Source organism: Pectinophora gossypiella, chromosome 23 (assembly GCF_024362695.1).
Source record: "Pectinophora gossypiella chromosome 23, ilPecGoss1.1, whole genome shotgun sequence".
Lineage (NCBI taxonomy): Eukaryota > Metazoa > Arthropoda > Insecta > Lepidoptera > Gelechiidae > Pectinophora > Pectinophora gossypiella.
This window is the reverse complement of record NC_065426.1, coordinates 2,381,693-2,453,781: the sequence shown is the minus strand read 5'-3', so window position 1 is coordinate 2,453,781 and position 72,089 is coordinate 2,381,693. Positions and strand designations below refer to the sequence as shown.

General features: G+C 38.6%; 3 protein-coding genes across 4 annotated transcripts; 2 read left to right on the top strand and 1 right to left on the bottom strand.

The window, feature by feature from the left end:
* Nucleotides 1-3,980: 3,980 nt before the first annotated feature.
* LOC126377390 (phenoloxidase-activating enzyme-like) lies at nucleotides 3,981-9,096 on the bottom strand. Of its 2 annotated transcripts, none has more exons than XM_050025122.1 (7): nucleotides 8,956-9,096; nucleotides 8,584-8,631; nucleotides 7,807-7,893; nucleotides 7,170-7,341; nucleotides 6,258-6,454; nucleotides 5,823-5,998; nucleotides 3,981-4,974 (listed from the first exon to the last, which is right to left on the bottom strand). In XM_050025122.1, the coding sequence occupies exons 1-7, from the start codon at nucleotides 9,032-9,034 to the stop codon at nucleotides 4,729-4,731; spliced, it is 1,005 nt and encodes a 334-aa protein (XP_049881079.1). In that variant the 5' UTR covers nucleotides 9,035-9,096; the 3' UTR covers nucleotides 3,981-4,728. The 2 variants fall into 2 exon arrangements, with proteins under 2 accessions (XP_049881079.1, XP_049881080.1); XM_050025123.1 differs by having other exon boundaries at nucleotides 5,901-5,998.
* A 7,424-nt stretch (nucleotides 9,097-16,520) lies between these two features.
* Nucleotides 16,521-63,165, top strand: LOC126377431 (Down syndrome cell adhesion molecule-like protein Dscam2). Its single transcript, XM_050025173.1, has 30 exons — nucleotides 16,521-16,575; nucleotides 29,615-29,709; nucleotides 33,394-33,485; nucleotides 35,028-35,179; nucleotides 37,845-37,935; nucleotides 38,681-39,062; nucleotides 39,653-39,788; nucleotides 40,285-40,404; nucleotides 40,947-41,123; nucleotides 42,765-42,909; nucleotides 43,012-43,160; nucleotides 43,441-43,609; nucleotides 44,364-44,503; nucleotides 47,426-47,575; nucleotides 47,975-48,059; nucleotides 49,590-49,672; nucleotides 49,994-50,128; nucleotides 50,246-50,398; nucleotides 50,839-50,968; nucleotides 51,344-51,504; nucleotides 52,381-52,560; nucleotides 53,017-53,214; nucleotides 53,909-54,106; nucleotides 55,084-55,244; nucleotides 56,591-56,771; nucleotides 57,572-57,689; nucleotides 58,246-58,433; nucleotides 60,986-61,093; nucleotides 61,695-61,772; nucleotides 62,851-63,165. Exons 1-30 carry the CDS (start codon nucleotides 16,542-16,544, stop codon nucleotides 62,877-62,879), a joined length of 4,218 nt encoding a protein of 1,405 aa, XP_049881130.1. The 5' UTR covers nucleotides 16,521-16,541; the 3' UTR covers nucleotides 62,880-63,165.
* A 5,513-nt stretch (nucleotides 63,166-68,678) lies between these two features.
* LOC126377454 (lipase 1-like) lies at nucleotides 68,679-69,891 on the top strand. Its single transcript, XM_050025188.1, has one exon. The coding sequence runs from the start codon at nucleotides 68,752-68,754 to the stop codon at nucleotides 69,889-69,891; it is 1,140 nt and encodes a 379-aa protein (XP_049881145.1). The 5' UTR covers nucleotides 68,679-68,751.
* The last annotated feature ends 2,198 nt before the right edge of the window (nucleotides 69,892-72,089 follow it).

Here is a 72,089-nt window from a genome sequence, read left to right as displayed (position 1 = left end):
ATATTTTTGAATTTGAATTTGAATCAAAAATCAAATCAAATATACTTTATCAACTGTATACATTTTGTTGGTGGCGCAACCGTGATTTCCTAGTGAGATACGGTCTTTAGCTATGTGTTAGTTGTTTACTTATGTTGTTTACCGTCTCTCGACACTCAGTGTCCTGCTATCCATCCTATCTGTCCTGTCCAAGTTCGGACAGTTGGAAGAATCGCCCAGACGGCTTACGAACTAGAACTTATACATTCCGACGGCAAGAGATATTGGATTTATTTCCCATTGTTGTTTTAGGTAGGTCGCCTATCTTCTTCAATCGTGTGGGTTATGAGGTAGATTACCAACCTCATTAACCTTGGTGTCAGGGCCGCTGAAATGACTCATGTAACGACTACGCACTTACATCAGTTAGTAGTAACCGGAACCAACGGCTTAACGTGTTTTCCGAAGCACGTATCGTCTTAATTTCGGACAATCAGGTGATCAGCCTGTAATGTCCTAACCGCACTAGGGATCACAAAGTGATTTTTGTGATATGCCTCCACCTGAATTCGAACCCGGGACCTCCGGATCGTGAGACCAACGCTCAACCACTGGACCACGAAGGCTGTTGTATTAATACTTAAATCCTGGCTTGTTATGAATAACGTGCGTAGGTAAATTGAAAGAAAACAGCTTGGGATTTTGTCCGCTCTAACACGACGGACTTTTTTCTATGATAACAAGTATTATAAATTAAAGCCTGTAATCCTCAGTAGGGTGAGCACAATCAGAAGACTTGCAGACACTTTTGATACGCAAATGTAAGATGAACAGTAGCGGCCCTAGCAAAATATTTAGGAGGTGCGAGACCTCAAATTGGCACCCCTCAGCCCTTTAAAATACAAAATTTTTCGATTCGTTGACGGCCACTGAAATTTACCAGTTCTTTTGAAAATTTAGTTTATGGCCGCCCTGTATGAGTTTTATGTGGCCGTAATCTAACCCGATGAAGTTAGTTTGCGGCCATGGTGGACCAGTCTTGGTTGATTTATTTTGCCTTCCCAGTGACAATATTAACTCTCTCTCTCTTCTACTTCTCTTCTTTTTTTCTCACCACAAAGCGCATTAGGTGGCTTTGTAATGCTGTGTATGTTACGTACTTTGTCACACCCCTAGCATTATCCCGTTTTTTTTACAGGGCCCACTTACCTAACCTGAAGATTTGACAGGTCCGGTTTTTTACAGAAACGACTGCCTGTTTGACCTTTCAACCCGCGAAGGGAAAACCAGCCCAGTGCAGGTTAGGTCACATACCTCCGAAAATGCATTTCTTGGGAATGTGGGTTTCCTCACGATGTTTTCCTTCACCGCAGAGCACGTCACAGATGATGTGATTCATTTATGATTTATGATCATTTATGATGTTTTGTATGTTACTTTGTATAAATAAAAAAAAACTCGGCGTTGACTTTGTTAAGACGATACATGAATCGAAAGAATTATGTATGGACAGGAGGAGGATACGGTGGTGTAATGGTTAACACGCTCGTCCCGGCTTAACAAGAGCTGCGGGTTCAAATCCCTTCCGAGTCAGATTTTCCGATTTTCGATTCAAATTTTCTCTGTAAATAAAACTTACAAGTAGGTATTCGGGCCGGCCTCATGTAGTTTATTTTTATGTTGTCGTCTTTCGAATCTGATATTGTTTTTCTAATAAATTCTAATTCTGTTTTGCTAGCAAATCTTTTCTTTGAATATTACTCTTATTTAAAGGTAGGTATTATAATTAGACTAAGGTAACGAGTGCATGCTTGCCAACAAACTGCCTCTGCAGTTTGGCGAGACTATTGTTATGTAAATATTATAATACCACTTTGTGAATAAATAAATATTTTTTTTTAACAAAATATGGTCTAGTTTCCGAAATAAATATTTTGAATTTGAATTTAGAATAAACGAAATAAATACTTACCTATAGATTCGCAAGTCAAATCAGGCGGGGAGTGGCAACTTCTACTCAGGCAACTTGTAGACACAACAAGTCTACAGCGGGCTCTATTAAAAGTTTTCTTGTTATACCACAGAACAGACTTTAGTGTTTATTTTAGTGTTTAGTGTTGTTGTTTGTTGTATGGAAAAAATTAGAAACAAAATGCAGTTTTCGGACATACTAATCTATAGGCACTTACAATGTGTTAGTGACATCGAAACGAAAACTTTGAGGGATGATACAGACCATAATTCTGAGTTGGTATCAAGTGGAGTTTTCCAATGTTAGAGTATAGAAATATAGATTTTTAATCTTAATTTTTTTATGTCTCTAATATTCTTTATCACAAACCTTGTCTTGTCTAGTACACTTACATTGTCACATCCCTAGCATTATCCCGTTTTCACAGGGTCCGCTTACCTAACCTGAAAATTTGACAGGACGAGTTTTTACAGAAACGACTGCCGGTCTGACCTTCCAACACACGAACGAACATCCAGCCCAATGCAGATTAGTTCACATACCTCCGAAACGCATTTCGTTTCCTGATAATAATTTATGATCCAAATATGAATTCGAAAAGCGATATCGAATATCATAGGTTTAGGCCCGTGCTGGATTCGAACCTGCGACCTTGTAGTGAGAGTCAAGCGTTCTACCAACTGCGCTACTAAGGCAATTGACCAGTATACTTACGATTGGCGTAAATATTTCATGGGGATTTGACTGTACCTGGTGGGACAAAAGGAATAGTAAATGATGCTCTCAAAGCGAGCTACATCCAAGTCTTATGTGGAGAAGCGTTCGGACTATAAGCGTATTCCATCTGTAAATATTTAGTTCTTAAATACATACATACATACATAAACTCACGCTTATTTCCCACCGGGTAAGCAGACACTATGGAATTCCATTTGCTTAGATCCTGACACACTTCTCTTGCTTCCTCCACATTCATTAATCGTTTCATACACGCCGGTTCACAGTAGATCGTACTAAACTTTCTAAGGACATCTCCAATTTGTTCAACTGCCTTCTAGGTCTTCCTCTGCCAGCCCAACCATCAACCTTCGCTTTATATGTATACCGCTTTCGTAATTCTATTATCTTTCATCCGGTCTATGTGTCTAAACCAACTTAACATTCCCTTCTCAATCTTAGTCACTATATCGTCTTTTACACCACACTCAACAAAAAAAACAAATCCAGCAACACTAAACAAACATTGGTTTAGGCCTGTGCTGGATTCGAACCTACGAAAGCCTAGCGTTCTAGCAAACAGCAACGTTCTAGTAAAATAATGTGGTATTATTTTATTATTTTTTCTTTTTTTGTGTAAAAATCTCAATGCGGTTCATAAAATCCATCTACTTGCCAAGTTTGAACAGTATAGTTCTTATAACTGCAGAAGAAAGTGGCTGTGACATACAGACCGACAGACAGGCAGACAATGAATCTATAAGGATTCCGTTTTTTTTTCCATTTGGCTACGGAACCCTAAAAAGCTTAACTTGTACAACTATAACCTACTCTCTCTCTCTCTCTCCTTGGCACTGATTATTCCCATCTGATGGTGGGGTCTGCCTTATTCGTACTTCTCTTCCACTTCGCTCTATCAGACGTGTCGTTCTCGGAGACATTGCACACGCACAGGTCCTTTTTGACCACATCCGCCCATCTTGTTTTTGGTCGTCCTCTTGGTCTAAGCCCTGGTATGTTTAGATTGGCTGTAACATTACCCAGATAATCTGGAGGTCTTTTTTTACGTGCCCAAACCAACGGAGCCTGCTCTCTTGTAGCTTTTCGGAGATGTCGCGTACGCCGAGACTGCCGCGCACGTATTCGTTACGGATTTTGTCGAACTATAAACCTACTGTCACAAAAAAGTGTTAAGTCGTTGGATCCGAACTAAAGAAACACCTCGAACAACCCGCACAGGAGCAACGTGGTTGATAGTAATAAAAAACATTTTATTACTATCAACCACGTTGCTCCTATTTGCAACAGCAAATAGTTTTAAAATTCCCTTTATTTTATATTTATGAACATGATATTAAATACATTAGAATTAGATATTAACCCCTAACGTGCAATATTATTTTCCAATAAACACACATTTGCATAGACACACAATGGCAAGAAAAAATGTGCCCCACATATGGGTCATACACGTATGAGTTTCAAATTTATTGCTTCAAATGTGGTTCATACACAGTGAACGTGTTAAAATTCTAATAAGGCTTTATCGATTGTCTATGTAATGATCAGTCACAGTCGAATTATTAGTTTACTCCGATAAATACAGAATGGTAGACATTAAGACTGAAAAATAATACATTAACCCTTTCACGGACAGACCATGGGTCATTGGTGGGTCATAATAGGTAGTATGACACTTTGAAATCGCCGTAAGCTGCTAAGGGGTAAGGGAGCGCGCGCTGACTGTCTGTTTCGCTGGCACGTACATGTTAGGCGGTTACACGGTAACCACGGCGGTTCGTATGTTTATGTCCTTTGTATATGTCGTTGTGCAATAAAGTATTATTGATTGATTGAAGATTTTTGTATGATGTAGCCGGGCTGTGCCTCAATCTATCTATAGTTGTAGAACCGACGAATTTTGATGAGAGTGGAAGAAGTAGAAGTGGTGTGTCAAGATCGTAGCAAGTGGCATTCCGTGATCTCTGCCTACCCCAATGGGAAACAGACGTGATCTCTTGTAATTTATGTAGATCCAACAGACTGAGGATGAAAAGCTGTTAAAGCCGAAGACGGTGAGCAATCCAATCTTTGTATCTGTACACATTGGTGTAGACACCAGGGACGCCGGGTTTGCCGCATGGATCACCAGCACCGAAACTGACGACTCCAACAATGTCAAAGATTCCATCATTGTCATTCATCAACGGGCCACCAGAGTCGCCCATACAGGCGTCTTTGCCACCTTCACCACCCGCGCAGATGTGATTTTCCGTCACCAGACTTCGCCATACTGATTTACATTTCTGTGAAGATAATGTTGAGAATTAGTCATTTTTATTTAAGACTCGAATCGTTTTTTTTTTTTTGCAACACAGGAAATCCACATTCCCGAGAAATGCGTTTCGGAGGTATGTGATCTAATCTGTATTGGTCTGATATTCCCTTCGCGGGGTGAAAGGTCAGACAGCTTCTGTGGAACACCGGATCTGTCAAATCTTCCGGTTAGGTAAGTGGGCCCTGAGAAAACAGGATAACAGTAAGGAGATGGTGTTGGCATGCGAGTTTGACAGAAACTTTACTTTTTTTTCTGGAAATCTCGGCCTTAGGAGGTTAAATTCTTTTCTGCACTCCTGACGACGTGTATTTATTTATTTATTTATTTATTTATTTATTATTTATTTATTTATTTATTTTTACAGTTTTACATTCAGCCATTACAGTAAAAACCAATTCGACTGAAACAAACACATATAAGACATAACAATTATTATTATTTAACTTGAACAATAGCGAAATGCCACATCTGTGAATTTGGCCACCGAACAGCTGTACAGGTCAACGTCCGGGTTGTCCTGGGCCAGGGCGTTAAGCATCCGCATCGCGCGAGTAACCGGCGAGTACCAACCAAGATTGGTTCTCGACAGCGGGACTTTAAACATTTGCGGTTGCCGTCGCACGTTGCAATAATTGTCCGGTACATACAGACATAGTGACGACAAAATTTCCGGATTGGTAAATTGTCCTCTAAATACTTTAAAAATATATTTTAATAAAGTCACGTCCCGTCTTACCTGTAACTGGTAGTACCCAACCATTCCTAGTACAAATAACGTATTAAGGATATTAGTAGGAAGTTATCATAAGAACTCACCTTGGTAGTCACAAAAGGCATAATCACGTGACGTTTCACACTACTGGTCGTGCCCTTGTACTTCTCGCCGACTTGAACCTGCTTCATAGTTCCCCAACCGGCTGCATACAGGAACTGGTTCCGCTGAGCGTGATTTAACAAGTTCGAAAACGGCAGACAGATTGGGCGAATGGCATCTGTAGAAATATAACATAATGTATCTGATTGTATGTAACATAATTAAAACACATAATAACGGGTTCTTACCGCGTTTAAATGGGGATATGGGGTAAGAACCCGTTATTATGTGTTTTAATTATGATAATAACCGCGTAAACTTAAAACAATGTATGTAACATACTCGATGGGCCTACACCTGCTCCGACATTTAGTGATAAGCCACACACGACTACATAAAAATTCACAAACAAATAAAATTTAAGTAGAGCAACTTACTGTTATAAGGAGCCATGGTCTTGAGCTTGACCAGAGCAATGTCATTCTTCATTGTTTTCTCGCCAAACTTCTCATGAGCGAAGATTTTATCGATGCGGATCCTCACAGCACCCTCGTTACATTGCTTCCCTTCCTTGGTTGTGATACAATCCGGACCTTCGTGGTGCTTGTCATAGTCCCCGAGAATTACGTTGTATCTGTATAAGATTCAATCGTCAGTGTTTTGTGCATTATAGACTAAAAACCAACGTAAAAGATAGAGGTTTCAAATATAGTCCGTATCACATAAAAAGTCCTAATTCCGCGGCGCTGCTGTCGCAGATTCTGTATAGAATTTATAATCAATTAGTTTCGTTCAAATCGACTTCTTTCATGGTGCGGATTATTATTTTAAACCTAGTTTATCTTTAGTATTCGTTTTGTGATAACACTGATAGTGTTTAAAATTTGAAGCTTTTGTCTCTGCTGGAAATATGCCTTAGAATTTTGATGATCGGTGAATCAGTCAGTCAGTGACAAAATCAAGGAGAATTGACAAGCAAAATTTCTCAAACTAATACTTTACTCTGAGTGTAATTTGGCATGCGCTCTGGATATATCATGCCCTATAGGTTAGTGTAAAATTCAAATCTCTAGCTATATGACAACACACAACACAGCAACTAAACACACAAACATAGCATGTAAGTTAGTCATACTAACATATCTATGGACTGTAGTTTGAAAATTAATGTTTTTTTTTTATATCCGCAATGAAATTTCACTGGGTTGGAAATGCCATGAATGGCTTCAAGAGAAGGATGGTATAGCGTGCCGTTGTTTTGCTCGACTGCCGTGCCTCTAGAGTCCAGATGCCTTTTGCGCCCAGCCAGATAAATTTCAGTAATGCGTGTGTATCTATGGTCAACTTACGGAGTGCTATCAAGCAGAATTTCACCAGCGACGCAATGTGCTGCTGTAAGCACATGTCTTCCACTGATGAGGGAACCTCCACATCTCGGTGTGAGCCAGTTTTGGTACTTGAGGATCTTGTACTCAATCATAGCCAGCCATGGGTACTGGAATAGTGCTGTTGGTGCTCCGCCTGAAATGAAACCGTTTCTCATCAATATCATCATCATCAGCCGGAAATCGTCCACTGATGGATATAAGCCTCCCACAAAAGTTCACCACGGCCTCCGTGGAGCAGTGGTAGAACGTTAGATTTACGATCCGGAGATCCCGGACTGAAATCCCACAAAAATCACTTTGTACGTTTGGTTAGGATTTCGGAAGCTGGTCACTCGATGGTGCGAAAGTAAAATGACCCGTGCGTTGGAAGGCACGTAAAGCCTTAAATTACATGAGTCATGTCAGGAGCCTTTGATAGGACAAAATTATGCATACTAGCGAGATGACTATGTGATTCGCCCGGATTATTCATTAATTCATTTTCAAATTAACAGCAGTCAACCATCCGTCCCTTTCCTTTTCGGTGGATAAGAAAATGACAGGTATAACGTAAAATAAATTAGACGGTGTATCAGCAATTAGCATTAACGATGCTTACCGATAATCCTGTTGCTGGATGTGGAGTCGACTCCACAGCACATACTGTCAGGGTGTGGTGGCAGGGAAGACGGCTCGCAAACTTCGTCTGTAAAAATAAAACAAATATATTAATATATAATTAATAATCAAACCAATAATATATATAATTTTCGTCTTATGTACATTCAGAGTAATCGAAAATTATTGAATTTCATCGACTCGTACTAATTAATATTAATACAGGATGTCAGTGTCACCATAACGAAAATGTGGCATACTTTGACCATTATTCTGAGTTAATATCAAATAAAAATTTCTGTCAGAAAATTCATGAAAATTTTATTGTCCTTTTATTTCATTTTCAGTTCCATACTGTGTTTTATGCTGCATAGGACCTAAATCAAAATAACGAAGTAAAAATAACAATTAAAAATAGTCAATGTTGATCATCAAACAACAAAATTGCACATAGTCCAGCGACTGTTCGCGGTGTTCGATTTACAGTGCGGCGCAGCAAATCCTCAAAATCTTAATTAAACTTTTCCAAGACGAAAACCACCTACCGTCGTTTTTATTACAATCAAGTTTGGCGTTTGATTATTTTTTTTCGTTACGGTTTCACTAACACACTGTATATTGATCGTAGCTTGTAGTCCTTAGCTTCGACTTTAGCCAACAAAGCGTTTGGATTACCTAATATGTGGTTTGACTCGCAATCTGAAAGTCCTGGATTCAATTCATATATTTTAAAGGCGTAAATTATGTACTTAAATAATAATATTAAAAAATATCTTACCATCATAATAATAATCATCGCTGTTGTTATTTGATACTAAATTTTGATCTGTAATAAATATAAAATAATAATGTCATTAATTTTATTTTTTTGTAATAAAAATGATTTTGTGTAATTTTGAACAAAAGAAAATCTACTTTTAATTGTAGTTAAAAATATTTAATTTGACAAGTAACTTAAGATTTGTAAAGAATGGGTCGTGAGGCTTTTCTTGCAACTTTTTTCCCCGGCTATACAGGTTATGAGAAGCAGGAGTAATTTTATGCGGATGAAATATTCGTTATGTAAAATTCAATGTGAAAGTATGTTACCTACTGAATAAAGATATTTTTGAATTTGTATTTCAACATTTATTAAAATAAAAATACTTACATGACTGATAATATTTTGCAAAAGAAAAATTAAGAGTGCAAAGTAGCACAAAACAAACTAAATTCACTTTTGTGAACATTTTGTGTGTTTTGCAAAATGGTGGCGTGTAGATGACTGATGCTCTTGTCAATACAAACACAGTATTTATACTCATTCCAATTTCCTGTAAAATTACATTGAAATAATTTTCTATTATTGACGCAAACATAATTATTACGTCGTTTAACGTTACACTCCTGTGTTTTTCTTGTTTACTTACTTTAAGGAAATATAATATTATAATAAAGTTGTTTTTAAACAGGATGGTTTTTATGTCGTTCCAGTATATTTTTATCACTGTCACTGTATAAACAACTGCATACATTTTGTTGGGGGGCGACCATGTTTCTTCTACCATGGTGTGTCTTAGTGAGATAAGGCGAGTACACTTTCTCGCATGATAGACTATTTAGGACTCAAAAGAAATTACCTTTGCCTGTTAAGTAATGTTTGATTCTAATTATGCGAGGGTGTTAACCGAAGACGATTATAATTATATTTACTTGCAGCAGTACTTGAGCATGTATCATCTCCATCACATATTTCGAGTATAAGCCTAGAAAGAAAAACTATAATCTCCCGTCTCACGTCGCCTCGCGTAGCGGCCCATGCGTCTCGGTCATTACGGTAAGTTCGATTGAGTCCAACTTATACTTTAGGTGTCGACCGAAGACGATTACATTTTTTTTATATCATTAAAGTATTACATTGTTAGGTAAACCACTGATATCTTTAAACCACAATACGGTTTATCTCGGTACCAGTCTCCTCAGTTTGTTCGTCATACAAACAGCAGTAAGTTTTATTATCTAAAGCAGTCTAACTAACCTCACATAAAGAATAACAAGTTGTTTTGTTCATCGTAATGATCGTTCGACAAAAGAATGCTAGGATAAGTATCATTGAATGGAACGATAGTGTGCGTAATGTGTGAAAACCCGTTTGAAACATATTTACATACAGCAGTAAATGAGAATGCACCATCTTCATATGGTCTGGTGTCCGCTCCGCACACGGTCCTCACTTCCTGAGATATGATATCCAACTTATAGTATCAAAGAGCCTTGAAGTTGTTTTCTCATTACTTGTCCTTGCCCAACACGAAGGATCACGGAAAACTTAGGTACAGCTTTAATATCATGGTGCTGATTCCGGTACACACTTTTAATTTTATTTTAAGTTATACCTGTCATTTTCTTATTCGCCGAAAAAGAAAGGGACGGATGATTGAGAGCTATTAATTTCAAAATACATAAGCAAATGAATGACCATTTCACTGTTATGCAACTCGTTTGACGTGTGCTGTCAACTTATTCTTGTCGGGATATTGTCCAATGAAAAATTTTCAAATTCAAATTGATTTAGGAAACTAGTTCATATTATGTTAGTAACATAAAGCTTAAATTCCTTTAAATCCTAATACTAGGGTATTAGTAACAGATTCGAAAGACGACAATATAAAAATAAGCTACATAAGTCCGGCCCGAGTCATCGAAGTGATGAAATGTGACTGCGTGCAATCGCACCCAGCGGTTCAGCAGTAACAAGTCGTACGGTCCACCAATGCGCTCATCATGCTGATTTTGAAAGCATTGTTTGCATTTCTGCCAAAACTTGTGTTCCATATTTTTTTTGGTTGTTGATTACTTTGCCTTTCCTTTTCAGCGGATAAGAAAATGACAGGTATTATAACTTAAAATAAATTTGGCGGCGAGGGTGTGCTGCCGCCAAAGGATGTTTTTCGGGGTACCGAACTGAGCATAGTACCCCGCTAGCCACAAGTTAGTAGTGTGACTAGGGATCGACGATCCAACAGTGTTGTGTTGGAAGATGTATATTGCGTCTTGCTGTGTAAACTTCGATACCGCGTTTCACGACCGCTTGAAGAATGTGGCGCCATCTGTTGCATGTGAGCGGAACTAGGTGGCCAACTAGTTGGGTCCGCTACATAAACTTTGATTGTGTGAAGTAGAAATCACTGTGATCATGTGGTTTGCCGGCTTGCCTCTCAGACTGGGAGCGCCATTGCGAACCTCGCTACTGGACTTGCACCAATGAGTTGTTAATTTATCTTAAGTGTAGTTAGTTTTCAATAACACAGTTGGCTCGACCATTATATACCTCAGAACCTATCACTTTGATCTGACAAAAAGCTCGGTGAGGTGTGGGTACTAGCCCTATTGGGATATAATCTTTTTTTTGACGTGACTTATTGTACATTTGCCGCAGGTGGCATTAACTACTTGGCCGGACAAATGGGGAGCGCTGAAGGCTCTCACCCGGTACAACGTTTTAAGACAACGGGACTGAGGGTGCCCAGTTGGGCGCGAACCTCGGCTCAGGGCGTCGTCTGAGAAGAAAAATATTTGAAATAATTAATCGACCCTAGTGGGTCGATAGCGATAAGCGCTGATTGAGGGAAGTCGTCGATCACGCCGGCGGGGTCGGTATCGGGGTCCTGAAGTGTTTGGTGTCGCGAGCTGATTGGCTGCCTCTATGGCTAGAGTAATCGGGTCGTCGGAATCGTATATTACATGCTTCGGATGCCGATACTTTTCAATAGATGGGATATAATCGTGACCTGCTGCTATGTTGTAGAATCGGCATCATTGTAATAATAAAGATAAATAAATAATAATAAAAACCGTTCGTCCGCCAGTCCCGACTGTTTCCGGCCCGCTGAACCGCAAACTCTCCTCACGACGAGATGGCGGCAAAATAATGCGACGCCCCCGCCCTATCGTTGTATCTTAATAACATTATTTTTTGGGGCTAAAAGTATACGTAGTCTAGTGGTTAAAGCGTCGCGCTCACGATCGGATACAATTCCGGGGACATTGTCAAAATCACTTTGTGTGACTGTCCTTTGTTGGGAAGAACATTGCAGGCTTGAATCAGCTGATTGCGCGAAAAATAAGCTGATTCCGCGATTTGTAGGGCATTTTAAGCCATTGGTTCCAGCTATTATCTGTAAAAAAGTATACCCATTAACCTGCAGCTGAGAACCGTGGTGGAGTATGCCCTATACCCCCACCGGTTTATTGAGGGCAGGCCTGTACCCAGCAGTGGGATGAATATAGGCTATATATGTTATGTCATATAATAGTTTAGCATATATCTACACCCACTCGCTAGGGATATTTAAGTCCCATGTAATCCCTATTACGGTGAGCCTATTTCCATTATGATCAATTCATGATAAAGATTTCGCCCTGAAAGATAAAAAAGACAAAACTTAGATGCGTCGCTCACACGATCAAGAGTTGCAGCATCGAAGCACGGGCGCCAAAGCGGCGCGCTGTGCGCTTTCCCCCTTATTCCTTAGCAGTTTACGACCATTTAAGACTAAAGTAAGACCCAGAGGGGGTGAAATCAGCGCCCGATTCGAATTGATGCGGGACGGAGGATTACCGTTCTTTATGTAGTAATATACTATACTATCGTGAGTGACCATGTCAATCAGTGATTAATGTGACTAATAGGAGTATGTGAAATAGTATTGCGGTTTTAAAATACCCATAATAAGAATGGGTATATGGACAATAGGAACTTAATTCATATTTGGGACTTTTCCTTGTATTGTGATTCGCGTTGAAGGAAAATTGTGCAACAGATATAAAGTGCAATTTTAAAACACCTTCTACTCTGGATATGTTATAACAAAGTTGACATTATTAGTCCCTATTTTTACTACTTATAAGCAAAAACATACAATGATTTTCATTTCAAAGAATACAATGAAGATAATAATAAGTATCCCGATCCACTAACCCCCAACGCAATAGCCCAGTTCCCTTTGTTCCCATAATCTGCAGTAGTCCACACGAATCGGGGATTGTATGAGTGCACTCCCATAGTGCATACACATTTAGATTAAATTGTCTTAAGGGGCCTCCACGTGTTGGCTTCCGCCCCACGCACGCCTTCCAAAAGTCCGGGCCTCAATAGGCCCGAGATATGAAAACGACATACAAATAACACTTTATTGCACACTTTACAAGACATTTACAGGATAAACTTATTCTAAGGTGGGCAAAGGCGGCCCACCGGCCGGAATAAAGCGGTGGGAATTATTTTAAGACAATAAGTATCCCGATCCACTAATCCTCAACCCAATAGCCCAGTTCATCTTTTTATCTAGCCTAAAGTGTCCGAACAATAACATATACGTACGTATAAAGGTAGTGTCCGGCGTAGATTATGAAGCGACAGATTGAGAAGGAAATGTTAAGATGTTTTGGGCTCTTGGAGCGAATGAGGGATAATAAGTAAGATTAAGCACGTGCGTTGACCAATTTGGGGATGGTCTTTATAGGTTTCGTACTTACGTTCTTTTTTGAACCGATGCATGTTAGTGTATAAAAAGGAATTACATGTAATAGTAATTTTAAATAGTAATAAGGCTCTCAGATTATAACGACTTGGAAAAACAAACGACGGCAGACAGTTCCATTCCTTTGCTGTTCGCATCAAGGGAGAGGCAAACCGTTTAGTGCGGATTGGTGGTATATTAACAACATAAGGATGAAAGGCCCGCCGACGCGACGTCTAGTTGTCCGTAGATGGAATGGAATGGGTGGAATTAACTCGTGAAGTTCGTCCTGCAATGGTTAACACTAATTAATTATATTAAAACTTATTATTGTATGGTGTATTTTATGATTCAGACCATGATTTTGAGTTGATATCAAGTGGAATTTCCTGTCGAAAAATTCATGAAAATTTTTGTGTTTTTTAAATCATTTCAAGTTCCATACTTTTACGACGGAAAATTCCTACTTTTTATTAATACGCGGGTATGAAACGATTGATGGAATATAACAGAATCAAAGCAAATGGGACGACATAGTCTCTGCCTATTCCGGTTTGAAATAGGTGTGAGTTTGTATAAGTATGTATGTAAGTTATCCTTAAAAAGTATGAAATTTAAAGTTACTAAGTTTGTCTCCAACAGTGCAGGCTACGTTGAAAACTGAAGATGTGCTGAAATATGAATTATTCACCTCCGCTACGATGCCACTCAGATTCCACCTTCATAATATTAAGCCGTGATACTCTTAAAATGTTAGCTAAGTATTTATTTCTGTAAAATTCCTTCTATCTTTAGCAAATAGCCGTTTTTAATCAAATCAAATCAAATCAAATATACTTTATTGCACAGAACTAAAATTTCAACAATCAGACATAACACATGAAAACAGTACAATTTGGGCGGCCTTATTGCTCTAGAGCAATAAGGCGTTTAATGCGTGTATAAGAAGCGTTACAAGTCAATTTGCCATTTCTTGCAACTTTTAGCCACTTTGTATTGAAGCCTTAGGGTGGCTTGCGTAAGGGTCTTTAAACATGTTTAGTGGGCCACTAATACATATCTTAATCCATAAATACATATCTATATCATCATCATCAGCCCATTAACGTCGCCACTGCTAGGGCACGGGCCTTCCCTGTGGATGGATAGGGAGATCGGGCCTTAAACCATCACGCGGGCCCAGTGCGGATTGGTGGTTATTAACGACTACTAATGCAGCCGGGACCAACGGCTTAACGTGCCTTCCGAAGCACGGAGGAGCTCGAGATGAACTTATTTTTTTTTGTGGTCACCTATCCTATGACCGGCCTTTGCGAAAGTTGCTTAACTTCAACAATCGCAGACCGAACGCGTTCACCGCTGCGCCACCGAGCTCCTATCTACATATCTATATATCATCGCTTTATAGTGATAACCACGTAAGCCATTTTGAAAAATCACATTCTAAACACGTTCACTATGTAACTAAAAATCAGATATCAACCCCTCACGTGCAATGTTATTTTTCGATACGCACATTGGAATTTTAATGTAGGTACCCAGATAAAATGTGCCCCACATATGGGTCATGCACGTTTCAAATTTATTTTGAGTCATATATGGTTCATGCACAGGTGAACGTGTTAAAGTAACTTTCTTAAGTAAAATCTCAATTTCTTTTAATTAATATCAATCCTGGTATAATTTGTTAATAATGTTAACAAAAAATACCCAAAATATAAAAGAGAAAGATCACTGAGACTTATTAGGATGAAAGGGCTCACTAAGACGGGATTTTGCGAAATTCAACCCCTAAGGGGATATAAAGGGGTGCTAACATTTGTATATAAAATAGTATATACTTTTAATAGTAGAATTTCCAAATTATTTGAAAATATAAATTATTTAGAAATTAAAACGTATAGTCGCGTGCCCGGCATTTTCAATTGTTTATACCCGACAGCGGCGGAGCGAAAAGAAGGGTTATATGTTTAACCGCTATGTATGTCTGTGTGTATGTACGTCTGTTCTCTCCAAACTTCCAAACCACTTTGCAGAATTTAACAAATGTGGTTTCACTAGAATAGTCTTGCTTGTTGTTAAGTCTATTTATGTGTTTGGTATAATATTATCTCTTCCTTATTTAATATCACTCCACAAAATGTGTTTCACGGTTCAATGACCTGAAAAATCCGTTGTATTATTTCATACATAATAAAATACTTTTTCAGTCGCAGTGATATTGAATGTGAAGTGTAGTGAAAAGTTATTCGTTCCGACTTGTTTTCTCGTTATTCATGGAGATCCCTTGTAGAATAACAATGTAGAAAACCCAAATATACAAACGGAAACCCACGCCCGTGAGCCGTCATGGGGTGGCCAGACCCACAAGTAATCACACCACTACTTGACCCTAAATTTTCTCGAAATTTCATCACAATTTCGTAGATCTGCGGCTATGCGTTTGCAAATATGCTGCAATTTGAAATTCCATAATTTCACCATTTGCAATTTAAATGCAAGCTTTTGATTTACAAATTCTCTACGAATTTCAGAGGTGAAGAGTGTTTATTTTCTTTAAGTTGTTATTTATGTTATTGTCTGTTATTCGTTTGGCTTTAAAATGGTAATGGAAAATTTTTATTTTAATAAAAAAACATTTATTTAGTTATTTTTTTTCTTCTGACGTGCAGGAATATTATTAATTACAGTATTTTTGTAATTATTTATATTTATTTTGGTGCAAAACGAGTAAAGTGTATTTGTATTGTATTTGTATTGTATTGTATTCTTTAATATAATTTTAAAGGATTTTTTTCTATCACGTTGGTCACAGAAAGCTCGGTGTGGGTACTTAGCTTATAATGCGATGGATATACCTCTGACTACCCCAATTGGCATATAGTCGTGAGCTTATGACATGTGTTTAAAGGATTTTTGTTTTTACAGCACTCACTAGTACTTAGGGAAACGAGACAAGAGCTGCGGGTTCAAGACCCATCTGAGTCAGATTATATACTTTATTGCACTTAACAACTAGTTACATCACAAACATGAAATGGACGTTTACAAGGGTGGACTTATCTCTTCCAGCCAACCCAGAGGTAGTATTAGAATATCTGCGGAAGAATAAAAAGAGGTGCAATATATGAAATACATTATAATAATTATATCTTTTCGATTTATATTTCTCTTTGTTATATCATTTTGCTAATTTTTTTTTTGTTTCAGATCCAGTTGGAGAAACAAGATAAATATGAATCTAGAAAAGGAAAACAACTCTGTATCAGGTAAATATTTATGTTACTATCATCAATTTAAGAGCCACGCTCTTGTCGGTGCAGCATTTTCCATTCTAATCTATCAAAGGCCAATTCCTTGACTTCCCTACAAGACACGACGTTAACCTTTTCTTTAATCTGTTCCATGTAAGCTCTTCCCCTTCCTCTCTTTCCTTCTTTTTTATAAACCCACCTACGAGTACATAAATCCTTAGACCATTATAAATAAACTACCATTATAAATGCAAAAGTCTGTTAAGCTTTCACGCCAAAACTACTAAACCGATTTTAAAGAAATTTGGTACAGAAAGAGATTAGACCTTGGAAAAGAACATAGGTTACTTTTATATTATTTTAGGGTGGGATAAACATGCCGCGCGCGATAACAAACCGTGAAGCGACCCTTTATGTTTTTCTATTCGCGTTTATCATTTAGTGAAATCTGAAACCGGGTTTGTCCTGTACTTTGCAATTATCGACCAAAGACCACGTATCAACTTTCGGTTGAATTTCCAAACTTCCGTGAGTCTTTTTTATATCTCAAAATCCAATGCGACACAGTTGGCTCGACCATTAGATACGGCGGAACGGTTCACCACCTACCACGTTGGTCTAACAGAAAGCTCGATAAGGCGTGGGGTACTTAGTTCATCTTGCGATGGGTGTACCTCTGACTACCCCAATTGGGATATAGTTGTGAGCTTATGTTATATTTTTTTTTATATGTCAAAGTTCATTGACACGATATTCCTGCTATACTTACTTACATAACATCAACAATTTCGACTGTAAAATGGCAACATATTTCCTTTTGTATTCGTTCGAACTAATGGTCCGCTGTGATTCATTAGGACTGTTCTAAACAAAACAAATATAACCCGACACCGAACAAAAGATATTCCAATAAAAGAAGTCCGACTATTACACTGCATCGTAACAAAAACCACAGCCGGATAGACCTAATTTCATTCTTACCCTTTATCGCAATGTTACAATAAAGCAATAAGACAGTCCTCGCGAGCTTTCTTATACTGACATAACACAGCAGCATAGTGTAGGCAGAGATGTATAGTGCACACACCCACTCCAAGTCAGGAGAGATCGAAAATGCTCCTGTCCGTTCTAGACTTGATTTCAATGAAGCCATTGGAAGTTCCCAAAGTATCACGCATCACAGAGGCGATATATAAGGAGAACAAAGTAGGAACCAGAACACAGCCCTGTTCCACGCCACTAGTTACTGGAAAATGGTCCGAAAGGTCACTTTCGAGTCGAACTCTCGCCATCATGCCGTCATGAAATTGGCGTATCAAGTTGAATAACTTTTCAGGACAACCAGCTTTCTTTAACACAATCCACTAGGCTTCACGCGGTACTCTGTCAAAAGCTTTTACTAGATCGATAAAGCATATGACGAGAGGACTGTTGTGTTGAGGAGTGTTGTTCTAGGTTTTTTTCTTCACTCCACTCCTCACCAGCTATATAATTATGTTTGAGTCCCCTGTAACAGAGGTCGAATCTATCGCCATGAAACGAGCACAAAACCTGGAAACCACGTGATATCGATTAAATACGAGTATGATCCAAGCGGTTGGAATCCCCGGCTAGGGCTCAGCAGTTCTAGCACGCAGATGCGACGCGACACGTGATAAAACAAGGTCCTTACTACACGTGACTTCCGCGATTTTTCCAAGATGTCGTTCTCGTTTTTTGCCCGTGGTACTACCAGTAATACTGCTGGCAAAAAATTGTACTCCTATTATTGTATATTGCTTATAGAAGAGCCAAGAAAAAGAATTTCCAGACACCTATTTTCATAAGAATTTAAAAAAATTATAGTTTTTAACATAATTTGTGTGACACGCTTTTCATAATCAAGTCGCGAGCAAGTGGATTCGTGAACGAAATAAGTTTAGTCGTCTGTCAAATTTGACAACTTGCGCTTCGACATTTACTCGCTCTACTGAAGCCGTTAGCGTGCTAGGCCTGCTTCTCGGTGCTGCTATGTATTTAACTAGCTTTTGCCCGCGACTTGTTATAAAAGAGAGATCTTTGTGTGTGTGGGAGAAAGATTAAAAAATGTTTAATTTTATTATTTTTATTCTGATTTATTTATTTATTTACACAAATTACATAGACATTACAGGCAGATGAGGTTATAGTATTAAAATGCCCGTCGGAATGCAATTTACTCTTCGTCACAATTTAACTGAGTGAAGTGAAAACTATAACAATATTTTATTGTTGAAAATCCCACTACGCGTCGGTGTAACACCCTCCCTACTACCAACCCGCCGCTCGCTAAAGGCCACTCCACACTGTCCGTGTCAGCAACAGATTATTTATAGCCATTATTTATTTACGCCGCTGAATGGTGCGAATTGTGGTGTGAAGCCAGCTTTATGTATGAAGAAGCTTTATTAGGTGTGCTATTGAAAACGGAGTGTTTTCTGCGATTTATTGGGGAGCTTGGTTTATTGAGGATTATCCGACTGAGACTTTTCTGAACATTGCTTCTATGCTAGCATTTTATATCGTGTGGATTGTAAAGTGGATTACCAACCCTGGGTGACAGGGTCATTATTGAGCCTCCAAAGACTCCTGATATTACTTATGTAACGACTACGTATTAACATCAGTCAGTAGTACCCGGGACCAACGGTATATCGTACCTTACGACACTAAAACAAAAATCCATTACGGCAAAAAGGTTACCCTTGACCTGAAAGAGAGTTACGAACTCCAACCAACTTTACTTTATCAAACTCTACTTAAGCCAGTCTACAAAATTCTACAATGTCACGAACTCCAAAGAGACTTCCTTTAGGATAATCCTCTATAAGAGTACATAGACAGGTAGACTCCGCGCCCGGTATCCCTACCAGGGTGGACAGAGGTACCACTATCTCTCTATAAGACATACTAGTTTGGACTAGTTTTCTCGCCCGGTATGCCTTTTTTCCACTTCCCTTTAAGGAGTGATATCTGGGATGAAAAGTATCCCGGACACTTGGTACGGTCTCATACTATATGAGTACCAAATTTGATCTAAAACGTTTCATTAACTTTCATGCTTAAATTGCAAATGAAAAAGTTAATGACAGGCAGATCTACCAACGCATTTATAATACTGTTTTAAAGATAATTCTATCGGCTTTTTGTATCTATTAAACTATATATTCGTAATATTAAGAGTTATATTTATTTTGAAAGTTTATCTTTATATATTTTAAGTGTAGTACTTAATATAAAACACTAGTCGGGAGTAATTTATTTTTACAAAATGTCAACGGTGGGTGAGATGACGTCAGTATGGCCAACCTTGAAATATTAGCTGTCACTTTTGAGCATGCGTTTTTTGTACCATAGATATATCTTTTTTTTTTTGTTTTAAATAATATAGACTCGCGTTTGACAATAATCTCACCAGATGGTAAGTGACGATGTAGTCTAGGGTGGATCACGCCTAGCAAATGCCTATTCACTCTAGCCTTGAAGATTCCCAGATTATAACGAGTTGGAAAAACAGACGACGGCAGACAGTTCCAAGAGATTTAGAATCACAATATTCTAAACAAGGTGATCTATACTAGTGCGGTGCAGCGCCGTCTCTTGTGCAATGTGCAGTTAATTCAAAGCGTGCCATGTCGGTTGTCTCTGCTAGATTTATCGGCGGAGACGAACCGATTTGTCTACTGCTCTCTCTTCCGACCAATACTTTGTTAGCACAGGCTTTTAGGTAGATTGTATTTTTTTTTACGTGATTTACTGAGTACTAAATACTTAGCCTTTGGTCTTGGTTCCATACAAGACCATTAACCCGGCCCCAGGGTGACCACAAAAATAAGTTTTCATCTCGAGCTCCTCCGTGCTTCGGAAGGCACGTTAAGCCGTAGGTCCCGGCTGCATTAGCAGTTGTTAATAACCATCAATCCGCACTGGGCCCCCGTGATGATTTAAGGCCCGATCTCCCTATCCATCCATAGGGAAGGCCCGTGCCCCAGCAGTGGGGACGTTAGTGGGCTGATGATGATGATGATGATAATACTGCGCCGCTGCGGGCTCTGCCGTCAAGTGCGCGCAATACAATTTAATGTTTGGTACAGAATTACAGTGCGACATTATGCCGCTGCTTTTTTTTGCCGCGCGGCGAAAATTACGTAGTTCGCGCCTAGCCTAAGACGGTAAGATTTTCCCTTAATTTATTCCTGAATTTACATTTACGTGTGTGTATAACCACCACAATTATTTACTTATTACATATTACACAGACCGAACTATTATCTATACAGGCATATCTCCAAATAGAATAATATTCATATGTCAATAAACAAAAACTAAAATAAAGCTAACGTCAACATAAAAATAAAAATAATTAAATTTTGTTCCAGACTGAAAAACACAGATTATCCCAGTCTTTTCTTGTCTGTATTAAAAGTACTTATTGTTCGTTTTCCTGTACATAGTGTAGAATGTTGTGCAGTATACAAATAGCTTTTCTGTTGTTAAACATGTCACTGCCAGTCTCAGCAGGATACACTGTGGCCTTTATATTTCTAGTAGAGTTTATGTTGACGTGTATTTTCTTTTTATACCTGACTAACGGCGTCTGTGGTCCAGTGGTTAAGCGTTCCGGAGGTCCCGGGTTCGAATCTTGGGAACATATCACAAAAATCACTTTGTGACCCTTAGCTTGGTTGATACTGATTGCCCGAAAGGAAGATGATCCGTGCTTCGGAAGGCACGTTAAGCCGTTGGTCCCGGATACTACTAACTGGTGTAAGTAATCAGTCATTACGCGAGCCATGTCAGGGCTATTGGCGGCTTAATAGTAACGCTGACACCAGGGTTGATGAAGTTAGTGATCCACCTCACAACCCACACGATAGAAGTTATCCGACTGCGGAAACAATATGTGTGTATGTATTGCCACCTTATAGTAAAAACAACGTAACTGCATTTTCAAAAAATCACAACTCGATGTGATTTTGTTAAAACTCGATTTCTTTGAATTAGTTTAAAAGGCCTCCACAGCCCAGGCCTTAACAGCTTCCGTGGTCTATTGGTTAGAGCGTTAGGTTCACGATCTGGAGGTCCGGGTTCGATTCCCGATGGGGACATTGTCGAAATCACTTTGTGAGACTGTCCTTTGTTTGGTAAGGACTTTTCAGGCTTGAATCACCTGATTGTCCGAAAAAGTAAGATGATTCCGTGCTTCGGAGGGCACGTTAAGCCATTGGTCCCGGCTATTAGCCGTAAAAAAAAACACCTCCACCAACCCGCATTGGAGCAGCGTGGTGGAGTATGCTCCATACCTCCTCCGGTTGATTGAGGGGAGGCCTGTGCCCAGCAGTGGGACGTATATAGGCTGTTTATGTTATGTATGTTGTTTAAAAGGATAGTTTCCAACTAGTTCAATCAGTTACTTTTTACTTAAAGTCACAACACGAAATTACTATGGAGTTTGTATGAAAAAGCAACCTGTGTCGTGGTAGAAAATCGTGACAAAATGACGCAGTAATTATTACATTATTTTTCTTTATTAAAATTTATAAAAATTATAAATTTATATTAATTTTTATTTTTATTTTTATTTATTTATTTTTATATTTTTTATTTATAAGTAAAATAGAAAAAAGAAAACGTTTTTTGTCACATTTCATATTGAAAGTAGCGTGTCTATTGCGAGATTTTGTTAACATAAATCCGAATTCGAATTTGTTTTTTAGGGTTCCGTAGCCTAATGGCAAAAAACGGAACCCTTATAGATTCGTTATGTCTGTCCGTCCGTCTGTCCGTTCGTCCGTATGTCACAGCCACTTTTCTCCGAAACTATAATAGCTATACTGTTGAAACTTGATAAATATGTGTATTCTGTGAACCGCATTAAGATTTTTACGCAATGATAGAAAAAAAAAAACAATAAATTTTGGGGATCCCCATACATAAAACTGAAACTCAAAAATTTTTTTTTATAAAAACGCTAACGTGTTTATAACAAGATGATATACTAATTCCATTTTTTTTTGCATTGAACTTTCCATTTAAACTAAAAATAACAGAATACGGATATGAAAAGAGGAAGGGATAACAGTTAATTATGTTACTGATTTAAATAGCGGTTTTGTGGTATTTTGTTGCGTCATCCATACATTTGTTTCCTGCGAGATTTTGTTGTAGGAAATCACATCAAAATTATGGAGATTTAACTAAGTCTCCTTTTATATAACGTCGCCTTAGAGTGACAGCGAAAAAATGAAGTAATTAATTAGTTTCTTTTTTTGACGTGATATTGTAGGTTTGCCTTAAACGGCATTAACTACTTAGCCGGAAGCAGAATGCAGGGAAGCACTATCTTACACAAGGAAAACCTAAAGTAGTATTTGCCAAGTGCATTTCCACTGGGATTCTCAGGTTAGCTGCGTTTCAGGTTTATCCTTTTTTATTTTTAACTTTATGAGACAGACAGGAAAAATAATATATCCCGTAGTTCAAGTTCGTGTAGTGAATGCACGCATGTTTGTATGTGTGCATTGCTCACTGCACTATCTTCTTACTTGTGAATTGAGAGGTCGCCTCCATTTTCATTACTCCATAGATAGGGTGTGTAGAACGGTGGTTGCCCCAATCACTATGTACTGAATTATAAACCACGTTTATTATGCCGGGTTTTTTTTTTAATTTACGGCAAGTCGGAACCCTCAGTGCGTGAGTCGGACTCGTACTTGGCCGGCTTTTTAACACTGTAACAATTAATAAGAATAACATTATCCAGCACTATAAGATTACGACACGGTCATAGGATCGAAGGTTGTCAGGGGCCTGTGGCGGCTCAATAGTAACCACCACCAACCACAAGTCACAACAAACAAGCCTCAATTCGGGGGGCTTGTGATATTTTACTGTCATGTTCTTGTAACTACCTGGTCATCATCAGATTGAATACTAACCACCACCAACCACAAGACAAATCAAACAAGTCTGAACTCGGGGGTTCTTCTATTTTAATGTCAAATTGTTGTGACCATCATCATCAGACCCTACTTGCCGCCACCATCTACCAAAAACTACCTAGAGCCAAAGTGCAAATCAAACAAGCCCAAACTTCATCATCTACGACACGGGTCTTCCGACATTTTAAAGTCGAATTCTTATTCTTAGTCATAATCAGACCTTGAATATACAGCATTTTAAAATTGTCAGAAAATAAATTTAAAGCTCATGTGAAGCTTACTTTATGTAAAAAAGCTTATTATAAGATTCATGATTACCTTGATTATAAAAATGCCTGGTATTAATTGTGTTTCTCTAATTATTAAATAACTTGTAATGTACACTACATTGATTTAAAATATTATGTGTTGCTGTTGCAGTTTCTTGTCATTTCTTCTCCTCAGCCATAACACCTTGCGAAATGACGTAGATTCAAAAAAAATAAATTGACCTTCAACAAGTTTATCTATGATAATTACGTTGAATAAATGATTCCGATTGTGAATACTAACCACCACCCACTATTTAGGGCAATACGCGTCAAAGCAAGTCAAACAAGTCTCATCATCATCATTAGCCCATTAACGTCCCCACTGCTGGGGCACGGGCCTTCCCTATGGATGGATAGGGAGATCGGGCCTTAAACCATCACGCGGGCCCAGTGCGGATTGATGGTTATTAACGACTGCTAATGCAGCCGGGACCAACGGCTTAACGTGCCTTCCAAAGCACGGAGGAGCTCGAGATGAAAACTTATTTTTTGTGGTCACCCATCCTATGACCGGCCTTTGCGAAAGTTGCTTACCTTCAACAAACGCAGACCGAGCGCGTTTACCGTTTCGCCAACGAGCTCCTCAACCCCATAGCATTCGATGCTGCAATGCTCTAGGCAGCCGTTGGTACTCGTATCATCAATATGGCCAACGCGTTCCAAGTGCCAAACCGTAAAAGCGTTGGCGGTTATCAGTGCAATTAGAGCTCTTGCGGCGTATACTGCAGGCCACGATTTTACACAAATATTGATTCTCGATCTTCTTCTGTCATGTGGGTTGTGAGGTGGAGTACCAACCTCATCAACCCTGGTGTCAGGGTTACTAATGAGCCACCAAAGTCCCCTGACATGGCTCATGTAACGATTACTCACTTGCATCAGTAAGCAGTAACCGGGACCAATCTGTTGATCAGCCAGTAATCCTAACCAAACTAGGGACCACGAAGTAATTTTTGTAATATGTCCCCACCGGGAATCGAACCCGGGACCTCCGGATCGTGAGCCCAACTGGACCACGGACGTCTATCGATAGTTTATAATATATTTGTTTAGTTTAGTTTGTTTTGAGTCTTTTTGTAATTATTTCTTTTTATTTTGGTGCAATAAAGTGTATTTGTATTGTATTGTATTGATTCTCGATAGTTTATAGCTTATAATGTGTCGGAAAGCACGTTCAACCGGACCATTAGCCCGAACACCTCTACCAACCCGCGTTGTTAGCCTCCCTGGCCTGAGGGTGTCCAGTTGGACGCGAACCTCGCATCAGGGCGTCGTTTGAGAGCATTATATTTAAACCAATTAATCGACCCTAATGAGTCGATAGCGATAAGCGCTGAATGAGGAAAATCGTCTTAAGTGTTTGTTGTCGCCAGCTGATTGGCCACCTATATGGCTAGAGTAATCGGGTCGTCAGGATCGTATATTACGTCCTTCTGGTGCCGATATTTTTCAGTACCAGTCCTAAGCGGAATCTGAGCATACTCCACCACGCTGCTCCACTGCGGGTTGGTGGAGGTGATTTTTACGGCAAATAGCCGGGACCAACGGCGTAACGTGCCCTCCGAAGCACGGAATCATCTTACTTTTTCGGACAATCAGATGATTCAAGCCTGAAAAGTCCTTACCAAACAAAGGACAGTCTCACAAAGTGATTTCGACAATGTTCCCATCGGGAATTGAACCCGGACCTCCAGATCGTGAGCCTAACGTTCTAACCACTAGACCACGGAGGCTGTGTGAATGATAATAATACAGTCTGCAATTATTACGTATTGTTATAAATTAAATACTTTCCAGATTCGTTACTCACAGTTACAGATTTCAAAGCAAAATGTACATTTAATTTTGTCTTCAAGTGTAACAGAGTAAGCAGGTGTGCTAATTGACAGTGTACGGTTCGTAATGTGAGAGGTGCCGTGTCTTGGGAATAAATGTCCTAAATTCTTAGTTAGTGTGATATATTATGTAGAGTTGTTTGAGACTATATTAACTATAATGAATACTTAAGTAGTTTAGTGGAGCAGCGTGGTGGAGTATGCTCCATACCCCCTCTGGTTGATTGAGGGGAGGCCTGTGCCCAGCAGTGGGACGAATAAAGGCTATTTTATGTTTTATGTTATATATGAATACTTAAGTAAATACTGAGACAGAATCAAAGCCGCAATCCTTATTAGAACAAAACTATTTTTTGCGGTTCAAATTCATCTTTTTTGTGGTTAATATTTTGAATTTGTCAGAAAACAAATTTAAACCTTTGTGAAGCTTACTTTATGTAAAAAAAGCTTATTATAAGTTTAATAATTACCAAAGTTATAAAAATGTCCTGTATAAAATGTGCTCCTCTAGCTATTAAATAACTTGTAATGTATAACCTCATTGATTTAAAAGATGTGTTGCTGTTGCAGTTTCTTATCATTTCTTCTCCTCAGCCATAACACTTTGCGAAATGACGTAAATTCAAAAATGTTACATTGACCTTCAACAAGTTTATCCATGATAATTGCGTTGAATATGATTCTGATTTCTATAGAAATATATAACGGTCATATTCCCAATTAGGGTAGTCAGAGGTTACATTACGCCTCATGCTTCACCGAAATGTCTGTTAGACCGACGGCCAAATATTATTAAAATAGGTGTTTTTTTTTAACGTGACTTATAGCACTAACTACTTGACCGGACAAATGGGAAACGCCGAGGACTCTCACTCGGTAAAAATAAGTGCAGTCCTAGTGTGCATTTTATTCTTCAGTGTCATAAAAGGGTAATTTCCAACTAGTCAAATCAATTACTTTTTACTAAACGTCAAACACGAATTTTTTTTGACGTGACTTATTGTAGATTTGCCGCAGATGGCATTAACTACTTGGCCGGACAAATGGGGAGCGCTGAAGGCTCTCACCTGGTACAACGTTTAAGACAACAGGCCTGAGGGTGCCCAGTTGGGCGCGAACCTCGGCTCAGGGCGTCGTCTGAGAGGAAAAATATTTGAAAGAATTAATCGACCCTAGCGGGTCGATAGCGATAAGCGCTGAATGAGGGAAATCGTCGACCACGCCGGCGGGGTCGGTATCTGGGCCCTGAATTGATTGGTGTCGCGAGCTGATTGGCTGCCTCTATGGCTAGAGTAATCGGGTCGTCGGGATGGCAAACACGAAATTACTATGGAATTTGTATGAAAAAGCAACCTGTGATGTTACAGAAAAACGTGGCAAAATGTCGCACTTACTGTTACAGTTTTCTTTATTAAAAATTTTATCACCTTTAGATCTGTATTTATTTAGTAATCAGAATTTCATAATTTATCTTTGACCTAGGAAACTACCAAACAATGACCAAATTGGAGATGTCCTTAGAAAAGGTTTAGTAAAGGACCGGCGTGCGTGTATGAAGCGATTGACGAATGTGGAGGAAGCAAGAGAAGTGTGTCGGGTCGAAGCAAATGGAATTCCATAGTCTCTGCTTACCCCGGTGGGAAGTAGTGAGTTTATGTATGTATGTATTGTATGTGTAGGAAACTACCCAATTCTGATATACAATTATTATTTGTATGTCCTTTCCATATCTCGGGCCAATGGAGTCCAGAACTTTACAATACAATACAATACAATACAAATACACTTTATTGCACCAAAATAAAAAGAAATAATTACAAAAAGTCTCTTAACTAAGTACATGGCAAATGGCAAATGGAACTTTACATTTTTCTTTATTTAAATTCATAAATAAGTAAGTTAAATAGAAAACGTTTTTTCAGAAAAGTATTTATTTAGTAATCAGACTTTCTTAATTTATGTTTGACTTAGGAAAGTACCCAAATGTAATATCTGTAAATTTGCCGCAAGCTTCCAGACGCTTTTAAATTAACTGCGAATTTGAGAAGTACGTCCCGTCGCCGTGAAACTAATTCCTCGGACAAATTGCGATAGGTCTGGGAGTAATCGGGTTCCTAAACGGAGGTAGAGCCGGGAGAATCCACTAGTGTTTGTGACAAATTCGTTCGTTTTAGAAGGTTGAGCTGTTTTGATTTTAAACGTAATATACAGGTGTTAGTGACATCGTAACGAAAACTTTGAGGGATGATTGAGATCATGATTCTGAGTTGATATCAAGTGGAATTTTCCGTCGCAAAAGTATGGAACTGAAAATAATTTAAAAAGTCACAAACAATTTCATGATTTTTCCGACTGAGAATTCTACTCGACATTAACTCAGAATCATGGTCTGAACCATCCCCCTTAGTATTCGTTACGGTGTCACTAACACCCATACCTACTTGTATGGCTACTGTATGTACTTATACGGGGTGTTAGTGACATCGTAACGAATACTGAGGTAGGTCCGGGTTCGATTCCCGATGACGACATTGTCGAAATCACTTTGTGACCTTGTCCTTTATATTTATATTTAACGACTCATGTAACGACTACTTACTGTACTTACTTACATCAATGCTTTACGTGCCTTCCGAAGCACGGATCATCTTACATTCGGACAATCAGGCCAGCCTGTAATGCCTTAACCAAACTAGGGATCACAAAGTGCTTTTCGTGATGTGTCCCCACCGGGATTTGAACCCGGGACCTCCGGATCGTGAGCCCAACGCTCAAACCACTGGACCACGGAGGCCGTTAACACTACGTAATAATACTACTTATACGATAAGTTATTAATGAATATTATGTTATGTAAGCACCTAGACTAACCCATATCTTACTTAAATAGGTACTTCATTCCATACATAGTCTTCCACCGTATGTATCATCATCAGCCCATTAACGTCCCCACTGCTGGGGCACGGGCCTTCCCTATGGATGGATAGGGAGATCGGGCCTTAAACCACCACGCGGGCCCGGTGCGGATTGATGGTTATTAACGACTGCTAATGCAGCCAGGACCAACGGCTTAACGTCCCTTCCGAAGCACGGAGGAGCTCGAGATGAAAACTTTTTTGTTGTGGTCACCCATCCTATGACCGGCCTTTGCGAAAGTTGCTTAACTTCAACAATCGCAGACCGAGCGCGTTTACCGCTGCGCCACCGAGCTCCTCACCGAGCTCCGCATGTATGTATATATTTATGTATCTGTCCAATAACGGTGAGCATTTGCAGCCACAAACTCCAATTACTAGTTTGATTGCCATCCGGTGACCGTATGACCGGGCCGGTTCAACGTCAAAATGTAATACGTACCCATAGAATAAGGAATAATACTACGTATAGTATCCTCCACATTGGAGCAGCTTGGTGGAGTATGCTCCATACCCCCTCTGGTTGATTGAGGGGAGGCCTGTACCCAGCATTGGGACGTATATAGGCTGTTTATGTTATGTATGTTACTACGTATCCGCTTCCCACCAGCGGCTGAGCTAGGTTTACCTCACGGTCTTTTCGGGTGGTATTAATAAACTAATCTCAGCTGAGACTGCCCTTAAGATCATGCTCAAGTCCCTGTTTTTATATGAGAACTGTCACATTGACATAATCTTGAGGGCAGTCTCGAAGCTGAGATTAGTTTATTAATACCATCCGTAGCCATCAATCGTATGGGCATCAGATGTCACACGCAGAGCCGTCCTTGAAATGGCGCCACATTGCGAATTGTTTGCAAGTACAATTAAAGATAAAGATTTGTATTGTGTATAGGTACAGTTATAATTAATACTTGCAGTTATAGTTGCAAATTATAGTAATTTCGTGTTTCGACGTTTAGTATTAAGTAAATCATTTGACTAGTCGGAAACTACTCTATAAATGGTAAAAGTGTATTTATTGTTCGTTTCAGATTTAGACAGAAGAAAAAGATATCGTCGAGGCCTGGACAACCGCGTAGTCATCACGCAACACTTCACTGAGAGGACCGTCACTCCAGGAGGAGATGTGAGTTTCCTCACAATAATACATTTCGTCTGTAAGAAAAGGCAATAGAAAACAAAAAAACGCCACATCAGCAATAAAACCCACCATAGAATAAGGAATAATACTATGTATAGAACGGTAACTCTCCGCTCCCCACCAGCGGCTGAGCGGCAGAGCTTACTTTAGTCGTCAATCGTATGGGCGTCAGACTTCACACACACAGACGCGCGTGTCCATAAATATTTCATCCCGGGATGAAATATTTTTATTTATTTAATATAATTTATAGAGATTTTAGAGAAATAGGAAATATGATTGGCGACCTGATACAACATGATTCATTTATAAAAAGGAAAGAGAGGAAGGAGAATATTAAGTCGTATTATATCAGAAGGTGAAGGATTTGGCGAGAAAAAGAGAGGCCTATCGATCACTCCACCAACAGGAGCGCAGCTCTTAAATAATGAGAGTGTGAATTTATACAATATACAGGGTGTTAGTGACATGGTAACTGAATGCTGAGGGGATGATTCAGGCCATGATTCTAAATATTTCTAAGTGGAATTTTCCATCGCAAGATTAATGATTTTCTTTTGTGTATTTTTTTAATTATTTTTTAATTCTGTAATTTTTCGATGGATAATTTCACTTGATATCATCTCAGAACCATGAGATGGATCATCCCTCAAAGTCTTCGTTACGATACACATGTATACCCTGTATCATCATCATCAGCCCATAAACGTCCCCATTGCTGGGGCACGGGCCTTCCCTATGGCTGGATGGGGAGAACAGGCCTTAAACCATCACGCGGGCCCAGTGCGGATTGATGGTTATTAACGACTGCTAATGCAGCCGGGACCAACGGCTTAACCTACCTTCCGAAGCACGGAGGAGCTCGAGTTGAAAACTTTTCTTTTTTTTTTGTGGTCACCCATTCTGACCGGCCTTTGCGAAAGTTGCTTAACTTCAACAATCGAAGACCGAGCGCGTTTACCGCTGCGCCACCGAGCTCCTCCCCTATATATGTATATGTATAAAAATTGGCTATTTAAGAGTATTTTGTGATGCCTAAACTAGGTGAATGAATCTTAATCCCTTATTTTGCGAATGAATTGTCACCAACGTCCTCACGATCACACTTCAGTACTCTGGCACGTGTAAAATTTATAATTACATTATTTTCGTTCCAAACTCGTTACTCAGTCAAAATTTTACCATATCAAATTTACACCATTAAGCAGCGCTTCGCTTCATGTAGATTAAATTTAAGGAAATGAAGGACTTTCCAGACTACTTTCACCAAAAACAATATAGATGGCGTTGTCCAGTTTTATCCTTTCTTATCGTGTGGATTGTGAGGTGGAATACCAGCCTCTTCAACTCTGGTGTCAGGGTTACTACTGAGCCGCCAAAGGCCCCTGACATAGCTCATGTAACGACTAGTACAATACAATAGTAAGTAGTAACCGGGTCCAACGGGGTCTTACTTTCGGACAATATGGTGATCAGCCAGTAATTTCCTAACCAAACTAAGGATCACAAAGTAATTTTTGTGATATGTCCCCACCGGGAATCGAACCCGGGACTTCCGGACCGTGAGCTTAACACTCAACCACTGGACCACGGAGGCCGTTACCTACTTATCCTTACCTACTTTCTCATTACTCGGGAACATAATTTTTCCAAAATACAATCTAATGGCAGAAGCATAATATATATTCGTTGCTTGATATTCAAATTCAAATTCAAATTAATTTATTCGTCAACATAGGTAAAAGAGTTGTTACAATATAATATATGTCGCACTATGTCGCACCTTTCGGTATACGAATTTAAAACATAACAGATTATTAAATTACAAATAAAATTATTAAATAAATTACAATAGCATTCAATATAATCAAAATAGAAAATTAACAAATATATTGTGTAACAAATAAATTAACAAATATGTTGATATTTAGATCACACTATGTATATACAATTATGTTGCTACCTATATTGTTTCTCTTTATTTTGACCAGAATAATAATGGGTGGAAGATGCAGTTGTGCCTGGGTCAAAAACAGGGTCATCATTTATACCCAAAAACAAAGATAAAAGATGTCTGTGATTAATTCATGAAATTAGAAGGTTAAACGAAGGAAAATCTGTAAACACATTTTCGAAGGTATGTAACCTAACCTGTATTGGGCTGGTTTTCCCTTCGCGGGTCGGAAGGTCAGACAGGCAGTGGCTTTGTAAAAACCGGAGCTGTCAAATCTTCAGGTTAGGTAAGCGGACCCTGTGAAAGACGGGATAATGCTAGGAAATGCGGGGGAAATGAATCGAAGGAAAATCTGCAGAGCGCCTTCTGTATTGTTTTCTAGGTACGGTCACGAGCATTAATATGTATACACTTTGGTATAACTCCCGGCAAACTTCTTGAGCATCGAGTGTCGTAGTGGGGGAAAGTTCGCGCACGTACACTTCCGTGCAAAAAAATGAACTTTTGATTATTTTCTTAACTTCATTAAAAAAAAAAATTATATTATTTAATTATGTAAATAAAACTAGACTTATATTATTATAGTTTATTAAAACTTATATTATATATAATAAAAATCTAATCGTCAGGTAAGTGTAATATTGATTAATGAAGATTAATATGAGGTTGAAACCAGCAATACCAGAGCTAGTGCTAGGTTTTGGATCTGTAGACATAGACCTCGTGCTAGTAACTAATTCTTAAACTTAAAAAAATGAGCAATAACAAAAAAATCCAACAAAAGAGCAATAACAAAAACGTGACAGTTTCACTGCACGCAAGTGTATTCGGGAGTCAAAGGGACGAAGACAAGAGTGCGCGGGGGAAGTATCGACTGATCTACCAATAGCCGGTCGATGCGGGACTCACCCGCCCCCGCGCCCCGTACCGCACCACCAAAGAGACCTAAAATTCGGTTGTGCACAGTCAAGGTCGATGCTCAAGAAGTTTGCCGGGACCTATAATACCATGTCACATTAACTTTTTTGACAAATTGAACTGTAAGTCTCACTAAATGACAAATATGTTAGTGCGACAGAGTCCTAAAGTGGGTACATTATATTGCTCATGACTGTACGTAACATGGAAAATCCCTCATTGAATTATTAAAGCCTGTAGAAATTATGTTGTAGGGCAAATCACGTTGACATAATTATTATTCCTCCATCTATTGGAGTTATGTTTGGTATAACTTTGGGATATGCTGGGACGAAGTTTGATTGCAAACACAATTTGCATGTCTATCTGCTGAATCTACATTATAAACGCTGTAGGAACGTGACTTTGAAGTCGCTCTTACACGTTATGACTATAGCACACCCCTGACAGCCCAGGTTGTTGAGCGTTGGGCTCACGATCCGGAGGTCCCGGTTTCGAATCACGGTGGGGACATAACACAAAACTCACTTTCCAATCCCTAGTTTGGTTAGGACATTACATGCTAATCACCTTATTGTCCAAAAAGTAAGATGAATATCAAGTGGAATTTTCCATCGCAAAAGTATAGAATTGAAAATAATTTAAAAAACCTAAAATAATCATAAATTTTACGACGGAAAATTCCATTTGATATCAACTCAGAATCATGGTCTGAATCATCCCCCTCAGTATTCGTTACGATGTCACTAACACCCTGTATGTAGACCTCTGACTAGCCCAATAATAATCTCTTTCAGATCAGTATGCAGTGTTCAGCGACTGGCGACAGACCTCCGCAGTTCACCTGGGAAAGGGATGGCATTATCATCTCCAGCAACACAGATCCTAGGTAATCTACAAAGAAATAAATTTTTTTTCGTGGCTTTTTGTAGATTTGCCGCAGATGGCATTAACTACTTGGCCGGACAAATGGGGAGCGCTGAAGGCTCTCACCCGGTACAACATTTAAGACAACAGGCCTGAGGGTGCCCAGTTGGGCGCGAACCTCGGCTCAGAGCGTCGTCTGAGAGGCAGAATATTTGCCTTTTGACGCACAATGACCAATAATACAATGGTTTTTTTCGCAATATGACACATTCGCATATTGACCTATTAGCATTTCTACTAAAACGCAAAATGACGCGTACGTGAAAAGACGTATACGTATAATGACTAACGGAAAATTCGAATTTAGACATACACGCAAAACGTCCAAAACGCATAATGACGCATTAGCAAAACTAACAATACGCATAATGACCAATACCAAATCATTTATTGTCATTAAACACGAAACAACAAATACGCTGTTAGGTTAGCCAATACATAATAAGAAACAATACAATATAATAAATAATAGTCTATGAATGGGGCAAAGAAAATAAAATCACACACAATAATGAACGGTTTATTAATGGATATTTTTGAACTACAAAAGTAAACTTAAAAGTGACTCTGGTAATATTCTTACATTAAAATAATAATCATGCAATACGTTTCAGCCGCGAAAACACTATCTTCCTAAGATATTGCATGGTGTTAATTTTTTTTGCATGCAGTTCACGCAACAAAATAGACAGTTTCATATCAAAATCGATATCACATTTTCTTCGATTTACTTTGGCTCGCGAAATAACGATCTTGAAATTTCATGGTCATAAAATTTTGTTTCCTTTTTAAGTTTAAAAATAAAACGGTAAAGGCTTGGATGTATGGACATTCTCACGTTCAAACGGTGGTGCCACCCTTCTAAACAGTTGGTAGTGGTACTTTTTTTACAGACAAGCTTAAAAAATGTAAACTTGTTGCGCGTTAGTCAAAATGCTAATAGGTCAATATGCGAGTGTGTCGAATTGCGAGTTGGTCATTATGCGAGTTTAATTGGTATTGGTCATTATGCATATTGGTCGTTTTGCTTAGGCGTCATTATACGTGTTGGTCGTTATGCTTGTGTGTCAATATTCGTATTACCTGTTGGTCATTGTGCGTATTGGTCATTGTGCGTCAAAAGGAATATTTGAAAGGATTAATCGACCCTAGAGGGTCGATAGCGATAAGCGCTGAATGAGGGATTGAGCGTGTTAACCATTACAACATTTAGACCACTGAGTCCTTCTCCTGTCCATGCGAAATTCTTTCATTCTATGTATCGTCATAACCTACTATCACAAAAAGCAAATTAAATAAAAAAAAGTGACTCGGACGGGAGCATGGATCATCTTACTTTCGGAAAATCTGGTGATCAGCCTGCAATGTCTTAATCGGGGCTCACAAAGTGATTTTTGTGATATGTCCCCCCGGGATTCGAACCTGGGACCTCCGGAGCACAACGCTCTACCACCGGTCTAAAGAGGCCGTTTAAAATGCAATTGATAGCGTTATATAATTCCAGGTATGCCCTGGGTCAGCTGATGACGTCAGACAACTCAGTGGTAACACAGCTGAACATAAGCCGTGTGCGTGTTGAAGACGGAGGGCTGTACTCCTGCGTCGCGCGGGAGGGAGACCATGTCACCGCACACGACAACAGGCTTCATGTTTATGGTAACCCAGGCTTCATCATCACCAGTCCATTAACGTCCCCGCTACTGGGGCACGGGAAGGCCCGTGCCCTATGGATGGATGGATAGGGAGAGAGAACCCAGGTTTAATATGCGCAATGTGATAACATTTTGTCGCGGTCATTTGGGTACTCCTGGATGTCCGTGTTCGTTTCGTTTTGTCTATTATGATAATGAAATATTGGTGCTAATTCCTGCAGACACCATCTAATTTTATTTTAAGTTATACCTGTCATTTTCTTATCCGCTGAAAAATAAAGGGACGGGTCACCGGGCACACGTCAATTTTAAGCAGAAATTTAAAACAACCTTCTAAAAACTTTACATCAGCCAATAACCCGACTGAGTTAAGTAGACAGCACGTCAAACGGATTACATACCAGCGAGATGCCTATTTTATTCCCCCAGGTTATTCATTCGTTTTAAAATTAACTTGTTGACTTTCCTTTTCGGCGGATAAGAAAATGACGGGTATAACTTAAAATAAAATTAGGGGGTGTCTGCAGGAATCGTAATCGGGGCCATTATATATTTTGACGTTTATTTAATTATCGCACTCACATCACACGCACCATAGCTACACACTGCTTTCACTACTCCCTTATACTTCCTTATTTTATTGTAATATTTCTTTATTTTATTGTTGTGTTTCTGCCTTCCATGTGTAACACTTAGTAATTTTTTTGAACCCTTTATTTATTTATTTTTAATTTATTGGTTGAAAATCAGTGTTGCCCTCTGGGTAAATTTTCACTGAACCCTGGCGTTTATGTTTTCGGCCTAAATATTATTGTGTTTATATTTTATTGTTGTAAATGTGTGTCGTATGTTCTACCTTAATAAACTTTTTATTATTATTATATGAAGGTGTATGATTCCGCCATACATTTTTGCTTACACGCGTGACCTAATTGCTCTAAAATATATTATATTCATCAAGCAATACGGCAGCAACTGTCTTACGATATACACGTGAACTTTACTTATTACTTTACGGATTATACAACTTTAAATCAACGACGATTTAAACTTTAAAATATACTCACAGTAACTAAGAAGTTTTTTTCTAAAAAGCTGTCCGAACCGTGTAATACGTATACATTAAATTATTTAGGTAGTGTAAGTTCGTTTCCTCAAATTATAATGTTATGGTTGGTAAAATAAAGAACAATATTGGTTGTACTGTGTCGTCATCGCGCTCTGTTGGCGTTAGATCTGGCAACCCCCGTTGCCTAGGTATTGTTTATTATATGGCGCTTAGCAACGGGGGTGTAAGTTAGGTTTTTTACATTATTATTTTTGTGATCTTTTACTCTTTATTATATGTTAATACTGAGTTGGTCATCTTTCATTTCGCTCGCTAATAGCGCTCATTGCGACTAAATTCAATCTTAAAAACGCCGTTGTTTAGTGACAAGATACGCCGCGGTCACATTCAGAGATTGGTAGTCATTTTTATATACGAGGTCAATATAACCCAGGCCTAATATGCACGACGTGATATTTGGTCATTTTATCGCCTTTGATGATATATATAATGTCGTTTTGTACATTGATGACGAGTCAAAAAGTCATATCGTTCTGTCAAAATACCAAAACGTGATAAATTGTCGATAAACCCTAATATGGCACTATATTTTTATCAGATTCTGTCGACTTTTGACACATCTACATGATATTATGTCCTGTCACTTTTTGTATTTTAATGAAAAAAAATGAGCTTGGTTAACAGTGTATAAACTAAAATTGACAACGTATTGAACGAATGAACACGAAAAGTACGCATGTAAAAAATATTATTTTTTTAAAGGGCCACATCAGTTTCTCGACGTGATAAACGTTTATTGTGACGGTAATTTTATCGATCGTGACACGCACGTAAGTGAAAGTGACAAACTTATCGATTTCAACAATATCTATCTACTTGAGGGAGAATTTTATCCCGCTTTGCGCATATTAGGCTGGCTGATTTCTATAACCCGCAGTGGAGCAGCGTGGTGGAGTATACTCCATACCCTCTCCGGTTGATTGAGAGGAGGCCTGTGCCCAGCAGTGGGACGTATATAGGCTATTTATGTATGTTATGTTATGATTTCTATAACACTTTCAAAGACATAAGTAATTTCCACAAAGGACGTAAATTTACCAAATCAGTCCTTTAAAAATATTTAATAAATACACTAATTTCAAATTTATTGACTCATATGTGGTTCATACACATTGAACGTGTTAAGTGCAGTTTTTCACTAACAGAGTTGGCTCGACCATTATAGACCGCGATATGGCTCACCACCTATCACGTTGGTCTAACAGAAAGCTGTACTTAGTTCATCTTACGATGGAAGTAACTCTGACAACCTCAACTGGAATATAGTTATGCGCTTACAAAAAAAAAATCAAATCAAAAATTATTTATTTACCAAAAATCAATACAATCCTCGTGTTTGGGACAACTTTTAAGCAAATATTTATGTTAGTTGCCCCGCTCTTCTATGTGATACATTGGTATTGGTAATAAAGTAAACATAAAGAAGTACAAAAAAAAATTAACAATAAAGAAAAATAAGAAAATAATAATTTACGCTTACGTTATGTTAATTGTGTAAATCCACGCGTGATCTGATGATGTCAATCCATTTACATTGCAGGACCACCGTACATAAGAGCGATACCTCCAATCAAAGTGCAGAGCGGAGAGTCTGTCAATCTGAGATGCCCTTTTTACGGGTATCCCATTAGGTAAGATGATTTTAATCAAACTTTTAGTCCATATATCGTCGCATAGTGAAAACCACAGACGTGGGCAGAAGATGAAAGCCATCGGTACGGCAATGCAGGAGGGAAGACACAAGTCACAGGAACTGTAACCTGGAACCTGACAGAGGGCAGCAGTGACTGTCAGTACTATTCAGAGGCGGAGGACGGGACTCCTAGTACGACTTTGAAATACCCTGGGTGCCATACCACTCGCGCCAGATAGAAGGCAAGAGGAAAATCAATGCCCTATTTTCCTCTAAAAAAGTAGCATGAAGAATGCTGCACCGACAAACTCTTAACTTACAGATGATGAAATCGATGTTTTGGTGAAGAAAACTCACATCACTTCTTTGAAGAAAATTCGCATCAGTGCTTTTCACTACAAAACAACGTTATACTTTTCATAAGATATTGCAACTATCAAACGGAATTTCCTAAACATAGCTGTTGAAGAATTAGAATATTTGAGGTGTAAAAGATAGTTATCATTATTAATTTAAGAGCCACGCTCTTGTCGGTGTTGCATTCTCCATTTTTGTCTATCAAAGGCCAATTCTATCACTTCCTCAAGACACTATACTTTGATTCTCTTTAATCCATGTAAGCTCTTTTTAGTCTTCCCCTTTCTCTCTTTCCTTGTAGCTTCCCTTCTATGATGTACTTAATAAAAAAAACGTGTCTTATTAAGTGTCCAATCATCATACGCTAAACAAAATTCTTCTTTCAGCAAAATCGACTGGGAACACAAAGGGAAGACTATTAGCTCAAACAACCTCTTTCAATCCCGCTACAAGCGATCCTACCACAAAAAGAAGACGAGAAGAAATGCTCCAACGGTCAACATCAACGGAATTCTTTCGATACCAGAAGTGTCTAAGGAAATCAATGGAGAAGTATTCACATGTGTTGTAACCAGTCCTTCTGGAGAAATGGCAAGAAGAGCCTTTGAGATCCAAGTCATTGAAGCTCCTGTGTTAGAAGATTTATTGTTAGGGAATAATCTACAAGAAGGACAGATTGTAAATATCTATTGCAATGTCAGGAGTGGCGACCTGCCGATTCATTTTGAGTGGCTGAAGGATGGGAAAAGGATTCCTAGTAGCTTGAAGGTGAGTGAGTAGTTATTTTAAATAGTATTAGAACAGTATACTCACTAAAGGCACACGGATATTCCAAACAAAAATCTCGTTAAAATAAAATGTAGGAAACTCTCTTGCATACCAGATATTAATTGGACGACTTGTTGATTAACCATATTGAATCTTCTCTGAACATCGTGAGCCCACATTCCCGAGAAATTCATTTTCGGAGGTGTATTGGGCTGGTTTTCCCTTCGCGGGTTGGAAGGTCAGACAGGCAGTCGTTTCTGTAAAAAACCGGACCTGTCAAATCTTCAGGTTAGGTAGGCGGACCCCGTGAAAAACGGGATAAAGCTAGGAAGATGATGATGATGAATCTTCTCTATCACTATCACCCGTATTCTAAGATGGTAACTCGAAACTTCGTCGACTCGACTCGACCTCATCTGAGCATTTTGGGATTTTAAGTTGACATTTACGACCTTGACTTAAGAGGACTTTACTCACTGGAGTCGAGCATATGTGTGCGTGCGTGTGTGTGTGTGTGTGTGAAGAACGGAGTCGAGGAAGGTTCGAGTTAACATCTTAGAATATGGGTATAAGTATTCCATCTATTTCAGGTTGTGGAGAGGAGTTCGGAACTATTCAGCGCATTAGTTATTAAGAAAGTTTCATTAGAGCATTGCGGTACCTACACTTGTGTCGCGTCCAACCACGTCGCCAAAGTTAACAAGTCCACCGAACTTTATATCAAAGGTAACGCAAATTAATTTGTATAACAAAGTTCGACAGTTTAGCTTTACAATAGTTTGAGCGCTTCAAATCAAATCAATCATTCTTTACTGCACAGACAAACATGGAACATTTTAAATCATACACATGATAGATTACAGGAGGATAAAAACTGCCTATTTCTCCCACCAGGTGTCGCTACTGTTGAGTGTTCTTAAGTTTTAACAGTTCCCCATACTATTTGAGTAATTTTTTTTACACTATAACCCTTTGCGCAGCGTTTAACTGCAAAATCATAGTGTTATATTTATTTCCTAAAGATCGGAAAGAAGAAAATTTAGAATACTTACCTTTTTTCAATCAAAACTGCCTTTTTCGAATTATCTTTCTGTATCTTGTGTCCATTGGGTTCAATAAAGTATTTTATCTAAGTATCTATCTGCTTAGTTGGGTTTGTGCCCGGTTAATAAGTTTCATAAATTATTTGTTAAATTATTTATCAGCCCTATGTCGTTTCCAGTGGCCCCAAAATGGTTGGAGGAGCCATCCAACTCCTCACTCCTTCTCGGCAGAAGAGGAACAGTATCCTGCAGCGCCAGCGGATACCCTCAGCCGCAAGTTCATTGGATGAAGAAAGACGGTAAGGTTACTTATTGTCTATGAAAAAAACACTTACATTTTAGCTCTAAGTAAAAGTACATACACAGGTGAATAGATAAAATCATAAAATATAGTTATACTACTTACTTGAGTCACGTCAGAGGCCTTTGACGGCTCAATAATAACCCTCTGACACCAGGGGTGATGAGGTCCACCTGACAACCCACACGATAGAAAAAGAAAAAAATTATTTAAATTTAATTAATTAATTTAATTTATTATATTTATAAACAAAATTACATACATATACACTTTAATATTAACAACACACACTTTACACACACACACACACACACACACACTTTTATACTTTTTAGGTATAAGAAAATTAGTTTAAACTTCTTTTTTACATTTATTCGTCGTAGTGATTTATGAACAGCCTGTATACATCCCATTGCTGAGCACAGGCCTGTCCTCAATCCGGAGCGGGTATGGAGCATGCTCCACCAGTCTGCTCCACTGCGTCAGATCAGATAGACACAGCCAGTCTTTAAAAATAAAAAAATAAAAATTTTATTCCAGCATTACTTGGCACTTGGCAGCCAGTATTGGAGTTAGCTGGCGGCGGTATCCTAAGTCTTCCGAACGGGACCCTGGTGATAGAAGAGGTGTCGCTGACTGATGAGGGACTCTACTCTTGCAATGTGGAGAATGGCGTCGGACAGCCACTGAGCAAGACTATTTGGATGAGTGTCAATAGTAAGTCTTCTACTTTTCCTTTGCCCCTTTCAACTTTAGATGAGGTCTGCCAGCCATACCATCAACTTTCGCTTTATATACAGCTTTCGCAATTCTTTTATCCTTCATCAGCTCTACGTGTCCAAACCAACCTAACATTCCCTTCTCAATCTTAGTCACTATATGGTCTTTTACACCACATCTCTGTCTTATCACACTATTTCTCACTCTATCACTCAACTTAATAACGCAGATGCTACGCAAAGGCCTTTTTTCTACGGCATTAATCCTACTTTCATGCTTCTTCTGCCATACCCAACATTCACTCCCAACATTTAATTTTAATAGTAAGTAAGTAATTATTAAAAAAAAAGATATATCCTCTTAACGCCGAGATTTCCAGACACAATAGTTAAACAATGGGTTTCGGATTTTAAGAAAACATTCGGTCTTACGACTATATACACATAGATTAGGCAACTCTCTTTCGACGCCGTCGTGAGCTTAAAACCGCTTCAATTATTTTACACAAAAAGTCCACCATTCACCCATGTATAGTGTACGAATATTATATAGGGTGTTAGTGGCATCGTAACAAATACTGAGGGGTATGATTCAGACCATGATTCTGAGTTAATATTAAGTGGAATTTTCCGTCGCAAATCAATGTATTTTTTTAAAATTATTTTCAATTCTATACTTTTGCGATGGAAAATTCCACTTCATATTTTTTTTGTTACGATATGTTATACATTGTTTCAAGTTTACGCGGTTATTATCATAATTAAAGCACATAATAACGGGTTCTTACCGCGTTTAAATGGAGATATGAGACTCCCGATATTTCGACACTGTTGCAAGTGCCATGATCACGGGATGACTGATGAGATTGGAGTGGAGTAGGTAGATCCATAATTTTCTACGGGCAGACATATCTGTCTACCCTCTTTCTTTGCCGCTTGTTTATGTTTTTGATATCGGAATGTTCGGAACCATCTGAACTCGCACGAAACTCACTACGACAAACCGCACTCACTGTGTCCTCACGTTTTTTCACCACATTAGGCCGTTTCAAGCTTTTTACAACACCTACTACTGGATTCCACATGCTCGATAATTTGAACCCGTCTTCCCTGTTGAAATTTTTATGTTTTTTGATTTCAATAGCCTCTTTTACGAGTCTGGGGATGTAATGACGTTCTGTCGATAATATTTGTGGATTGTTAAACTCGATCCAGTGGTTAGGGCCCGACTTCAGTACGTGCTCAGCTATAGCAGATTTCTGCACGTCGTTTTTCTTCATGGCACTAATATGTTCTTTAATATCTCATATCTCCATTTAAACGCGGTAAGAACCCGTTATTATGTGCTTTAATTACGTTATGTTATGTTATAAATTCATCATACACAGGATCATAATTATACAGGATCCACATAATATCAGCGTCGTGGTTCACGCCGCGACTTGTGCTGAGTGAGGCCCTTTTATCTTAGGACGTCCACCACCAAAGCATAGGATGTTCATTATGATCATTCTAATGAACATCCTATGCTTTTTTGTATTGTTTTGTGAAAAAAATTAAGTGATGTTATTGTCTTGTCTTTGTGTGTGGCGTCCTTTTATAATAAACAATTTTTATTCTTTTATTTTTTTATTTTCAGAACCAGTCCACTTTGAGACAAGTTCTACCAACGTGACATCCCGGCTGGGTCATTCAGCTAATCTCGAGTGTTCTCCACTCGGTGACGACCCTATCAGGGTATCCTGGATCCACGATGGAAACCCAGTCGACTTAAAGAACCCCAGGTAGCTAGCCTATCTCAATTAGGAATAGTCTTGAGTCAAGAAGACCTCAAGCTTATGTTATGTTATTGATCTGTGTACGCCAATTTCTTCTTAATTTTCCAGGATAAAGCTGTCAGAATCGAAGACAAATCTAGGGCTGTCGAGCACGGTAAACTTCCAGTATTCGGAAGCGGCTGATGGAGGCGTATACCAATGTCGAGCGAGCAACCCTTACGGCAGTGCTAGCTTCAATATACATCTGACTATTTTAGGTACCTAACTTTGTCAGTGTGTACTTAACTCCATGGATAGGTCAAGCCTTTGTGGTCCAGTGGTTGAGCGTTACTCTTTAGTCTTCCAATCGTATGGCGTCAGACGTCACACACACAGATGCGCGTGTACGATAACGTCAATATGTAGTGTCTGTGGAAAAGGAGATTTTTAGTATGAAGTGTCCGGTTGGCTCCAGTCTCTTGGCATCGAGTTACGGACAGATACGTCATTGGCATTTCTTTCATAATGTGCTGTGTTAAAATGTGTTTCCATTTCCAGAGCCCCCAACCCCGCCGTCAGACGTGCGCATTGAGTCAATCAGAGCCCGCAGCGCAACCATTTCTTGGCGGGACACCCTCAGAGCTCACGCGAGATATTATTCGCTACAATACACTCCCACGCACTATACTGATGTCTGGGACCACGCTTCTACTGTCAATATTACTAGGTATGTACACCAGATGTTAATACACACACATACATGCATACATAAACACACGCATTTTTCCAACGGGGTTAGCAAAGACTATAGAATTCCACTTCTCTTGCTTCCTCCACATTCAACGTTTCATGCACGCACGCCGGTTCAGAGTAGATCGTGTAGTATAACCTCTGCATACCCCTTAGGCGATACAGGTGTCTGCTATGTTATCCGTAACATACTATATGTAAAAAAACATATAGAATTATTTGCAATAAATAGAGATCGGCACATTGTTAATACCCGGAATAAAAATAAGCTTGCTTTACAAGTCAGTCGATTACATAAGATTACTAAATCTTTTAAGGGGCAATGTATACGTTTTTACAATAAGATTCCCATTGACATTCAGAATTTGCCTTTCAACTGTTTTAAGACAGTAGTTAAACAAAAACTTTACAAAAAGGTTATTATAAATTTAGTGATTATTTAGAAGATATGAATGGGATTAACTGTCTGAGAACTGATATTAGGCAGCTAAATTACTCAATTGTATGCCAATATTTTATGTTTATTTTTATAAAGAACGTCTAGGGCCCTGTGCCGAGGTTTTTTTCTTGCAGCTTCTTTTCCCCGGCTATACAGGTTGTGAGAAGCTGCAGTAGTTTTAGGCGGATGAGACGTTCGTTATGTAAAAATTGACGATTCAAAGTGTAACTATGTTACCTACTGATTAAAGATATTTTTTCAATTTTGAATTGAATTTAACTTCACGTTTCAGAAAAGAATCCGACGTCCGCCAAACCTTCGAGTTACCCAACCTGCGCCCAGCAACCAACTACGGAGTGAGGGTTGCTACCGGCAACCAGGTGGGCGTGAGCGTCTACACCGCTCCTGTGCACTTCACTACACATGAGGAAGGTAATTAGAAGTTATTCCGTATCAGGGTTGGCAGAGCAACCATCTACGGATATGGCAAAGTCTAAGTGTACTTACCTATACAACAAACAGACAGAAACACACAGACTTTCCCATTTATAGTATTAGTATGGATTGTCGGTTAAAAAAATATAGTATGTAGTTATCACATATTTTGTTGCCATTAAAAACCTGTTGACAACAGCAAAAGCAACAATTTTTCTCCAATAAAAAATATGAATTTCCGAGACTGTTTGCCAACTGCCACACACGTCACATCCTGAGCGGTTATCGCCGGCATATCGATGACTGAGGGATGATTCAGACCATGATTCTGAGTTGATATCAAGCGGAATTTTCCGTAGAAAAAGTCATCATTACCAATTAAGAGCCACGCTCTTGTCGGTGTTGCATTCTCCATGCTACTTTTCAGGGAAAAATAGGGCAGTGGCTTCCCCTCTTGCCTTCTGACCCGCAGTACTCTGTCTGACACAAGTGGGATGGCGCCCAGAGTAGTCTATTTCAAAGCCGCACTAGGACTCAAAAAGGATGGAACTGAAAATAATTAAAAATAAACACAAAAAATATTTTGCGACGGAAAAATCCAAATCCAGTATCAAGATATTAACTCAGAATCATGGTTTGAACCATCTCCGGTACGATAACACTAAAACCGTGTGTATAGATTATTATGATATGGACGGAAAACTACGGAAAACGGAGTCCAAGTATTCAAAGAATTCAAGTAATTGCCTTGTAATATTCTAAGAACGTTTAGTTATAGTTACGTTTATAACAGGCTACTTAAATTCACAACCTACTCACATTTGACCTAACCTATTGTTTGGTAACAATAGCGTAAAAATAACGTCAAAAAGCCAACGTTGCCGATTGCCAACGTTTGGCCATATCATGAAGTAATCATGCATTTAGTTGCTCATATCGTTAAACGTTTTGTGTTCGGTCACGAGCATTAATATGTATACACTGGTACCATGTCACATTAACTTTTTTGACAAATTGAACTGTAAGTCTCACTAAATGTCAAATAAGTTAGTGCGACAGAGTCCTAAAGTGGGTACATTATATTGCTCATGACTGTTCATTGATCTGGCCAAACTACATCATGATGTGTGGTGGTACACACACCAAACAGCTGTATTATATAATTTTGTAAGTACCTAAATACTTAATAATAATATTTAGTTAGATATTATAATAAGGTACCTAGTGTCGCCTCTTCTATATTGCCGTGCCCTTGCTGGGCGTCAAATGTACCTTTTTACACTATGTTCCACCTTAATTTATGTTTGTGACATGCAATAAATGGTTCATCATCATCCCATTAACGTCCCCACTGCTGGGGCACGGGCCTTCCCTATGGATGGATAGGGAGATCGGGCCTTAAACCACCACGCGGGCCCAGTGCGGATTGATGGTTATTAACGACTGCTAATGCAGCCGGGACCAACGGCTTAACGTGCCTTTTGAAGCACGGAGGAGCTCGAGATGAAAACTTTATTTTGTGGTCACGCATCCTATGACCGGCCTTTGCGAAAGTTGCTTAACTTCCACAATCGCAGACCGACCGCGTTTACCGCTGCGCCACCGAGCTCCTCAATAAATGAATATGAATATGTGGCCAACGAATGGTATTACGTATATTTCATGAAATATGACCATTTCATGAAATGATCGATTACATCTTAAAGTTAATTTCGCATTTAAATAATATTAACAGTCATTTCAGGAAGTATCCTTACTATTAAATAATAATAAACTAATCGAATGACGCCTAAGCGTAGTTTCCTATAGGTAACTACAGTTATTAAAGGGCACAATAATACCTCATTATTACGACCTTATTGCCCTTGTATTGTGGTTGGAAAAGGCATCTTTATCTTTTATTATTTTCCCTATTTAATATTATTACATTTATTATTGCATTAATAATTCAAATTAAAAATTCAAAAATATCTTTATTCTGTAGGTAACATAGTTACACTTTGAATTCAATTTAACATAACGAACGTCTCATCCGCCTAAAACTACTGCAGCTTCTCACAACCTGTATAGCCGGGAAAAGAAGCTGCAAGAAAAACCTCGGCACAGGGCACTAGATGTTAATAATACATAAACATAAACAGCCTACGAGTATATATGTCCTAGGGTCCCACTGCTGGGCATAGGCCTCACCTTAATCAACCGGCGGGGGTATGGAGCATACTCCACCACACTGCTAAATACAGCGGGCTTAAATCTTGGAAATCACATAACATCACCTACCTACCACACACATGCACTCACACACATTCACACAAACATGCACACACGTGTTGCTGTTGGTGGAAGCTACTAGGGGCTAGGACAGCTAGTAGTTTCCGATCCCAAGATACGGTCGTGTCGTAGGGCTAGCAGACAGACACACGCACACACACATATGCGCACACAGACGCGCGCTCACATTCACACACACACGCACTCAAACGCACACAGAATCTTTACATTTACTTTACATACTTCTTTTGTGTACCACTCAATTTTTATATTTTATGTTTTGTTTTGGCTTCACTTTTCTATAGTTCTAAGGTTATAAATTAGGAGTTCCGTAAGAGGTTGGGAGCCTGGTGATCTGTCACACAGGGTCACACCTAGTATCGACACCAGTCTCTCACAAAGGCACTATAGTATGTATCATTACATTAGTTAAGTTTACATAATTTGTGTTACCTTTTTGAAGGGAAAATAAAGATTATTTTTATTATTATTTATTTATTATCAATTTATCTATGATCCAAAAGTCGAATTTAGTGGTTTAGGCCCCGAGCCAGGATTCAATCCAGTGACACTACGATACAACAACAACAAAACCAACAACAAACACACACGACTACAACTAGACCATACTTATTTGTAATCTTCCAGCCCCATCATCTCCACCAACCAGCGTTCAAGTGGAGCAGACAGAAAACCCCGGAGAACTCCGTGTTTCCTGGCTACCCCCTTTGAAAGAGACGCACAATGGTGTCATCATGGGGTACCACGTCAAAGCTGTGCCGCAGAACGCTGATACAGGTGGGAAATCTACCGCTTCTGTAAGGTCAATGAACGACTTCACCAACCCTAGTGGTATAATTATTATAAATGACAAAGGATCCTGACATGACTCCATGAAATAACTTCTGTCTAATTGTCGAATTTGTTTTTGAATTCATAAATGATTATCAAATACTCAGCAGTGAAGGAAAACATCGTGAGGAAACCCACATTCCCGAGAAATAAATTTTCGGAGGTATGTGACTTTACCTGTATTCTGGTTTTCCCTTCGCGGGTTGGAAGGTCAGACAGGCAGTCGCTTCTGTAAGAAACCGGACTTGTCAAATCTTCAGGTTAGGTAAGCGGACCCTGTGAAAAACGGGATAATGTTAGGGATATGTTATGATGTACTATTGTAAGAATTATATCTAATTTCAGATGATGCAGATGTGAGGACACTGAAAGTCTCTCAGCAAACCGGAAAACAGGAGACATTGTTAAGCGGACTACTCAAGAACACAAGGTACGCCCATATGTGGTCCCAACGGTCCAGTGGTTTGAACTTTGGGCTCTCGATCTGGAGGTCCCGGGTTCAAACCTCCGTGGGGACATATCACAAAAATCACTTTGTGATCCCTAGTTTGGTTAGGACATTACATGCTGATCACCTGATTCTCCAAAAAGTAAGATGATCCGTGCTTCGGAAGGCACGTTAAGCCATCTGTCCCGGTTACTACTTACTGATGTAAGTAATTAGTCGTTACATGAGCCATGTCAGGGGCCTTTGGCGGCTCAATAGTAACCCTGACACCAGGGTTGATGTTGGTACTCCGCCTCACAACCCACACGATAGAAGAAGAAGAATGGTCTACTAAGCGCTACATAAAACATCAATGAAAATGCGCCGTCAATAAAAAAAATTGTTGGCCTTATGGCATGCTATGGTTATCTGGGGGCACGGGAGTGCCCCCGCCAAGACGAGCAAAACGAAGAGCAAGGGCAGAGGCACTATTTACCTTTTCTCGAAAAGTTTCGTCGATTTTTTGAACCAAATACTCAGGATGTGTTGCCAGCAGTAGACTTATCATCTTGACACAATAATAGTTTAAGATAAAACAGACGAACATAAATAGCAATAATATCCCTATTAACTTTAATTGGAAAAATCGGAGTTTATCCTCGTTTAGGTACTGCCTCATGGTATCACGTACATACAGAAAAGGAAAACATTACAATATTGGTACTTACCTATTATTAAACAGAACGAACAGTTCGGTACAATTATTGATTACATTTCAATAAGATAACATCTTACAATCGTCTCAATGCGCGGTAAGAATTGGATCTGTCAAAGTACGTAAGCTAGTGTTGTGACGTTTATGAGCATAAAATTCAAAAATATCTTTATTCAGTAGGTAACATAGTTACACTTTGAATCGTCAATTTTTACATAAAGAACGTCTCATCCGCCTAAAACTACTGCAGCTTCTCACAACCTGTATAGCCGGGAAAAAGAAGCTGTAAGAAAAACCTCGGCACAAGGCCATAGACGTTCTTTAAAAAAAAAAATAGTGACGTATCAGTCGATATTAGGTCGATCGATGTTTTTTCTGTCTAACACTACCAATTAAAATGATTAATAATAATAAAATATCGTTAGTCCCGGGTTACTAATCCAAAACGCCTCCACTAACCCGCAGTCACAGCCCGGACACTTCATATAAAACACCTCGTTTTACACAAATACTACACATCGCATCTGTGTGTATGACGTCTGTTGCCATACGACTGAAGACTAAACTATCTCTGTGGGGGGAGGGGTGAAGTAAACCTAGCTCTGACACTGGTGGGGAGCGAAGAGTTGCCGTTCTATACATAATTATATTATTCCTTGTTCTGTGCCGCAGTGGATCAGCTTATGTATGTTCCATACGCACTCCGGTTGATTTAGAGGAGGCCTATGTCCAGCAGTGGAACGTACGGCTGTTTATGTTTTATTGCACACACATTCCTACGAAAAACTTATTCTAACTTATCATTCTTACCTTTACAGATATAGCGTGTCTGTAGCAGCTTTTACCAGTGCTGGTAGTGGACCTTTCTCACTGCCAGTATACCAAGACACGAGGGAAGGAGGTAATTACATTGCATTATTTTTTTTACAGGCGTTTACCCAAGTTGTATTCGTTTCATACATTGTTTTGATCTTCAACCAAAAATACCAAGTAACTTCGTATAAGGTCCTAATCATTTTATTTTCCAAAGCCTGTAAACATGTCTTTTCATAACTATATTCGCCGTGGTAAAAAACATCATACATAAACACATCAGTAATTTATTTACAAAGCCGCTCTCAAACGCAAATGCTCGACACTTTTTTGCAGGCTCCTATATATAAAAATGTAATTGCTCGAAACTTTTTGACAGGCGTTTACAAAAATTCCATCTACCTTTCAGCGCCAGAACAGGCTCCATCGTCAGTGGAGTGTACAGCGGTCTCCGCCACGTCTCTGAGGGTCGGTTGGCAGCCTATTGTTCTGCCTGGGCAAGGAAGCTCGCTGATTGGGTATACGGTGCTCTATGCTACTGAAGGTTAGTTTACATTAAGAAGAAAGTCATTATAGTAATACCTATTTATTAGACCATTTCATGGCCGAATATTTTGACGAAAACAGTTTGAACTCATTAGAACTCCTAACTTCATTTCAGACGGCGCTTGGCAGAACCATACATCTCTCCACACAGAGTTATATCTACAAGGGCTGCTAAAATACACAAACTACACGGTGAAAGTTGCGGGGTTCTCAAACTTTGGTGCGGGGCCGTACTCGTTTCCTATCGTATGTGCTACTTTGCAAGATGGTGAGTTGTTTTGGAAGTTACAGGCATGTTTAATCCTGGGCACAGGAGTTTAACCAATAAAAACATGTGGTATTGGTGGTTGGTGGAAGTATTTGAGCTAGTTATGGGTGATGTAGTAACTAAGATTGAGAAGGGAATGTTAAGATAGCACCTCCGCTGTCACCCTGGCTGACGTCACTATACCTGAAGTTGCTCCACTTTACCACTCCAACATTCCACAATGAAAACTAAACTTAATGCTCGCAAAACAGGGTCTAGAGTTGAATGTGGGTAAGTACAATATTATTTCTTTCCTTTACGAAACTTGCCGCGGATAAATGTGAAGTCTGCCGCCTTAAGCATACAGGGTTCCTATCACTACCAATAATTTCATGGACCACGGAACTTCTTTCGAATGATTCTTAACAACTTTGCCCAAAAACCTGATGTCTATTTTTCAGTGCCGGGTCCCCCAGCAGACATCAAGGTGCTGGTGCTATCAGCCACATCCCTGCTCATCAGCTGGAAGAAACCTGACCATCCGAATGGAGAACTTCTCTACTACACCGTGTATGTTAAGCCTACTTCTAGGTACGTCCTCGTTCGCAATGGAATATTATTTTCCTATTTTCTACTTGTAATATAATCGATGACTTACTGGGTGAGAGCCCTCAGTGCTCCCCATTTGTCCGGTCAAGTAGTCAATGCGTTATACAACGTCAAAAAAAATCGAGCGGGCTATGTTTAAGTTCCATGTACTTAATATGGAATAATCAGATGAAATCAATCAGGCACAAATCCTGGAAACGACGTGATATTAAAATATCTATGACTCAAGCATGAAGTCACGGGTTCTTTGAACAGGTCTATCAACGACTTCAGGAAAATAAGCAAAACCTCCTTAAAACTGCAAAATTCTCCACAAACTAAATCAAATCATTTATCTCAATCTTCATGTCTCTCCAGCAACGGCCCGCCACAAACCTACCGAGTGGAACCATCTCGTACGACTGCTGAAGTGAAGGAGTTGATATCTGGCAGGACCCACGAAGCATGGGTCACGGCTTCCACCAGGGCTGGTGAAGGAATGGCTACAAGGAGGGTCTCGCATACTCCTACACAAAGAGGTATTAATGTAGATTGAAATACAAATTCATAAGTATCTTTATCCAGTAGGTAATATAGTTACACTTTAAATCGTCATTTTTTACATAAATAACGTCTCATCCGCCTAAAGCTACTGCAGCTTTTCACAACCTGTATAGCCAGGGAAATGAAGCTACAAGAAAACCACGGCACAACGCCCAAGACGTTCTTTTAAAAAGGATAGCTAATCCCATGCATTCATATCTTCTAGATGTAATCTTAGCCTTTTTTACAAAGTTTCTGTTTAATTACTGTCTTAAAGCTGTTCAAAGGTTGAATGTCAATGGGAATCTTATTGCAAAAACGTATACATTTCCCCTTAAATCAGTGATATATAGTTGGTACCACGGTTTGACACAAGTTATTGTAACATAACATTATTTGGTTCATAAAGCCTATTATGACTTAACAGAGTTTCTCAATAACATAAAATTAGGATGACGACAATATAGCGATGTAATTTATATACTATTATGATTTTATAAAATGATGTAATATTGAAATATTGTAACGTAATTTATAGAATGTGTACCTACTCATGGAAATATAGAGAATTGAATTGAATTGAAAAGAACAAAGAATTGAATTGAATACATACTTAAGTCAATAATAGCCGGAACCGATTACTTAACGTGCCAGAGACCGCCCTGAACCAACGTTCTAGCCTGCCTTCCTACTAGCTACCCTCAGCCATTACGGCTGAAAATTTCTTGAGTGAAAGCTCTCAGTAGATCTCTAATAGTAGTGAATGATATTCGAGGTTAGAATGTACGTACAATCTACAATAAGTCATTTAAAAAAGGAATACATATTTCTTCATCTTCAAACTCCACTTAACTCTCAACATATTTTTGCAGTGGTGGCAGGAGTAGCATCTTTAGGAGGCACCATATCGGTAGGAGTGGGGAGCTCCCTACTCCTCGTGTGTCAATGTGTGGGCGTCCCCCCACCTCGGACCGTGTGGTACCACAAGCACAACATCATCACTCACCATCCTCGCTTCACCAGGAACCATGATGATAGTCTGCTTATTAACAGTAAGTATTAATTTTTTTCGATATCTTTGAAGAAATATTCAGCCACGTTGGTCTACTGTACTTTGCGTTCGGGACAGCAGATTGTTTTCTCTTTTTAATATAGGCGACAAACGAGCTGACAAAGCGCCTGATGGTACCTACGCAATTACCATCGTGCATAGACACTCGCAACACTACAGTATTCACAAGTGCATTGCCGGCCTTTCAGAGGCGAGCACGCTCATTTTTTGAGGGTTTGAAGGTCGTAACGATCCGGAAACCAATAACCTCGTCATATTATGATCTAATTTAGGACACCTTCAAATTATTCGCGTCGCTTCAGCGCTGCATCAGCATGATAGTAACGCTGCAAAATACGTAAGTTATGGATAAACGGTTGCAGGCTCAAAATCATGTCAGTTACTCCAATTTCAAAGAAGATTACCGAATATAAAGTCATGATATATTTTTTTCCAGACATAGACCAGTCCCTAAGCGGGAACTACACATGCCTAGCTAAGAACCTATATGGTTCAGACTCAGTAGAGTACGTGGTGACAGTTCTACCTCTCCCGGATGCGCCGGTGCTGAGGGCAACGCCGTACAAGGACTCCATCTTGGTGGAGTGGGAGCAACCCTACTACACGAGCAATAGGAGCTTTACTCAAAAGATCAGTGAGTTAAAATTGGTATTCGTTAATTTATGGGTAGACGGTGACAGGGTGAACCTATGACCCTCTGAAGGTGATTATGGTGAGCCTTGGGGGAGATATTTGTCCAGCAGTGGACGTTTTCTGTCAGATGAGGATGATTAGGTTGGTAACTAATGATAATCATGACCTTCGTAGTCCAGAGGTTGAGGGTTGGGCTCACCATCCCTAGGTCCTGGGTTCGAATCCCAGTTGGGACATAATCACAAAACCACTTTGTGATCCCTAGTTTGGTCATTGCAGGCTGATTACCTGATTATCCGAAAGAAAAATGATCCGTACTTTGGAATGTATGTGAGATTTCGCCAACTAACATCATCGGGTCAGAACTCAACACTAAACGAATAAATGGAAAAAAAATACGAAAACTTCAGAAGTAACGCCATCTACTGTCGGACCAACTGCTTAACGCATCACCTCATTTGTCCGGCCAAGTAGTGAATGCCGTCCAATCCAAACAAGTCACATCAAAAAATATTTCATTTTGACCAATTTCTCACCTGATCTAAAAATGTCAATGCGGTTGAATACACCTATCAGCTATTCGGTCCAAAGTTCAAATTCGCTAATTTGGAAATATCTTTAGTAATGAAACTATAAAACAAAATCTTCCATAGAAGACCCAGTTTATTTCTCCAGCAAACTAATCGAACCTTCAGGTTACAGCCTCACTTGGAAAGAAGCAAGTGGACCGTGGCAGGAGGCCTGGCCTGTCACCAAGTTGCCAAGCCTAAACGTCCAGAAACATGCTCTGACTGGACTCAAATGCGGCACCAAGTATTCTGTAAGGATTACTGCCACCAACCGAGTTGGGACGTCGCAACCAGCATACCTGGACGTCAGCACTTTGGGTGGAGGTATGGACTAATAATCATATTCATTTATTGTGACACACAGGTGTAACAGATGTAACATTAAGTTGCTCTGTTCCGTTCTTCAGAGGGCATCCGTACTTCGGCGGGCATTTTAAGTCGTCAGTCCCGGCTAATAACCGTAAAACATTTCCAACAATCCGCAGTGGATCAGCGTGGTGGTGTATGCTCCATACCCCCTTTGGTTGATTGAGGGGAGGCCTGTGCCCAGCAGTGGGACTATAGGCTGTGTATGGTCTGCGTTTAGGTCATATTCAGTAAGAAATTCATGCAATAACACAGCCGGTGAGTAGGCCTGTGTCCAGGAGTGGGACGTATATAGCTGTTTATGTTAATGTGTGTTAAGTAAAACACGTCAAAAAAAAATTGTGAGCAATATAATCATATTTTTTTACAACAGAGCCAATGTCGAATAACAGAATTGCTTTTCTATCTAGATGAAATGTTCAATGTGACGACTTCCCTCATTTAGCGCTTATCGCTATCGATCCCTAGAGTCGATTAATTCTTTCAAATATTTTCCTCTCGGACGACGCCCTGAGGCGAGGTTCGCGCTCAACTTACAATTTATAGTAATATTATATAAAAAGTACAACATTCAAAGCTACAATTACGATTAATTCAGTATGTACGAACAATCTGCGATTGTTGAAGTTAAGTAACTTTCGCAAAGGCAAAAAGTTTTCATCTCGAGCTCCTCCGTGCTTCGGAAGGCACGTTAAGCCGTTGGTCCCGGCTACATTAGCAGTCGTTAATAACCATCAATCCGCACCGGCCCGCGTGATGGTTTAAGGCCCGATCTCCCTATCCATCCATAGGGAAGGCCCGTGCCCCAACAGTGGGGACGTTAATGGGCTGATGATAATGATGATGATGATGATGTCCAAACAATCATAATAAACTTGTCTTTTTATACCTCGTTGTTCACTTGGACTCCGCTCAAATGTCCTCTTCTTTTCCAGTACCAATCCCGCCATCAACCAACGAGTGGTTATGGAGCAACTGCTCCCACATCTTCGTGCAGCTGGCGGGGTGGGACGATGGGGGGTGTGAGTTGAAAGGCTGGGAGATTGACTACCGCCCGCTTGGCGGTCGCTCTTGGATCCGAACGCATAATACTATGGTGAGTTTTCTTACTAGCTTTTTCAAAAGAACAAGCATGGAAGAAAAACTAACATAGCAGAGTGACTCGATTGAGTGAGTGATTTGGAATGTTCGTAAACACCAAGATATTTTAAACGCCGCGAAGATCTCCCTGTAAAATACACATTGCGACATGGAAAAAGATTAAATTTACCTATATCTAGACTGGTCCTACATTCTTCTAGCCCATAAGGTGATGTCCATCAAAATTTATAATAAACTGCCTAACATATTAAAAGAAGAAAAAAGTGACAAAATCTTTATTAAAAAAATAAAAGAAATTCTAATTAATAAATGTTACTACAGCACTAGTGAATACCTTACTGATACTGATGTTACAATTTGAAAAGCTTCCTTCTCTCTTTTAAACTTCTATATTGTTGTGCCCGAAAGGGTCTATGATGTGAAACACATATTTTATGTAACTCACAAACTTGTACACCATCGTAGTATGCAAATAAAGAATATTGAATACTCCGTACTAGCCCCTCCTTTTTACCGCCAATCATTTTAAATTTGGAAATACTCTTCCATTCAATTCATTTTATTCTGCTCTGACGCATTATATCCACGATCTTAATAAGAGTAACATATATATTGTTTAAATGTGTCTGTGATCTACGAGTCCATTGCATCTTATTTTCTTTGTATTCTATACAGGGTGTTAGTGACATCGTAACGAATACTAAGGGGGATGATTCAAACCATGATATATCAAGTGGAATTTTCCGTCGCAAAATTAATGATTTTGTTTAGTTTTTTTTTCAAATATTTTCAATTCTATACTTTTGTGTATGCAAAATTCTACTTGATATTAACTCAGAATAATGAGCTGAATCATCCCTCTCAGGATGTCACTTACACCCCGTCCAGGTACATACAGGTAGCCATACAAGTAGGTATGAGTGTTAGTTACACCTTAACGAATACTGAGGGGGATGATTCAGACCATGATTCTGAGTTGATATCAAGTGGAATTACATGTCGGAAAATTCAAAAAAATTCTTTGTTTTTTTAATTATTTTAATTTCCATACTTTTGCCAAATAATCAAGAAACTATTTGCAGCCACTTTTGATACATAGTCCTATGGTGGATAATGATAAACCGTATGATGATAGGGGATCAGCCTATCGCTCCTACAGATGATCCATCATGTTCGACAGGACGCTGTCCCTTTTTCGCCTTTTACGACATGCACGAGAAGATAGGCAGCTGAACGCATTCTATGTTTTTTCTTTACTCCAAGTCCAGCAGAGGAGTTAATGATAATTACGTTGAATAAATAATTCTGATTCTGAAAAACAGACCGCTTTCTTATTTCCAGTCCTTCTCCGAGCTACCGTCTTGGGGTCTTCCGAACCTGTACCAGGCCAAGCCCTATAGGTCCTCGCTAGCCATCACGGACCTGTCTTCCGGGACCTGGTACCAGATCCGAGTGACCTCCACCAATGAGGCTGGAAGTGTCACCACGACATATAACTATGCTACGAAGAACGAGGATGGCAGTGAGTAGTTTAAATAATACAGGGAGTTAGTGACATCGTAACGAAAACGAGGGATGATTCAGACAATGATTCTGAGTTGATATCAAATAGAATTTTCCGTTGCAAAAATAAAGAACTGATAATAATTTTGAAAAATATTAAATTTTTTATTACTTTTCCGACAGGAAATACCTCTTGATATCGACTCAGAATCATGGTCTGAATCATCCGGAACACCGTGGAAATACCACGGTAAAACCACGATCACACCATAGACAAAACTATTGCTGACGAAGTTTAGAAAAATCGACCTTATTAATATTGCATTGTGATCGTTATTTGTAGAATAGTATGCTATTGTCTATGGATGATCGAGGTTTTACCACGGTATTCCGTCAATCAGCATACGACCCTACAAATAACGATCATAATTTAGTATTAATAAGGTCGATTTGTGTTTTAATCGTAAATCATGATCGACGAATGTTGGATAGATGTAATATCCCTCATAGATATATTTGAAAATTCTCTCTTTCTTTATTTAAGAGCTGCGCTCTTGTCGATGGAGTAATCGCCTTCAATACTCTATGATAGGGCGTGTAGAACGGTGGTTGCCCCAATCGCCTTCCGTTCCGCAGTACATCGACCGATTTCTCATTCGGTGAATCGGTGATTTGAAAATTATTTAAGTATAATTATATTTTATTGATATCACGTGGTTTTCAGGATTTTTGCCCGGTTGATGGCAATAGCCTCACCCCCTATTACATGGGGGAGTATACTACGCGCCCTGCCTGATAGACACACTCTTTTGTTTTCAGGTGAAGTGGGACCACCATCTGAATCATTGGACATCAATACATTAGTTATAATGTGCAGTTCTATACTGCTCGCCATTTGCGTACTAACAAGCATCTACATAATAATTAGAAGACAGAGGTACGTTCTATCTTAAAATTACTGGGTGAAAGCCTCCTTTTTTTATGTGACTTATTGTAGATTTGCCTACCTACCTAACTACTTGGCCGGACAAATAGAGCGCTGAAGGCTCTCACCCGGTACAACGTTTAAGACAACAGGCCGGAGGGTACCCAGTTGCATAATACAGGATTTAACATAACATAAGTTCACGACTCTATCCTGTTGAGGTATTCAGAGGTATATCCATCGCAAGATGAACTAAGTACCCACACCTCACTGAGCTTTCTGTTAGACCAACGTGATAGCTAGTGAACCATATCGCCGTCCATGACGGTCGAGGCAACTGTGTTAGTGAAAACTGCACTTCATCATCATCATCATCATCAGCCGTACGACGCCCACTGCAAAAAAACTGCACTTAAAATAAATTAATATAAGTAATATGGACAGTGGAGCAGCGTGGTGGAGTATGCTCCATACCCTCTCCGGTTGGTTGAGGGGAGGCCTGTGCCCAGCAGTGAAACGTATATAGGCTATTTACGTATGTTATGTAGGTAATTATATCCTTTTTCAGCTCAAGCGAAACAGAATACCGCGACTCAATAACAGTGGACAACAAATCAGAGAGCGGCAACCTGACAGCTAACACATCGCATACCAACATTGCAAACATTAAAGAGAACTCTATCAATGCGCAGACCATGAATGCGCAGAACAGGATCTACAGCGCTCCTATACATATGAGGAATAACAGTAAGCATGGTGAGTAACAACAGTAAACCAAAAGCATACAGGAACAGCGGGATTACTTTTAAATGCCGAACTAATGTTATTTTAGTGATAGAAATAACTTTTATTGTACTTAAACTTTTACAATCAAAACAATCGTAAAACATCGCCGATAAAAAAGCATCGAGAATAGAGCGAGATCAACAAAGACCAATATACTTGGTCTTTGGAGATCAACGACAAATGACAGTTCGTGGGGAGACGTCCAAAAACTCAAATACAGATCTGACAATCAGTCAGTTTAAAATAAAATCTTTAAGTATGAAATATTGCGATAAATAGTTATTTGAAAGTGTTCAATAATTATTAGCAAATTAATATATTATATGATTTTTTTTTTTTTTTGACGTGACTTATTGTAGATTTGCCGCAGATGGCATTAACTACTTGGCCGGACAAATGGGGAGCGCTGAAGGCTCTCTTATTAGGTACATTTAGTACGCTAAAGTTCTGTTTGCTAACACAATCTCTAATCTATAACTCAACATTTCTTCCCCAAGATACAGGCACAGCCTAGTTTGGGGACCCCCGTTGGACTGCCGCTGTTTTCACTTAAATTGTAAAATTGCGCATAATATTGTATAAATTTTAATAAGATTATCTTTGTAATGTGTTTGTGCAATAAAGTTATTATTACATTATTACATAAGCTCACGACTATACCTATTAGGTAGTAGTTAGATGAACTGAGTAAGTGAGTACCCACGCCTCACCGAAGACCTTCTGAGCACCCTCAGGCCTGATGTCTTGAGTTTTACCAGGTGACAGCCCACAGCGCCCCCATTTGCCCAGCTAAATAGTTCATGCTATACGACAAACAGCCTCCGTGGTCTAGTGGTTAGAGCGTTAGGCTCACGATCTAGAGGTCCGGGTTCGATTCCCGATGGGGACATTGTCGAAATCACTTTGTGAGACTGTCCTTTGTTTGGTAAGGACTTTTCAGGCTTGAATCACCTGATTGTCCGAAAAAGTAAGATGATTCCGTGCTTCGGAGGGCACGTTAAGCCGTTGGTCCCGGCTATTAGCCGTAAAACACCTCCACCAACCCGCATTGGAGCAGCGTGGTGGAGTATGCTCCATACCCCCTCCGGTTGATTGAGGGGAGGCCTGTGCCCAGCAGTGGGACGTATATAGGCTGTTTATGTTATATGTATGTATGTATACGACAAATATAGTCACATCAAAAACAAAACAAAAAAATAAAGTTTTACGGAGCTTCCTGTTCAAGTAGACAAATCAAAATCAAATCAAATATCGCACATACACACACGAAACATTTTAAATTAGCATCACCGACCAAACAACCGATAGAGCAACTCTCTGAGTGTCTATAAAGGCTATATTGATGGTCAAGTGTTTAGGTACTAACTTATTCGAATCACAAAACATTTGTATGCACTAAACAGAGGGGTTGAACAGGCATTGAAGTAATTTCATCTGAAAAAGCAATATTGCTATTTGAAATTAGTTGACATTGCGCCAATATTGCTTTTTAGACGAAATAGCCTTTTCAGATCCCGAGTTTTACTATAATATTTTCTCCTGTCACGATAGACACGAGTATAACATGACATAAGCTCACGACTATATCCCAATTGGGGTAGCCAGAGGTACATTCGCCGCAAGATGAACTAAGTACCCACACTTTACCGAAGAATACGACCATGGGTATAAATTAATGCTAATTCATGCAATTTATAAAGATACTTATAAATCTATTTAAAAATAACACAAAAGTAACAACTTAAACTAAATAAATCAGTTAAAGATACACCGATAACGCGCTCTGATAAATTAGTAATTAAAACAATTAGTAGATAAAATATTCGTTATAACTACCCTGAATAAGATTATAATTTATAAGTGATTATTACTTAAATTGATTTTTAAATGTGCTGTATTCTATTATTTGTATTTGCGTGAATAACATATAACATGCAATAATTTTAATGTACCTACCATACGATATAATTACTTAATAAGTCTAAGTGATTTTATCCTTAATTAATATTTGATCCTATTATTAATTAGTAATTTAGCATGATACGTGTCTTCTTCTATCGTGTGGGTTATGAGGTGGAGTACCAACCTCATCAACCCTGGTGTCAGGGTTACTATTGAGCCGCCAAAGGCCCCTGACATGGCTCATGTAACGACTACTTACTTACATCAGTAAGCAGTAACCGGGACCAACGGCTAAACTTGCCTTCCGAAGCATGGATCATCTTTCTTTCGGACAATCAGGTGATCAGCCTGTAATGTCCTAATCAAACTAGGGGTCTCAACGTAATTTTTGATACGTGTCTAATATGGTCTCCGAAGACAGAATGGTCTCCGAATAGAGACAGAAGCAGGCGCGGCAGACCAAGGCGAAGATGGCGCGATGACTTGGATGCTTTCCTGGAAGGCTGGCCGGAGAAAGCACTGGAGAGAGAGTCCTGGAAGAAATGGAGGGAGGCCTTTGCCCAGCAGTGGGACACTTTAGGCTAGATAAGATAAGTCTAATATCAGCGTTCTTATTTCAGAGCTCTACGAGATAAGCCCGTACGCGCAGTTTGCGGTCGGGTTCCGTACGTTTGGACACGTCGATAATCAAGACATACCCAGTCGACATAAACAGAGATATGATACAGGTACCCTAAATATCTTATTTATTACCTTATACAGGTTGTTAGTGACATCGTAACGAATACAAAGCGATAGAATTTTTTTTATTTAATTAGCTCAAAATAATGAGCTGAACCATCCCTCTCAGTATTCGTTACGATGTCACTTACACCCCGTACAAGTACATACTGATAGCCATAAAAGTAGGTATGGGTGTTAGTGACACCGTAACGAATAGTGAGGGGGATAATTCAGACCTTGATTCTGAGTTGATATCAAGTGGAATTTCCTGTCGGAAAATTCGTAACAATTTTAGTGTTTCTTTTTTAATTATTTTCAGTAAAACTGAAAAAAACCTCGACAGGAAATTCCACTTGATATCAGCTCAGAATCATGGTCTGAATCATCTCTCAAAGTTTTCGTTACGATGTCACTAACACCCTGTATAGAATAACTTATTTTGGATTAGGTACTGAAAAAAAAAAGTCATAAAGCTGATTCAGCTGTTATTCAACCGCAGCATGTTGTAAAAATCGACTAAATGTTACGTCCATAAGAAGACATAAATGTATTTTATGTTTACAATTAAATTACCAATTAAATAAATTATTTGTTATTTCATTTCAGAAACCAGTTTTCAAGTCTGTTCAGAGTCTGAAGACAGTGACAGCATATCCAAGTCAACACTCAAAAGTATGCCCAGAAGTAAGTTTCCAGAAATATCAAGAAGTAAGTTACATCTACTTTTTTCTGATTGTGTATTCGAATCTTAGGGTGGTATTAATAAACTAATCTCAGCTTTGAGACTGCCCTCAAGATCATGTCAATGTGACAGTTCTCATATAAAAACAGGGCCTTGAGCGTGATCTTGAGGGCAGTCTCAGGTGAGATTAGTTTATTAATACCAACCTTAGTTTTTATTTTACGTTTAACAGTAAAGTTTTCTGTCCCAGCAGGGGACCCTAAAAACAATAACTTAATCAATTAAAGGATGGGAATAGGATAGTTTCCAACTAGTCAAATCAGGTTTTTTTTTTACTTCAAAACACGAAATTACCAAGGAAATTATATGAAAAAGCACACTATGGCGTCATAGAAAAACGTAATAAAATTTCGAACTTATTATTAAAATTCTTAAAAATGTTTTTTATTAGTTTTAGATATGTCTTTATTTAGTAATCAGAATTTCAAAATATATCTTGAACCTAATACACGACCCAATTAGGCCCAGATCTAGGGTGACCCTAGGGACATATACCTGCAAAGAAAAAAAAATTGTGAGACGTAATTTACAAACATGACTGCAACATTTATTTATAACTGTATCTAAATTTACATACATACATACATAAACAGCCTATATACGTCCCACTACTGGGCACAGGCCTCCCCTCAATCAACCGGAGGGGGTATGGAGCATACTCCACCACGCTGCTTAGCGTGCCCTCCGAAGCACGGAATCATCTTACTTTTTCGGACAATCAGGTGATTCAAGCCTGTAAAGTCCTTACCGAACAAAGGACAGTCTTACAAAGTGATTTCGACAATGTCCCCATCGGGAATCGAACCCGGACCTCTAGATCGTGAGTCTAACGCTCTAACCACTAGACCACGGAGGCTTTATGTGAACCTAAATTTATATACAATACAAATATTTTTTCTTTATCTGTGCCAAATATTAGAAGCGCCTAATAATAGAAAAAATATACTGAGGTAACATGAAACGACACTAAAACACAGTAGGTACCTATCTAAAGAAAATAAATTGTTTTTTTTTTTTCAGAAACCTGCAGAACACCTCATCATAGGTAACTAGAGAAAGAGACGCTATCTTTTTAAATCGAAAGGAATCTAATTCCGTGGACCATCTAGTGAACATTGTGGTGATAATTTTGGACATTCCGTGAAAATCTGAAAATCAAGACAGTTTCTTCAAACGTTTATAATAAATACTATGATAATGCAATTTGACCCATCTAATTATGAAATGCCTTTACGCCCTTAGTAGGACACTATGGTGGCGCAACCAGCGAGCTATTCGGGATTCGGTTGCCGACAACAAAGTGCGCAACTTTGTTGCTAACCAGATAAGGTACCCACAACAACTGCATACATGTTGTTGCTGGGGCGACTGTGTTGGTGATGATGTCCTTATGAGCCGTAATGTTGGTAGGTAATTCATAGCTCCAAGACACGGTGCGGTACAATCAAGGGTATGAAGATATTGTATCAGGGTGTTAGTGACATCATAACGAATACTGAGGGAAATGATTCTGAGTTAATATCAAGTGGAATTTTCCGTCGCAAATTTCATGTTTTTTTTTGGGTTTTCTCAGAATGAACTACGATGTCACTTACACCCCGTACAAGTACGTACAGGTAGCCATACAAGAACGTATGGGTGTTAGTGACACCGTAACGAATACTGAGAGGAATGATTCAGACTATGATTCTGAGTTGATATCAAGTGGAATTTCATGAAAGTTCTAGTGTATTTTTAAATTGAAATAAACTATAATTTTGCGACGGAAAATTCCACTTGATATCAACTCAGAATCATTGTCTGAATCATCCCTCAAAGTTTTCGTTACGATGTCACTAGCACGCTGTGTAGTGGAGGCAATGAAGGGTTTCACTTCTTATTTGCCAGGAACAGGTCCGATTTTGGTGATTTTTTCTTTTGTAGTATTTTTTATTAGTTAAAATCAGAAATATCTTGGGTGGAGCATGAACAACGTTCTTGTCTCTGGCAAATAAGAAGTTTGTTAAGAAGCTCCGGTTTCATTGAATCGATTAATAAAAAGTTAAACAACGAGAGGCGAAATATGCAAGATAAAGGCAGCCTAAGCATTTTTGAAATGAAAGACAAATTGTCGTCCTATAGTGAAAATCACTTAATGTCACATTCGGATGTGGTTTTATTAATAAAACCTCGTAATAATTGAATTTGATTAATAAAAAGGTGAAAATTTGAATGAAGTAATAAATTGGGGCTTTGTTGTAGAAAAAGGCGCTTCCGTGGTTTTCACTATAAGGTGGTCACCTTCATCAGCAAAAAAAATCGAAACGCTTCCTAATTTTTGTTCATAAAACACAAGTTTAATTAAATTTTAAAATTGAATTTGGAACACGAAAATTAACAATTAAAACCTTTAAACGCCCAGTTTAAAATATTATTTATTCCTAACACTCGTAAATATTTTAAATTTAGTACTTTACGAAATTTTATTTTAAACTTTATTTAATTTTAGAACTATATACTTCAGAGGTGTTTCGATTATTTTGATCAGAATGTGTATTTAATACTACGCTAACAAAGACAAAGTATCAACGAAAGTGCACGAATTACTCCATCGACTACTGTTCAAAATGTAATATATTAGAAATCATAGTTGTGTAAATATAAAAATAAATTTCATTACAAATTACATATAACATCACATCTATAACATCACATCGCATTTTGATAGTCATTATGTCGTTTGCATGTTTTATTTCTGACAATACTCTATCTAAACCATCTGAATAACTCGGATAACGTCCCACTGCTGGGCACAGGCCTCTCCTCATTCAACCGGAGGGGGTATGGAGCATACTCCACTACGCTGCCCTTAGGCAACACCACCAGGTGCTTGGGCTAGTAGCCCGGGACTAACGCCTTAACGTGCCTTCCGAAGCACGGAATTATCTTACTTTTTCTGACAATCAGGTAATTGTGCCTGCAGTGTGCTTACCAAACAAAGGATACTCAGAAAGAGATTTCGATTATGTCCCCATTGGGAATCGAACCCGGACCTCTAGATCGTAAAACACAATAGCAAATCACTAAAATGCAACAAAAGCATGGAAATGGCTTCTAAGGCCCAGTTTTTATGCGGTTATTTATTTGCATACTTACTACATATCGTTATTGGAAAGGCAAAATTAGTAAGTGCCAAAATAGCAGTGCATATTATAATAATTGCCTGGTTGCCTGGCAGAAATTGCTATTTAGCAATAAGGCCGCCTATTGTACTTATGTTTTTATTCGTATGTTTATGTCCTTTGTATATGTCGTTGTGCAATAAAGTATTATTGATTGATTGATTGATTGATAATTATATATTTCTAGATGTAGAAAATGAAAAAAAAATCTTAATGCGGTTCACAGAATACACATATTTATCAAGTTTCAACAGTATAGCTATTATAGTTTCGGAGAAAAGTGGCTGTGACATACGGACGGACGGACAGACATGACGAATCTATAAGGGTTGCGTTTTTTGCCTTTAGGCTACGGAACCTTAACAATGTAAGTAATTTACTTACGTGGAGTTATCTAAATTAGATAAATGGGTAAAAAGTTATGAAACATACTTGTAACGGCTTTTTCGCGATATTTACTCTTGGCGCTTAAGTATTTTTTCCTTTCCAGTGACGATATATTGTTCAAGCTACACCTAAATAATTACGATAACCCCAAATTTTGTTAATAAAATTTTGATATCGTCGCCTCTTCTCTAACACATTCACTATAAGGTCGCCTTATATTGAACACAATGCGAGCGCCTATTTGAAAAATCACATTCTAATGTAATTTTATTCAAAAGCTTGTTTTCTTTCACTTAATCACTAAATCTTTGAAAGGGCAATCTATACGTTTTTACAATAAGATTCCCACTGACATTCAGAATTTACATTACATTACATTACATTACAAGAGTTTTAAGACAGTAATTAAACAAACTTTTAAAAAAGATATTATAAGATTGCTGAGAACTGTTATTAGGCAGCTAAATTACTCAATTGTATAACAATATTTTAATGTTTATTTTGAAAAGAACTTCTAGGGCCCTGTGCCGAGGTTTTTCTTGAAGCTTCATTTCCTCGGCTATACAGTGGTTTTAGGCGTATGAGACGTTCGTTATGTAAAAAAATGACGATTTAAAGTGTAACTATGTTACCAACTGAATAAAGTTAGTTTTGAATTTGAAATCCCATTCCAGGTAAAAATTAATACTACATATTTTTACCTAGATTGAAACTAGCTTGCCTATTTTATTGCGAGGTTTTATTAACAAAAATCACATCAAAATGAGATTTTTCAAAAAGGCGGTTCCGTGGTTGTCACTATAAGGTGACGACAAGGAGACGATATTGCACATAAAAACATTTTTAAGTGACTGATTAGTTAAAATGTACTTAGATATTTATAGTGTTGCGTTAGTTAAAATTGTACAGAACTTGAGTACCATAAGTACCTATATGCAAATAATGCCAGACTATAAAAATAAAGTTTTTTAATGAAATTAAAAAGTTCATAAGTTTTAAAACAGGCTAAATACTGCCAAATACAAAACACTGATTTTTTTTCCCCAATGATGTTATTTCACACAGATCGTTTGAAACCGAAGCAACATTGGGTGCGCATCGATATATGTATATTAAATAAGGTAAAAAATAATAAGGTAATTGTGATTTTTACCCTATTTAACATTTAATCACGTATCGATCCGTTAAAATAGTTAAGTAACTAAGTATTACATACACTGCCGTCGTATTTTATTTAAAAATATTTAGTGATGTTAAGTTGTGTACATATTATAAACAACCTACATATTTGCGAAATGGGAAAACATTGTTAAAAAATACGTGCCAAATTAGTTTCTAACGCTGATACGTTTTTGTAAACCTCTTAGAGTCGTTTATCGTATTAAAAATACGTATTACTGTAAAAATCGTGAAAATTAACATGTAAATATGGTTTGAAGCGGTTTAGTTGCTGCTTCTTCCAAATTGTATAAAGATCATCGTATATGTTTAACAGACTATAATTCGATTCTTCAATATTTACAGACTGCGAGCTAAGTTAGTTTTAAATTCACATTGCATTAGCGCTGCATATTTTTGAGCGCAAATTGTCTGTTACTTTGAAAAATAAATTACAAAAATAAATAACTTAACAATCAATGAAATTGATTTATGAATTTATTGATCAAATACTACATTATAAATAAATAGTAGTTCGACTAAAAAGAAGAAGTGGCAATTAAATTGTTAGTAATTTTGCTGGGTTATTCTTGGTTGTTGTGTCATTAAAATTATGCGTCATGCAATTAGAGACAAGAATACTACTCAAGTATCCATAGGATTCTAAGATTCGAGTTTCGAGCGAGCTTGGTTTACCTCGCCACGGGTGATGCATTTTTCGGTAACAAATTGCGCAACCAAGCACTAGTACCAAGCCAACCAAGCAAGCACTCAACCGACCAACCACTAACCAACCAAGACCAACAACCAAAATACTAGGTGATGTATTCTTTAGATATACAACTGCATGACTCTTTGTTGGTAGCGCAATCGTGAAGGCGCCACTGCGTTGTCTCAGTGAGATAAGGTTGACAGTAACTCAGCATGATTACAGCTGGTGAAAGGAAAGATAAAATATCTACAACAAGACTGATCTCATCGTACGATGGTTGTTTGGTTTCTATACAATTTTGATCTAGATATTAAATGAATAAATGTTAGATATATCTAAAAACTTATTTGTTGTTTCCGTTTTTTTTAAACATCCTATTTTATTCTAAATTCGAAATCTCTATCGTGTGAGTGAGGATTACCAACTTGACACGTTTACTGCATAATGGAAAATTAGATATCTACCCCTCACACGCATTGCTATTTTCCGATAAACACATTGGAATTTACGTACATAGACACACTATGGCAAGAAAATATATGCTCCACATATGGGACACGCACGTGAAGTTTTAAGTTTATTGCTCATATGTGGTTCATATACAGTGAACGTGTTAAGCAACTCTAGTGTCAGGGTTACTATTGAGTCAAATCCCCACATAGCGATTACCTACTTATGTCAGTAGGTTCAAATACCCGGGACCAACAGCTTAACGTGTCATTCGAAACACGGATCTTCTTACTTTCGGACAATCAAGTGATCATATTAATTATATTATATCTGGTGGTGAGATATCAGAAACATGACTTAAAAATTGGACTAATCAAACGTACATCTATCGCAAGATGAACTTGGGAGTTAAAAAGGCCACATCGAGGCAATTCATTTAAAAGAGATGTCATTAAAGCAATAAGATTGCCTTTTTAATACCCCTGAGTACTCATTCTTCACTGAGCCGATGATGATGAGCCGTCTATAATGGTCGAGCAATGTTAGTGATAACTACATTGCAATCGTTTATCTAATAGCAATAACAAATATCGAAGACGAAGTAGCAGGAATCAACTATTAACTTCATATAACCTCGCAGACGAAGGCCGCAACTATCTACCCATAAATTCGTCTAGTGCAGAAAATATAATCTACGAACTGCTGCAATTATTCAGGTTATGCAATTATTTTACAGCAGTGAAAACGGCAACCATTTTACTTCAGTAATGCTCTAGATTACCACCTACAAACAGATAGACAGATGCCAAAGACTTCCTTATACATCATGTATAGTAGATGATAATTTTGCAATTAAGTAGTTGAGAATCATCTCATTTCAATGTAATACATTGTATTGTGCGCTCGCTCTCAATAATGTATCTAAAATTACTACATATCTTGTTCATTTCATACCACACTGGTGAAGTAACTTCGCAGTCACTTGGGACGAGTGCCAATTACGTGAAGAATTTTATAGAATCCTTCCTCGCTCTACCTACACTAGGTGTAGACATGCCTATAACTGAAATACGGACTTTAGCTAAACTTGCAAGAGACCCTGGACTTTACAACGAAGACGCGTATTTAAATATCAGCCAGCTGGTGAACAAATATGGCTACGACTTTGAGGAGCACTTCGTCACGACCCAGGATGGATATATTTTGGCGCTCCATAGGATACCCGGAAAAGGGCCGCCAGTTCTTCTTGTGCATGGTCTTCTATTCAGTTCTGATGATTACGTCACAGCTGGACCTGAAAGTGCTTTATCGTACTATTTATCTTCTGAAGGATACGACGTCTGGCTCGCCAATGCAAGGGGAAACAAATATTCCAAGAGACACGTGACTTTATCCCCTAATCAAAGTGAATTCTTCAACTTCAGCTGGGACGAAATGGGAAGATACGACTTGCCAGCGACTATAGATTATATTTTAAGTGTAACTGAGCGAAAAAAAATGAGCTATGTCGGCCATTCTCAAGGCACTACAGCTTTTTTTGTCATGTGCTCTGAATTACCGGAATACAATGATAAAATTTCAGTTGCGATCGCCATGTCGCCTGTAACATTCTTTTCGCATTTCTTTAGTCCGTTTTTGAGGTTTCTTTTTAAAATCAACTTTTTTGCTACCCTATTGGCTATAGGTCAGCCGGAATTTTTACCAGACGCGACCCTCTCTAGTGCTGTATGTAGGCCTGCGCCGGCTATGAAGTTTATATGCATGAATATTTTTGTATATTTGTATTTTGGATTTGACAGAGCTCAGTTTAATGTTACTAATGTACCTGTAATATTTAACCACAACCCAGCTGGGTGTTCTGCGAAACAGTATGAGCATTATAGGCAGTTGTTATACTCTAATAAGTTCCGCCGATATGACTACGGTAGGCAAAGAAACATGGAATTATATGGTAAAAGAGTACCTCCTAATTATAGTTTAGATCGAGTCACTGCTCCTGTGGCTATTTTCTACAGCCTCAATGATTGGATTTCCAGTTATGTCGATGTGATAAAATTGCGTCGGATTTTGCCCAATGTCGTAGATTTCTATAAGGCTACATTGTACAGCCATTTAGATTTCCTTTTTGGCAAAAATGTGAAGGCCAAAGTGTATGGTCGACTTTTGGCGTTAATTAGGAAGTTCGATGAATAAAAATTGATAGAAATGGAAGTGGTGTTAAAGTCGAATTCTGGGGTTTGCCAAAGATTTGATATATTTTGATACAAATAAAATGTTAATAACATATTAGTTATGAGCTTATGTTGTGTTCATGATCATCATTAATTTAAGAGCCACGTTACGTTACAACATAATTTTCTCGCACTCATCATCTCCCGTTATCCCGTTTTTCACAGAGTCCGCTTTCCTAACCTGATGATTACACAGGTGCGGTTTTTACAGAAGCCAGTCTGACCTTTCCCGCGAAGGGAAAACCAGCCCAATACAAGTTAGGTCACAAACCTCCGCAATGCATTTCTCGGGAATGTGGGTTTCCTCGCGATGTTTTCCTTCACTGCTGAGCACGTGAATTAGCACATTATACATGAATTTGAAAACAAATTCTAAAATCACTGGTTTAGGCCTATGCTGGGATTAGAACCTGCGACCTCAAAGTCAGAGTCAAGAATTCTACTAACTGGGCTACGACGGTCCTCTTTCTCGTACATTTAATAATACGAAATAAAACCGATACTATATTTATGCTCCTTTCAATATACTATAACCCCTGTAAAAAATCGAAGAAAAATTTCATTAATTTACCCACCTTTACACTCATTTTTACCAACTTATAATTTGAGATACAATTCCTTAGCGCCGCACTACCTTCAAATACACCCTTGTTCTTACCTTTAAATAAAGTGTTCGTGACTCCGGACCCGTGAGTAATATTAGAAGGAAACAATTAAGATTGACAAATTAAGTGACAAAGAAAACAGTATTGAGAAATTCAGAACATATTAAAAATTACACATAAAACAAACTTCAAAAGGGCAGCGATAATAACAATTTGTTCTAGACCTCACTTCACTTTTTAATATTTATGGCTGCATCGTTTAGAAACGATGATTCTACCAACGTCAACATACTGATGAGAAAACGGTAAAAAAAATATTTGTCGGTGACAGTCTCTTGTGAAAACTAACATTTATTTAGATACGGGACTCATAGTGTTACCACCTATTACAGAAAGATCGAAATCCTCATCAGGAATTAAAAAACAAAGCACTATGTAAAAACTAAATTAAAAAAAGCGACCAAGTGCGAGTCGGACTCGCCCATGAAGGGTTCCGTAACAGCAAGTAACATAATATGAAAGTTTTAAGATATGAATAACAACTGAAAAGGGAAAATAAATAGTTTTATACATACATAAATGAACTTACGCACCAATTAGTTTTATCTTTCCTATACTTGAGTTGATTGAATGAAAAATAAATTACGGTTTACGATTTATGATGTATTAAAAAAAAACTACTTACTAGATCTGGTTCAAACTAATTTTCGTTGGTAGTTTGTATGCTAATCTACATCATATTTTTTTTTTTAGTTTTATCCTCTTCTTATTTTAGAAGTTACATTTTACCACTTTGGAAGTGTCTCTGGCGCAAACTATTCAGTTTAGAAAAAAATGATATTAGAAACCTCAATACAATTTTGGAAGACCTATCCATAGATACCCCACACGTATGGGTTTGATGAAAAAAAAATTTTTGAGTTTCAGTTCTATGTATGGGGACCCCCAAAATTTATTGTTTTTTTTTTCTATCATTGCGTAAAAATCTTAATGCGGTTCACAGAATACACATATTTATCAAGTTTCAACAGGCTAGCTATTATAGTTTCGGAGAAAAGTGGCTGTGACATACGGACGGACGGACGGACAGACATGACGAATCTATAAGGGTTCCGTTTTTTGCCATTAGGCTACGGAACCCTAAAAACAACAATCCACTATACTAGGAACAAAAGAATATTAAATAGTACAATTTGTAGGTACAGTTGTCCATGAACTAAGGATATATTCATTAAAGCATTTATAAATAATTATAACAGTTACTAACCAACACGCTTATAATAATTCATAATGTGGATCGTAAAATGAATCGCGTGCTCAGCGTTGAAGGAAAATATTGCAAGGAAACCCACATTCCCCAGAAATGAGTTTCGGATGTATGTGACCTAATCTGTATTGGTTTTCCCTTCGCGGGTTACCAGGTCATCTGACAAGGTCAGTTTATACAGGGTGTTAGTGACATCGTAACGAAAACTTTGAGGGATGATTCAGGCCATGATTCTGAGTTGATATCAAGTGACATTTTCCGTCGCAAAAGTATGGAACGGAAAATAAT

Excerpts from the sequence above, each read along its gene's own strand:
- LOC126377390 (XM_050025122.1), bottom strand. The coding sequence starts at position 9,034 with ATGTTCACAAAAGTGAATTTAGTTTGTTTTGTGCTACTTTGCACTCTT. Across the intron at positions 7,342-7,806 it reads ATCCAGCAACAGGATTATCG|GCGGAGCACCAACAGCACTA; the intron begins GTAAGCATCGTT and ends GTTTCATTTCAG. Across the intron at positions 5,999-6,257 it reads GACCATGGCTCCTTATAACA|ATGCCATTCGCCCAATCTGT; the intron begins GTAAGTTGCTCT and ends ATATTTCTACAG.
- LOC126377431 (XM_050025173.1), top strand. The coding sequence starts at position 16,542 with ATGAATCTAGAAAAGGAAAACAACTCTGTATCAG. Across the intron at positions 43,161-43,440 it reads TATACATCTGACTATTTTAG|AGCCCCCAACCCCGCCGTCA; the intron begins GTACCTAACTTT and ends TTCCATTTCCAG. Across the intron at positions 61,094-61,694 it reads TAAACAGAGATATGATACAG|AAACCAGTTTTCAAGTCTGT; the intron begins GTACCCTAAATA and ends ATTTCATTTCAG.
- LOC126377454 (XM_050025188.1), top strand. The coding sequence starts at position 68,752 with ATGCCTATAACTGAAATACGGACTTTAGCTAAACTTGCAAGAGACCCT.